The sequence below is a fragment of the Budorcas taxicolor genome, chromosome 15 (genome assembly GCF_023091745.1).
Source record: "Budorcas taxicolor isolate Tak-1 chromosome 15, Takin1.1, whole genome shotgun sequence".
Classification (NCBI taxonomy): domain Eukaryota; kingdom Metazoa; phylum Chordata; class Mammalia; order Artiodactyla; family Bovidae; genus Budorcas; species Budorcas taxicolor.
In genome coordinates, this window is record NC_068924.1 from 28,232,097 (window position 1) to 28,303,548 (window position 71,452).

Consider the following 71,452-nt stretch of genomic DNA (forward strand, 5'->3'; position numbering starts at 1 on the left):
TGGCCGAGCCCCACTCTGCAGGCTGACTGAGAGCAGCCTCTGGTCCCCAGGCTCACCCAGAGAACTTCCCCCACCCCTTCCCCTGGGTTTCCCCCCTCCCTACCATATCACCAGCCTTAGCAACCTAGCTGCCACCTGCCAGAGCCCCGGAGGACCTGTATATCCCATCACCTAGCAACAGCAGCATCCCTGCTCTAAATTTTCCCAGGGAGACTATGGGAAGCCAGGGCTTCAGACCCCGTGGGAGCTTGAAGCTGCCACAGACCAGATCAGGGCCAGAAAGACCCTTTCTGTAGACCCCTGCTTTTCTCCCTTCTTCTACACCCCAGTCAGCCAGCTCTGCGCCCCTACCAACTTCTTCCTGGAATAAGGAATGAAGAGATAGCATTACAGAAAAGAAGAGAGAAATGAGGTCCAAGGGCAGGCTGCTTGGCAAAGAAAGCACACCAAGGAGCTGACCAGGCTTTCTGGCCTCTGTGAGCAGTTGCTTCTTTTTTGCCTCATTATTAGCCTGGTGGTGCCCATTTCATTGTGCGGTTAGTTACCCTCTTCTCTGCTTCATCTCTGAAAGAGAGCTCCCAATTACTGAAGGCATCTTGAGGTTCAGAGAGGTCGAGGAGCATGCCCAAGCTCACCCAGCAAGTCAAAAGACAGGGCAAGATGAGAACACATACTCCCCCAACTGGGTCTTTGTCTTTCCTACAGTACACTTAATCCTCACCCCCGTTTAAAAACAAGAGCTGCCTTATGTTTGATTCATCATCTCTGTGCTGGAGGGGAGACAACTGAGATAGTTATCTGTGATTTGGAGCTGAGCTAAATACAATCAGGAGTTTCTTGGGGATCTAAAACAGCAGGGACTTGAGGGGAAGGGATAGTTAGGGAGTTTGGGATGGACATGCACACACTGCTGTATTTAAAACGGATAACCAACAGGAACCTACTGTCTGGCACAGGAAACTCTGCTCAGTGTTATGTGGCAGCCTGGATGGGAGCAGAGTGTGGGAGAGGATGGATACATGTATATGCACAGCTGAGTCCCTTTGCTGTCCACCTGAAACTATCACAACATTGTTTATCGGCTGTACCCCAATGGAAAACTAAAAGTTAAAAAAATAATAAAACAGCAGTGGCTGAGGTAAATAAAGGAAAGAAAGTAAATAAAATAAAGGTAAGTAAAGGAAGGAGAGCAGGTGATAAAGGTGCAAAGCTAAAAGAACAGAGGGAAGAAGGGGTAGTAAATCAGTAAAGCTCCTGCCAGGTACCAAGCACTGTAGTAGGCCCTTTCCTTAACTCAGCCTGGGAGGAAGGTCTTCTCGCCCCTGTTCATGGACAGTTTAGCAGAGTCAAGAACCATGCAGAGGTGGGTTTGCCTCCAGACTGAAGAAGGGCTGGGGAGATGCCGGGAGTAAGTTCTACACGTTGATTGCATGCTAATTATATGCAACTAGACCTCATTGCAGGGGAGTAGAGAATCAGAAGGATCCAGTACCGGTTGACAACAACCAAACAGCTTCCTGAAACAGTGGGGAAATGAAAACAACAGTCCGCCAAGTCCAAGAGGCTGGCCTCAAGGGCTGGATCTGTTACTTGCTCTGGGGCCATAGCAACCACTCAATCTATAGGAGTCTGGGTTTTCTCTGGTATAAAGTGGGGATAATTTCTCAGGGTTGTTGTGAAAGTATTTAATCCTCATGGCATTTATGAAAGATATGTAACAATACCCAACTGCAGAATAAGTTGTTCTGCCTCCATATTCAGGCCTTGGGTTAATGTTTTTCTGCCCCCAGTTGAGAAGCAAGGTAAGAAGATTCTCTGATAGAATCAGGCAGTAGGCAGTAACGTAATGTTTTCCAGTCAAATAACTTCCACCCACCTCCCACCTCCCTCCAGCTCTGGGGTCTCTGGAGCCCTAGGGATTCTTGCCCTTTTGTTTTACTCCAGACAGCAGGAGGCTTATTCCAGGATGAACTCTAGGTCAGACACTGGTTCGGCTGGCCCCGTGAGTCAGGGCTCCACTGGCAGCCTGAGTCAATAAGGCAGGTGACCCCACCTGGAGCCCCAACCAAAAGAGGAGGGCCAACGCCTCTGCATGGGCAGGGCTGGGCCTGGGCTGTGGCAGTTGTGGCCAGAGGCTGAGTTCAACCTGAGGATAAATAGAGACGCCTCCAGCAAAGCAGAAGGAAGCACAGCTGGTCTTTGGTGGCCTCCTAGCCCCCTTTACTCTATCAGCTCCAAGGTAATATATTCTCCTGGCCTGGAGGGTTTTCTCCAGGAAATCAAGGGAGTTGCCTGAGATGGTGTCCAGAGACCCTTTCAGCCATGTACCCTGTGCTCATGTGGGGATCCACCACAATGTTTGGGGCAGGCCAGATCCCAGGATCTAATCTGGTCCCCACATCTCTCAGCTCCCCCCTCCCCCTTCCCTCTGCTCAGGATTGATTTTGGACCAAAAGGCAATGCAGCTGCTGAGTCCCCATCTTAATCCTGCTCGGGAAAGTAGTTGGCATTGATTTTCCTCAGCTGTCATTCGTAGGCCTAAAACGCACTTACCTTCCTACCCACTCTCCCCAATGCCTTTGACCTACAGCAGCTGCCCTTGCCAGTTTAGTAACCCATCATCTCTCATCTCTGTGCTGGAGATGTTTGCCAGAGAGGCTTCAAGAAAAACCAGAGTGAGCCACTAACTGAAGAACTCAGGCAGCATAAGAATAGCAGGGACTTCCCAGGTGGTCCAGTGGTTAAGACTTCACCTTGCAATGCAGAGGGTGCAGGTTCAATCCCTAGCCAGGGAGTTAAGATCCCACATGCCCTGGGGCCAAAAAACCAAAACATAAAACAGATGTAATATTGTAACAAATTCAGTAAAGACTTTAAAAATGATCCACATCAAAACCAAAAATCTTAAAAAAAAAAAAAAAAAAAAAAAAAGGTGGGAATCAGAGCAGAACATCAGGAGGATGGGAGTTTAACACCTTGACCACTATTCAGCTGAAGCCCTCAGCAGAGCCAGGTGGCTGCATTTTTCCTTTCTCTTTGACCCTTGGGTACACGGCCCTGGATAAATCATAATCCTGGATTCATGGCATATTTCACCGTTGGCCCATGCAGAGCTCACTGTACGTAGCTCACCCCCTAGCTTCAGTAACATAATAAGTCTCCATAAACCTACCACCCAAAACCAAAGCCAGGATTTAGCAATAACCTACATCTAACCAGGAGATCTCCTTGCTGAGGTAGGTGGGCAAGTGTCTTTTGTTTATTAATTCAACAGATCTTAGTTGTACATCTTTGATAGGCCAGAAAGGGTGCTAGAATCAACCTGAATCCCATGTTTATAATTTCCTTGCTTTTTTTGGAAAAGATTCTGTGTTCTATGAGATTTTCTGGGAGTTAATTTTTCCTTTAATATGAAATTGCTCAAGCCATTCGTATTACTTTGTGGCACTATAGTTCGTGTGTTTTGACTGCAGCATAATATTCTATTGTGTGAATTAACAGCCAGCTTCTTCAAGGCTAGCTTGGGACTGACCCCTGACACTGCAACCTTTTCCTTAATTTTTTCATTCAGCAAAGATTTATTAAATACACAGAGTGTGTCAGGCATTGTAGGAGACACCAGGGGTACAGTCATGACCAAAACAACCGCAGCCTCTATCGTTCTAGTTTGCAGGCTTTTCTCCCCATTTTTCTTTTGTTTTCTACAAGGTAAGGCTTTTCTGTATAATGACCACTATTCGGTTGATAGCAACAGAAAGCATATTAGCCCAGGGTACCGAGGTCACTTCAGTTCAGAGATGAGGAATTCAAGGTCCCAGCAAGAACAGGCTGAAGGCCTCTTTTGTTCCTGCCCTCTCTGAGCTTCTAGCACAATTCTGGACCCACCAAAGGAAAACAGTCAATATTTGTTGAAATAATAAACAAAAGAAACTCGACCTACCTGCTTCAATCAATGCAGACCTTTATGTGCAGGCAGACTCTGTGAAAAAGGAGGACTTGATGGGGGACTGTCCACCACCTGGATGCTCTTGATATCCCTCCAAACTGCCCCTCCCATAGCCTTCCACATCTCAGCGTATACCCTCTTGTCTGTTCACTAAAAACCCCAAAGCATTCAATCTATGAGTAAGGCCAATTGCCTTTAGGCCCTGGAGGAGGGCATGGCAATCCACTGCATATTCTTGCCTGGAGAATCCCCCTGGTCAGAGGAGCCTGGTGGGTACAGGCCCACGAGGTCTCAAAGAGTCAGACATGAGTGAGTGGCTAAGCACACATTGCCTTCAGGGGTTTCCCAGGTGGCACATTGGTAAAGAATCTGCCTGCCAACACGGGAGACACAAGAAACTGAGGTCACCTCGGGTTCAATCCCTGGGTCAGGAAGATCCCCTGGAGGAAGAAATCGCAACCCACTCCAGTATTCTTGCCTGGAAAATTCCATAAACAGTGGAGCCTGACGCGCTACAGTCCAGGGGGTTGCAAAAAGTCAGACTTGACGGAGCGACTGAACACACACACACATTGCCTTTATCTTCGAAGCACAGTTGAATCTTTCACCAACTGTCTATTTATCCCTCCTTGCTGTAGCCACCCTGATCTCCATTCTGTTCTTCCAGCACCAAGCTTATTCCTGCCTACCTGGCAACTTCCGGTCATTCAAGCCTCAGACCAGAGGCCCTCCCTAAGCTGATCCCTTCCCTAGAGCTCCCATTCTCAGCACACAACCAGGTACTGTCTCCCATCACCCACATTACTCTCCACATAGCACCCAACTCTCTCTGGGTTTATCTGTTGATGATCAGCTCTCCCCTACCCTCCCCTACTCTCCCCCTGACTCCCCCACCCCCTCCTCACCCCAGGATACAAGCTTCTCAAGAACAGGGTCCCGCATATCTTGTTTGGCACTTCTCCCATCCTTGCTGTAATTATTTCTCATTTGTCTTTAAATCCACAGCTCCCAGAGCAGTGCCTGGTACAACACAGACCCTCAACAAATATTTGTTTAATACTTAGCTATTGAACCACTCTGGTTATCAGACAAGTGTTATTTCTTTTCACCTTTGTATTAGACTGAATTAGACAAAAGAGCTTTGCTGATCGTGTGTAGATTACTGTTGGTAACATCACCTGACTCTGTAGCTACCAAAATGGAGGGAGTCACCGGATTTGTTCTCATCTTCATCCTGGAAGTAGCTGCTGATGCAGGTCCTGGTGATGGTGGAGGAGAGACGGCCCAGAAGAAGCTACAGTACAGAGCCCAGAATTCTAGCAGTCATTTACTGGGCCTCTTCTAGGTACAAGCCAGATTCAAAGCACTAAAGGCAAAGGCAATAAGAAATAGAGATCACCGACTGGAGAGTTCCTGGGTAGATTCCTGGGCCAAGTGTCTGGGGGCACAGGGAGGAAGGGCCCGGAAGGAAGCTGCTTTGTGAACTAGGCACTTCCCGCTAGATATCTCACGGCAGCACTATGACGCAGGTGTCATTTTCCCCACTCTACCGAGGGGACACCTAAAGCTCAGAGAGGTTAAGTATCTTGCCCAAAGGCTCACAGTTAATAGGAGGCAGAGCCCATGTTCCAACTTGGTCCCTGCAGAGCCTTGGCCATCTCTGCTGCATCCCCCAGCTACCCGTGGCGTAGTGCCCCCACAGGGCAAAGCCAGGCACGTCCCCACAGCAGACCACAGAGTTGAGGAAGAAAAGAAGAAGCTCCTTCTCCCAATGACTGTGTCTGCCATGAGAGCAGGCAGCTCCCAGGGACCCCACAATTTCTAATCTAGATCACCTCCCACACACACACAACCGAGGCACTAGAAGAGTCCCTCTCAATCCCCAGTGGGACTCAGGAAATTTCAGCTGGAAATGTCCAGGGACCTGAAGCTTCCCCACCTGCCCTGGAATGGCTGTGACCTCAGCCAGTGGGCAGGTGAGCCCCGGGGTGGAGACCTAGACCTCGCCCTGCCCAGGGGCTCCAGGTCACGTGTAGGACAAGGAAAAGGAAGAAAGAAAAGAGAGTTTACAGCTGGCAGGAAAGCACGAACTTAGGCAGCACCCTCCCCTAGCCTCTGCATTGCAGGAAAGGGTGCAAGTACTTTGCGTGAGAGTCATTGTGTACGTATTTTTGTATGTGTGTTGTCAAGACTACACTTGAAGAAATATTTTAGTGTCCTGGTTGCTTTTTGTTTCTGTTTATTCTGTTGAGTATAATATATGATCAGTAAACTACTCAAATCTAAAACATACAACTCAATGAATTTTTACCCATGGGGGCTCAGTGGTAAAGAGGTTGCCTGCTATGCAAGAGACTCAGGTTCAATCTCTGGCTCAGAAAGATGCCCTGGAAAAGGAACTGGCAATCCACTCCAGTATTCTTGCCTGTGAAATCCCATGGACAGAGAGCCTGGCAGGCTACAGTCCATGGGGTTGCAAAAGAGTTGGACACAACTTAGTGGTTGAACAACAATATACCCCCATGTAATCAATACTTAGATCAAGATCCAGTTTTCCAACATTCCAAAAGGCTCCATTGTGCTCCTTCCAATAACCCTCATTATAATCACGGTTATGCTTTCTATCACCATGGATTACCTTTACCTTTTAATCATATATATGAAATGATACTCTTTTGTGTCTATAGTTTCTTTTTTATTATTATTACGTCTTTGAGATTACTCCATGTTGTCATTGCATTTTGCACTGGTTTATTCTTGTCTATTGCTGCATGATATTCCATTATATGAATATACCACAACTTACTTATCTATTCCACCAGTGATTGACTTTTGGATGTAGTACAAAGACTTCTATACAGGTGTTTTGTGGAACAAATGTACTCATTTCTCTTGGCCCTAATTCTTGGTCATAGAATCATAGAAGAGTCATTTATTTAGCTTTAGTAAACTCAGCTAAACCTTTTTTCAAAATATTAGTAGCAATTTACACTCACAGCAGCAGTGTATGAGGTTTCCAACAGCTCCACATTCTCATCAACACTTGTTACTGTCAGGCTTTTTAATTTTAGCCACTCTGGTGTCTGTGTAGACATGGCTCGTTGCGCTTTGAATTTACATTGGCCTGGAATTCCTCCGTGGTCCAGTGGTTAGGACTCTGCACTTTCACTGCCGAGGGCCTAGGTTCAACTCCCGGTCAGAGAACTAAGATCCCACAGGCCGTGTGGCATGGTAAAAATAATAAAAATAATTTACATTAGGCTGATGAGTGACGATATCAAGCATCTTTTGGCACTTAATTTGCCATGGAAGCATCTCCTTTTTTGAAGTGTTTGTTCAAGTTTCTATAGAATTATATCATCCATAAAAGTAGACAAATGATTGACAAAAACATAAAAGCAAGCAAAATCATCTTAGAAACGCAGTAAAACACTCAATAGCCCAGCAGCCAGTTGCTTCTATGATTGATAACTAGCTGCTACCACTAGTAAACCTGCTGTACCAGGTCATTTGAATGCACAACCAATTTTCATATTTTGAACCAATTATTTATACATCATGGAGACCTCCAGCTTAGACTTAACAGGGAAAAGAGAACATACGTAAAAGCCCTTCGCTCAGTTCATAGCCCCAGCTTAAAAGGCTCCCTCACTTAACTCACTGACTATTTTTCCTTCAATTACAGGATCCTGAGATCAATCGACCCCTGAACAGCCTCGGTAAGCTCAGGTCTGGCTTTCCTTTGTCTACCTCGGCCTCAATCAGTTACCAAGTAGATACTAAACCCCTCTTACCCTCACCACCACCTCCAAGCGCTAAATGCTACAGAAGACACCCATCCATCATTCAACAAACATTTATTGAGCAAGTGTGACCTCCAGGATTCATTCTATTAATACAAGTAGAAGGCACAGTCTCGGGAGAAAGGACCAACAAACCTAAAACCCCAGTGGCAGTGATTCTCTAATTCAGTCATTCAGTTCCTCATTCTCTCATTCCTTCAGCAATACTGTGACAGCCTGCATGGGCCAGGCCCTGGACTGGACGTTGAGCTACAGCATAAATACAACAGCTAATGTCCCTGCCCTCATGAAGTTTACAGTCTGACCATGCTGCTGAGGAACAACCTGAACAAAAGTGCTTTCACTAGTAAAATAGAAAATGGGAGGGACTTCCCTGGCAGTCCAGTGGTTAAATCTCCATACTTCCACTGCAGAGGATGCCAGTTTGATCCCTGGTCCGGGAGCTAAGATCCCACATGCCAAAAACTTGTTTAATTAAATTGTAAAAAAATAAAAGCAAAAAATAGCATATAAAATGGAAATAGCAGTATTTGCCTGACTTACAGCAGAAAAAGGAGCTAATAGATAAAGTCTTCCCAAATATAGAGGGATTTTTTTCCCTCTTATTCCATTTCCTTAAATTATTGATACCTATGCCTGATAGCCTGGATCAGCCAAAAAAAAAAAAAAATTGAGCAGAGAACAAATATTAATATGACAGGTTCATAAGGAAATGACCAAACCCACTTACTTTGACAGCTTATTATTTCAGGGTCATGGGTTAATAAAGATCACAAACAATACAATCTTCAGCAGGTAAATGATGCCTAGTTTCTACTTTGTAATTTAACATATCAGTATTCCCTGGCATCCCCAAAGAACACCAGACATACAAGTGCTCCATCACCTGAGTAAGCCTGGGAACTGCCAAACCAGAAAACAATTAAGGGAGCCCGGGAGGGAGAAATCTGTGCCAAGTGACAATTCTGAAGTCAAGAGCGATTACAGGTTGTGCAAGGACCAGGGAGTGAACCTGTTCATGTGGAACGGGGGCTGGTGAGGGCTAGCAGTGGGAATCCATCGGACCGGGAGAGGAGGCCAAATTACACTGGGTTTGAAAGCCCAGAGAAGAGTGTGGTCCAGCTACGGAAGTCTTGGGGAGCCCTTGTGGGTTCCGGAGCAGGGACATAACAGGATGAAAGCAAAGTATTAGGAGGCTCTGTCTAGCAGCAGATGGCTGACAGGCTGAAGGAACTGAGGCAGGCAGGGATGCAGTTCACAGGTCAGAGGGTTGGTTAACTTTATCAAGAGTAAACTTTACAGACTATAAACCAAGAAAACCCTTCCCTTCATGATGATGTTCTCCATGAGAACATCAGGGAGGCAGAGACACTGGGCCCTGGACAAGGGAACTCATCAAAGAATTCCCAATAAGGACTTCTGGGAAAACCAGCCAACCTTGAATCCCCAGAGGTAAGTGCTCAATGAAGAAACTGCACATGAATGAAGGAGCAAAATGTCTCCATGTCCACGGCCACAGGAAAGAGGACAGTTTTGAATACTCACTGCTGGAACTTGTAAAACAACACCTACTAACGTTATTAATAACCTACTCTGTTGTCAGGCGGCATTAGTGGTAAAGAATCCACCTGTCAACGCAGGAGACATTAAAAGACTCAGGTTCAATCCCTGGGTCAGGAAGATCCCCTGGAGGAGGGCATGGCAACCTACTCCAGAATTCTTGCCTGGGGAATCCCATGGACAGAGGAGCCTGGAGGGCTACAGTCCGTAGGATCACAAAGACTCGGACACGACTGTGCTACAAAGCACACTGGACTGGACAAGCTCGTACTGTACTGGCAGCCTCTGCACACCCGGAGCTTACAGTCTGGTCGAAAGTTAACCCAGGAAAGAGGATGCCTGCACGCATGCTCAGTCCTGTCCGACTCTTTACAACCCTGTGGACTGTAGCCCGCCAGGCTCCTCTGTCCATGAGATTCTCCAGGCAAGAATACTGGAGTTGGTTGTCATGCCCTTCTCCAGGGCATCTTCCCAACCCAGGGATTGAATACCGTCTCTTAACGTCTCCCGCATTGACAGGAAAGTTCGTTACCACTGGTGCCGCTTGGGAAGCCCAGGAAAGAGGTCACGTGATAGTAAAGGGAAAGGGACGGGCCTCTCCTGGGGCAGATGCAGGTCAGACTGGACAGGGTAAAACATCCCAGGACAGGGGCCACGGCGGGAGGAGCACCGGGAAAGATGCACAGGCCCGGGTAAGTGAAAGGAGGCGGGGGTCCACGCGCTGAGGAAGCTGAGCCTAGTCTGCAGGAATAACCCCAGCACCAAACAAAACTATCCCCAAAATTTTCCTGGGGCCGGAGGGTGGGGAGGCTGTAGCCCTTGGCAGGGGCAGCCTCTGAGGGCTGACTGCTCTTTCCTTCCCCCTACAGATGTCTCCCCCTTGGGCAAATCCCGCACCCCATTGGAGATCTTCAAAAAAGTGGGGATCCCAATCATCGCAGCAGTGCTGAGCCTGGCAACCATCGTCGTGGTGGCCATCCTCAGTAAGTTCCAGCCCCCACCCGGGCTCCAACCTCACTCCAGCAAGGGGTAGCTCCCACCCATCCCTCCCCTGCCCTCACCTCCCAGCACTGCCCACCCTCCCCCCTCCACCCCAGCAGAGTCAAGGGGAGGTGATGTGCATATAGCTGAATCCACCCCTGCTTTGAACGAAGCCTTCCTCTTGCAGTGGAGGGGAGATGAACTCCGCCCCAGTCTATGCCAGATGGATTCTGTCCCAGATGATTCCTTCTGCCGGGAAAGCACAGTTTGCACCAGTTACAAACCTAATCAGGCAATTTGTGCAGCAGCAGCGCCCCCAGCCTCCTCCTTCCCAGGTCTGCAGACTGAAAGCTGAGTGAATTCTGGCAGCTCTGGGGCTGGAGGAACGGAGCATGTCTGCTTGTGAGGAGGGGAAGAAGGAAGAGGCATTAGGGAAGATGCCCAAGAGGGCAGTGCCTCGCCCCATCTTGAGCTCTGGCTTCACCATGGCTGGAGCCTAAGACCCAGTGTCATCCAAGCAGGCCACTCTGGGGCCAAAGATGAGGGAATCAAGCAAGCCCTGATTCCCAGAGCCTGTCCCTCTCAGCCTCCCCCACACCCCATCCTACGACTGAGCCCTCACCTCCACCCCCCCACCATGGCCAAGCAGGGTACTGACCACAGATTTCACCCAGGAAGTAGGGCCAAGAGGGCCTGACTAGCACTCAAGGCACCTGGGATGGGGATCCCGGTGCTGCCCGTTCTTGGTGCTGTGTGACCTTGAGTAAGTCTCCCAACCTCTCTTAACCTCAGTTGCCTCGTCTGTAAAATATCCTATCTTCATCAGAGGGATATCAGAGAACCAATGAGGTAATGTGTGTAAAGTACTTGGATTAAAAACTAGGCTGTGCAAAAGTGGAGGTCATCATGCAGTGTGTAGGGCTGCGGTCAAGGCCATGTGTTTGCTCACCAGGCCAGGACAGCTGGGGCAGCCTCCACCTCATCGGAGGACACTCAGAGCTCATCTGGTCCAACCCCTCAATCTCCCCTTGGGCACTGAGGCAGAGAAGGGGGATATGGCAGTTGAGGGGCCAGGACAGACAATCAGGCCCCCAACTGAGTAGGTCCATTTCCACCTCGTGGTGGTGGAAATGCAGATCCAAGACATAAACATCACCCATCCTGAGTGCCCCACTGGGACATGAGATGCAGATAAACCCAAAACCTTTAGACCTTGGCTGACCCAAGAGTGGTGGTGGGCATCAGCAGATTTGTTGTCCTAAGCCTGTTTGGCTCAAACTAATAGTAAGATGAGCTTACCTTCTCTGACCATGTGCCCCGTCATAGTGGAGAGAGCAGACAGGGCCAGGTTCAGGGTGAGCCAGGGCAGGTACTAATACAGGATTTAGAGTCAGGCTTTCCTTGTCCCAGAAGGTCCTGAGTGACTTCCAGCCCGGGGCCCCCAGGTTCTACAACTAGAATCAGTAACCTGAACTTCCCTCCTGGGCTGGGCTCCAACAACATTTGGTTTCTGGGGGCTCGACTGGTGACACTGTATCCTGGCTTCCCCCAGGAGGCAGGACTGACCCTTTCTCACCCTGGTTCCTGACCACGAACCAAACCCTGAAAGTCGAGGAAATATCTGACCTACTCCTTCTCCCTTACTTCTCAAAGCAAGAGCATCAGGACCAAGAAGTCACATTTTAAGCTCCTATAGGGAAGGCTGGGAGAAGCAGCAAAGAGCTTTGGAGCTGGACGGACTAATTGAAATCCTGGCTCCACCTAAGTGCATGTGGCTTGGGAAATAAACCCTAACTCTCTAAACTTCCATATCATTGTCTGTAATGTGAGTTAATGATAGCACCTACCTCCTAAAGTTATTGTCAGGACTCCGGGTGACAATGCCCGGAAAGCTGTTAGCAGCAATGAGCAGGCCCATCATGACACTTGTTTCCATCACTCTGAGGGCCACTCAAGGGTGATGCTAGGCTGTCCAGGAGAGCTTCAGGCCAAAGGAGAGTTCAGTTAGACAGGAGGAGCTGGGAGAGTTTGGAAAAGTATGGAAATATCTGTTTCCTGAGGACTTAAAAACACTAGACTCCGTCCCATCATCCAAGACAGAGAAGGATCAATAGACTGAAGGCAGGAGGCTGCAGACAAAGCAAGCAAAACGCCAACCTCGTAATGGTCTTTCAACCCCAGGTAAAAACACCTCATCCTAGAAATGCGCCTGATAGCGATGAGACACTTTCACAACCACCAGCCCACTGAGCGTTCATTCTCCACAACCCTGTGAAGCCCAGAAAGGGCAAGGGATTAGTCTAAAATCCCCCAGGAGGTGGCAGAGCCAGTTCTCAGGTCTTTAGACTCCGGGCCCAGTGCTGTCTCCTCCGTCCCCAGAGGCCCTGTGTACTTGGGGTTGAGAAGCGAGTGGGGCTATTTCTGAGTTGCTCCTCACACGTGATCTTGATAGACTCCTCAGCCATCTTTAGGGATGGGGACTGGTGTTATTATCTCCACTTTACAAAGGAGAAGACTGAGGACACCAGTCATTAAGTGGCAGAAGTGGGCCTGGAACCCATATCTGCCTGTCTCCAGGCCCAGCAGGTTTTCAGGGAAACACAGCCTCTCCTGCCCCGGGCTGCCTGCCTGACCATCAGCCCTCTCTGCCCTTCCCTGCCCTTGCCTTCCAGTCAAGGTGATTCTGGACAATTATTTCTTCATCTGTGGGCAGCCCCTCCTCTTCATCCCAAGGGAACAGGTGTGTGATGGCCACCAGGACTGTGCCTTGGGGGAGGATGAGCAGTACTGCGTCAAGAAACTCCCCGATGGACTTCCAGTGGCAGGTGAGTCCAGGGGCCAAGGGGCCAGGGGAGTGGGCAGAGCAGGAAGTTGGCTCAGGTCCTCTTGGTCCACTGCACAGCATCTGGCGCCTGCCTAGTCAGCTTCCTTCCCGATTATAAGAGTCTTAAAAGCAGGATCATGTCTTATCTACTGGATCCCCGATACTTCACGTGTAGCAAACACTCAGTATATTTTGATGAACAAATGTGGACCAGAGGGGACAGGAAGTTGTAACTGAGCCTTCCCCATTCCTGCTGCACCTGGATGCTGAATTAAATGACCCTGGGGAGTTCCCTTTTTTCTCTGACACCTATTATTTCAAAGGGACTACAAGGAGACCATACGGCCACTAGCCAGCTATTGATTCTTCTGTTTATTTTGCGTGTGTGCTTAGTTGCTCAATCATTTCTGATTCTTTGCAACCCCATGGGCTATGGTCCGCGAGGCTCCTCTGTCTGTGGGATTCTCCAGGCAAGAATACTGGAGTGGGTTGCCATTTCCTTCTCCAGGGGATCTTCCTGACCCAGGAATCAAACCCAGTCTCTTGAATTGCAGACAGTTTATTTACCGTCTGAGCCACCAGGGGTGTCTATTCATTATAGAAGTGTTTATTGTAACACGTTATGGAACAAAACTGAGCTAGGTCCTTCAAAGGATGGTTTTTACATAAAAACCCATGTTCTTCCTTGGATTGGGTTAATCCAGCTTGATCCACCTAGTACTTGGGCTCTGCAAAGAAAAGACAGCCCAGGACACAGGTGATGGGGGCTTTTATAGGGCAAGGCTGAATGACATCCTGTGTATTTGCTCCTTTTTTAAATAAGAAATCAAATGCCTGTGAGCCTTGCCACCCTGCTGCCAATAGCAATTCTCACTCACCTACCCCTCTCTGACCTTACATGGAAAAAAGAGCAAAGTTCCTCTTTGAGTAGTTTTCCCAGACTAGAGAACTTGTGTGAACCACGGGTACGAAGGCCTTGTAATACAACCATCAAATGTATATATGCAAATACATCTACAAAGTGAAAGTCACTCAGTTGTGTCCGATTCTTTGCGACCCCATGGACTACACAGTCCAGGAAATTCTCCAGGCCAGAATACTGGAGTGGGTAGCCTTTCACTTCTCCAGGGGACCTTCCCAACCCAGGGATTGAACTCAGGTCTCCTACATGGCAGGCAGATTCTTTACCAGCTGAGCCACAGGGGAAGCTCAAAAGTGAAAGGGGAGCTATTAATAATTATGCTAGGGCAAAAGTCAAAATGGAGATTATTCCCAGGACATCTGGTCACCCTAGCTCCTGTCAGAACAAGACTCAGTCAGGCAAAGCCAAAAGAGGAACTCCCCTTGAGGTGGAAATATTTGATGTTCTGTGAGGCTCCCCGGTTCCTGGCAGGGTCTGGACCACCGGTTCGGGCTGGTCACATGATGAATTCTGTGGGAGATGAGCCCTTGCCCTGAGCTGACCCGGGTTCCTTCCCTCCCAGTCCGCCTCTCCAGGGACCGATCCACCCTGCAGGTGCTGAACCCCGCCACGAAGAACTGGGCCTCCGCCTGTTTCGACAGCTTCACAGAAGCTCTGGCCAAGACCGCCTGTCGGCAGATGGGCTATGACAGGTACCCAGCCCAAGGTCCGGTGGCTGTCACCTCACCCCATGACCTCTCTCCCTCTCTTTCTTCCTTCCTCTTTTCCCCTTTCCCGCTTTCCCTCCCCCTTCCTCTCTCTTTCCTGAAGATTGTAGGTATTGGAGTCAGACAACTGCTTTTGAAACACTTTCCTTACAAGCAGCATGAAGTTAAATCTTGTAAGCCTCAGTTTGTTGAAGAGTTAATGGAGAGGTATGCGGGGGGTGGGGTGGGGGTCTTCCCCGGTGGTCCAGTGGCTAAGACTCTGCGCTCCCAGTGCAGAGACCCAGGTTTGATCTCTCGTGAGTGAACTAGATCCTGCGTGCCATAATGAAGACTGAAGATCCCGCATGCCACAGCTAAGATCTGGTTGTTGTTGCTTAGTGGTGCAGTCATGTCCAACCCTTTTGTGACCCCCATGGATAGCCCACCAGGCTCCTTTGTCCATGGGATTTCCTAGGCAGCTGGAGTGGTTTGCCATTTCCTCCTTCAGGGGATATTCCCAACTCCGGGATCGAACCCGTGCCTCCTGCATTGGCAGGCAGATTCTTTTACCACTGAGCCACCTGGGAAGCCTACAGTCAAATTAATTAATTAATTTTAAAAAAGAATTAATGGGAGAAGCAATGCCAACCTCATAGCATGGTTATGAGAGAGAATATCTGCCCCACCCCTCCCCCACCCTCACCCCCATCCCCACCCCCACACACAGTTCAGGCTCCTTTATAATCCCATCCTTTCCTTTACTCCTCAACCCTCATTTCTTCTTGGTTTGGCAAGATGCCGTCCCTGCCCCAGAATACAAAAAAATCTTATTTATTTATTCAAAGCCCTACTGGTTAAAATTTAGTTTAAATGAACCTGATCTCACTGGGGTTTCATCAGCGATCTCAGCTCTCTCAGCAAATTTCAAAAGCAGTTTTAAAAAGTATGAAAAAGTATACAGTTATAAGAAGGGTAATTAAGGATGAAAAAGTATACTTATAAGAAAGGTAATTAACATTGCATATTTATATTCATTTGATCTTGGCAAAAACCGAAATGGTAGTTATTATTCTATATGTTTTGTAACTAGGTTCAAAGAAGATGAATAACTTGATCGGATAGTAGCTGGGAGCAAGAGGGCTGGAACGTGTGCCCAAGACCCCCTAATTCCTGGGTGTCAGAATTATATCTGTTTCTAGGTTGGATTATTCTCTCTTTTGTGGAGATTTCATCTGTAAAAGGAGGAGAGGGGAGACAGTTGATCACTCAGAGCCTAACTGGAGAGGATAGAAAAGGACCCATGCATTCAGCTGCACAGGGGATAATCTCTTCCTGGCAGGCCCCAAATTTTAGGATTCTAAGAAACTGGACCCAGAGACTAGGTGGAAATGATACATCCTAGGCAGACATCATCCATCAGTCAATCACAGAATCCTCTTCCATCAAACCCTAGAGCAGCCTCAAGCCCCTTTTTCAATAAGTACTCTAGACAGACATCACCGATCCATCAGAACTATTGGTGCCTTCTGCTCTCCGGCTGCCAGGTTTCTCCTGCTCTCTGCCCTCCACGGTGTGCAACTTGCAGTCCCCTCTGGAAAGGACACCCTGCTCTCTTCATTTCCAAGGAGAGCTAGGAAGGCAAGCCCTGCCCCTGCGTCACCCCTCCCCCAACAGCAACCCCGGCCTGGCCTCCTGGCTGCAGCCCCTCCCCCTCCCTCCTGCAGTCCAGCCAACTGCAGTGTCAGCTGTACTAGCAGCGCAGGCTGCAGCTTGATTATGAAACCAGGATGTCTCCAGGGGTTCTTAAGGTAAAAGGCTCCTAGGTTTTCTGTCCTTCTAAGCTCTTTAAGGCATCAAGCCATCTTGCTCTTGGGCTCTGCAAGATCAAAGCTGATCAGAATTTTTCATCATGATGTAACTGGTGAATAGAGGCTAACTCTCCTGAGAATGTCCACTTCCACCATGATCCCTCTTTCTGTATCTCAGATTTCCCTGGCTAGGAGGGCCTTCTTGTTCCAGGACCACAAAACTCTAGATGGCTTAAGATGGGAAGGACTCTGAAGATCATGTGGTCCACCCATCATTTATAGAGGGGAAAACTGAGGCTTAGAGAGAGACCCAGAGAGAAAATGTGACCTGCCAAGGGTCACACATCAAGCTAGCATCAGAGCCAGGACAAGAATCTCAGGCTTGAGGGCTCTCAGCACAAAACCCGGCACTGCTAGACTCCAGCCTTTCAGGGGCCATGGCCGGGTCATCCAGGTAGTGCCAGATTCCTGGGTGGGCATGTGAGAAAGTGCCAGTCAGCCAGTGTCTTAGGTTGACCCAAACCTGCATACAGAGCTTACGCTAGCATGACTGGTATAAAGGATGGGGAAGGATAGGAGAGATGGGAAAGAGGCACATTCAGTACAGCAACAATCAGAAAGATGAGATTAATCAGGGAAGACTTCCTGGAGGAAGGAAGGCTTGTACTCAAGGTTTGAAAGAAGACAAACATGGATCTGTGGAGAGAAAGAGGGATAGTGATCCAAATGAGAGAGCTGTTTGTCTGAATGCATGTGAAGCCTGATCTTGGCCTGTCCCACCTCCAAAGGGACCGTAAGTGTACCCTACTACCAAGTCCAGACCAGATGCCTCGTTTGGAGAACGAAGTGTCCACCTCTAGTTCCCTCCAGCGTAGGGGTTGGTGCTAACTTGTTTCATCTGCCTCCTTGTGAACCAGGAGAAACAGCTGAGACATTTGGAATAAGGACAGAGCTGGGAGTTACAAAAGGGTGTCCATAACATTTTTTCAGAGCTCTGGGCTCGGGACCAGTCTTCCCTGCCCAAGAAAGCAAGTCCATGTCAGCACTGTGCTCAGGACTGAATCCTGGATGTCAGGAAACATCCTTTGTCCTCTAGCAAAGCAGGCACTGCACTTGCTGACCAAGGCCACCTCCACTCCCCTGCCACGCCCCACCCAGCTCCCTCCGCTGCCCCCTTTCCTGGGAGTGGGGGCTACTCCCACCACCTTGGTCTGAGCTCCTGCCTCAGCTCACGTCTCTCACTCTCTCCCTTTCCCTCCCAACACAAGCAGCAAACCCACCTTCAGAGCTGTGGACGTTGGCCCAGCCCAAGATCTGGACATTGTCAAAATCACAGAGAACCTGCAGGAGCTTCAGGTGCAAAACTCAAGTGGGTAAGTGAGAGGACGCCTCTGGCCCAGAAAGCTCACCCATGCTCGCCATCGTTGGGATTGCAGCCAGACCACCCTGAATGGATGCAGCAAGGGGAACATAAGCCAGACAACAAGAACTCCTGGCCAGGCAGACGGTCCGATATCAAAAGCTAGAGCATCACATTTCTGAGCGGTTTTCTGTGTTGACTCTTTGGCTTAATACAATGGGCAGCCGGACAAAGTGAGCTCTCCACATGCTGGTGGACTTTCATCAGTCAAATAAGAAAACCAAATTGGTTTCCTATGGCCTTATGCTCTCTTTGAGCCCCAGAGGCAGGATTCCAAAGGCCACTTTGTCCTTCCTGCCACTCACCCAGGCCAGAGTAGCCCCCACCCCCCACCGCATTTCTAACTCTCCGGAGGAGCAGCTGTATGGCCACAGTCCTGTTCTCATGCCCACCACCTGTGCCAGAGCCCGGCATCTACAGGAACACTGTCACCCCACAGAGAAAATGATGTCTCCTTAGCATGCAGGGAGGTTGTTGAGAGCTGCTTATTCATCAAAGAGTAAATCTTGGAAAGGAGAGGACTAGGAGCAGAATGAAGCAACCTAGCAGCAGCAGCAGCAGCAGGAGCAGAATGATTGTTTGCCTGGAGTTTCACTAAAATCCCATTCCTCTTCTGTTTGAAGAGCCTGCAGTGCCGCAGACACTGGTCCAGCCTCTGCTCTCTTCCATCTCAGGCTGCCAAGAGCCCCAGGGTGGGCTGTGACTCAGGCAGGGCCCAGCACATAGCAGATGCTTGTCAGCAGGGGTGTGGAATCCAATTGCATTCAGTCACACTGAATTGGGTGGAAGTACGGTGTCTATATGGGGCTTCCCTAGTGGCTCAGCTGGTAAAGAATCCACCTGCAAAGCAGGAGACCCTGGTGAGATTCCTGGGTTGGGAAAATCCCCTGGAGAAGGGATAGGCTATCCACTCCAGTATTCTTGGGGTTCTCTGGTGGCTCAGAAAGTAAAGAATCCACCTGCATTGCAGGAGACTTGTGTTCGATCCCTGGGTTGGGAAGATCCCCTGGAGGAGGGCATGGCAACCCACCTTGGTGTTCTTGCCTGGAGAATCCAATGGACAGAGGAGGCTGGAGGGTGTAGACCATGGGGTCACAGAGTCAGACATGACTGAACAACTAAGTACAGCCCAGCACGTTGTCTATACAGCCCCCACCAGGCAAGGCTTCATATTTCCCGGGTGCTGGGAGGGGACTGGAATCAATAGTGCCAGGAGACCCGAGTTCCTGCCTCCCAGCCAAAAGACAAGCAAAAACCACAGGATGCCTGTGTCTCCTTTCCAGCCCCTGTCTCTCAGGTTCCCTGGTTTCCCTGCAGTGCCTTGGTGAGTACGTCCCACCTCTGAGGGTTTGGGTCCTGGGCCAGCAATAAGCAGGAAGACCTTCATCCTCGTTCTTAAATCGCTCAGACTCCAAACGTCACTCTATTCTGTCCAGACATTACTCCTTGGACCTTGGGCTTGTAGGTGAACACTCCTTCAAGTAGTTAGTGTTAAGAACTCCCTCCCACTGTCCACCCATATCTCCACACTTGTTGTGGGCAGAGATCCAAGAAAGAGCAGGAAAACCAGAAAGGGCAGGACCAAGCCTCTACCCGCTCTCACCCCTGGCCAGGGCCCACGTAATCTCATTTGCTTATTCCGTTTAGCAAAGATTCACGGAACAGTTAAGATGCGTCATCACTGTCAGATGCTAGCTGGAAGTAGAAGATAGGTTAAGAGAACTGGCCTCTGTCCTCAGGAGCTAATGGCTGAGCAAAGAGAGAGGTGTGAGGCCACATGGAGGAAGTGCCAAACTGAGCAATAGTCCCAACTAACATGCTCAGAGTGAGCAGCATGGGGCCGGAAGGGCAGGGGGGACATCAGGAGATCTGGACAGCACCCGTCCCGCTGGCTTCCAGTGTGACCATGGGTAATTCACTTGATCTCTCTGAAATTCATCTTCCCAAGAAGCCCTTTAGTCCAACAGCCCAACAGAATCCGGGAGAGCCCCTAGTTCTGAGAGAAAATCAGAAGGAAAAACAAGCTCTGAGGTCCCACTCATCCCACCAGCCTCATGGGAGAACCAAGCTGAGCCTGGCAGATGGCCAGAAACTGGACCACCTGAGAGGAGGAAGGTCACCCTCGCAGCCTTGGCAGTTTAGCAGCGTGGATGCATCCCTGCAGTTCAGTAGTGTGCATGCACGGAACAATGGACTGGTTCCAAACTGGGAAAGGAGTAATTCAAGGCTGTATATTGTCACCCTGCTTATTTAACTTATATGCAGAGTACATCATGAGAAACGCTGGGCTGGATGAAGCACAAGCTGGAATCAAGATTGCCAGGAGAAGTATCAATAACCTCAGACATGCAGATGACACCACCTCTATGGCAGAAAGCAAAGAGGAACTGAAGAACCTCTTGATGAAAGTGAAAGAGGGGAGTGAAAAAGCTGGCTTAAAACTCAACCTTCAAAAAACCAAAATCATGGCATCCGGTCCTATCACTTCGTGGCAAATAGATGGGGAAACAATGGAAACAGTGACAGACTTTATTTTCTTGGGCTCCAAAATCACTGCAGATGGTGACTGCAGCCATGAAATTGGAAGATGCTTGCCCCTTAGAAGAAAAGCTATGACCAACCTAGACAGCATATTAAAAAGCAGAGATATTACTTTACCAACAAAGGTCCGTCTAGTCAAAGCTATGGTTTTTCCAGTAGTCATGTATGGATGTGAGAGTTGGACTATGAAGAAAGCTGCTGCTAAGTCTGCTAAGTCGCTCAGTCATGTCCGACTCTGTGCGACCCTATAGACAGCAGCCCACCAGGCTCCTGCGTCCATGGGATTTTCCAGGCGAAATACTGGAGTGGGTTGCCATTTCCTTCTCCATGAATAAAGCTGAGCGCCAAAGAATTGGTGCTTTTGAACTGTGTTGTTGGAGAAGACTCTCGAGAGTCCCTTGGACTGCAAGAAGAGCAAACCAGTCCATCCAAAAGGAAATAATTCCTGAATATTCATTGGAAGGGCTGACACTGAAGGTGAAACTCGACACTTTGTCCACCTGATGCGAAGAACTGACTCACTGGAAAAGACCCTGATGCTGGGAAAGATTGAAGGCAAGAGGAGAAGGGGATGACAGGGGATGAGATGGTGGGATGGCATCACTGACTTGATGGAAACGAGTCTGAGCAAGCTCCGGAAGTTGCTGATGGACAGGAAGGCTGACGTGCTGCAGTCCACGGAGTCGCGGAGAGTCGGACATGACTGAGCAACTGAACTGACTGATGCATCCCTGCTGGATGTTAAGACTTTTACCCATTATCATGTGATCCCAAGTTACTGATGGGGTCTGAGCACCTGATGTGCTGAGCTAAGCAGCTCTGAAGTCAGAGCGAGGCTTAAGCCACAGATCCTCCCTAGAGGAGGCTTCAGTCTCGTTGAGAAGACAGGACTAAACTACGACAACAAGGAAAGCTGGCCAACATCCAGGCAGACTGTGAAAATGCCAGGAGAGGAAAATGCCCAGGGATCAGCCAACTTGGAGAAAATGCTCAGGCTAAACATCACAGAATGAACTGTAGGCTCTAAGAGGGCAGGGACCAGGTCTGTCTCTCTGTCTTGGCCAGTGCTCTCTTCCCAGCTGAATGAACAGTGCTTTAGATAAACATAAGAGGAGACGGCATCTCAGGGACAGGGACTTCCTGGAGCAAAAACAGAAAGACTTTTCAGGGAGCTACCAGCAGATCGGTTAGGCTAGACAGCGATTTTATATCAGGAGGCTGCCAGGAGCAGGAGTTTAAACTCTTCCCCTACAGACGGAGAGGGATGCTAAGAAGCTTTGAGTGCGGGAGTGAGGGATGTGTAGAAAGCAGTGTTTGGAATTAGAAAGTGTTTCACAAGCCCCTTCCAGGCACAAACCCAGAGAGGGTGGTGGCCTTTCCCCCTTAGAACCATCACTGTGGCAGTGACTGCAAGAAGGATTGGAGAGGCTGGGAACAGGGCGGAGAGGTGGAACCGGAGATTTTTTTACAAGAGTTCGCAAGTCAGATGTGAGAGCCAGGAGAGTGGGATGTGGAAGAGGGAACAGGATGTCAAATCGGGAGACTCTCTGAGCAGGGGGAAGGGACTTGGAGAAAGGTGTATTTGGGATGGGAAGATCCATTTCTGGAACTTTCTTCCCACTCTCCAATCCCAAAGCAGCCTGTGAGCATCTGTTCACTGTTACTCAGTGGGAGCAGCTGGGGACACACCCCTGGGCAGGACTTTGGGTCCACGTTCAGTTTCAAGCTCACGAATTCCAGCACAATGGACACATCTATATTCCCAGTATAAACTCCATCCGAAGCTAAAAAAGGAGATGGAGATTGGGGGGAAATCTGGGACACTCGGTGTCTCCCAGTGACTAATTCAAAACTGGCCTGGTCCTCTACCCCCACCCCTGTTCCCAGCCCTAAGGACCCCGCTCAGGATAGGCTAGGGGCTCTACGGGGGACAACCCTAGTCCCCAAGAGCCTGACTCCTTCTTTCTTCCTCCTTCCTTCTGAGTCCAGACTGCGGACAGAGCGTGAAGGCCCCTCGGGTGGTGGGTGGGAAGGAGGCCTCTGTGGATTCTTGGCCTTGGCAGGTCAGCATCCAGTACAACAAACAGCACATCTGTGGAGGGAGCATCCTAGACCCGCACTGGATCCTCACGGCTGCCCACTGCTTCTGGTAAGGCGCACACGGGGAGCCCCTGGGGTCAGAGCCGTGGAGGAACCGGAGCGCCTGGATCCTCTGTCTCCAATCTGTTGTCTGATACCCTCCAGCCCTTCCCTGCCCCCTGAAGACCATGTACCAGGGTGTGGCTGCCTAATGAGACACTGGACATGACATCCTTTGTTAGGCCTTGGGGGTCTTAGCAGAGAGTACCAGTCACCACGCCTGACTTCTTCCCTTTCGGGGGGAAAGCCAGCAAAGACCCCATGTCCTCACTCTCCCCTACATCACTCACTGCACAAAAGCACTTCCCATCTGCCTCTGAGGACTCCAAGGGAGGCTTGAGAACTCTCTCCCTTTCCGCCGGTCTTTCAAGAATTGGCTCCAAATCCGAGGTCCATGCCACTCCTTCATTATATCCAGAAGTTAAACAAAAAAAAAGGTATTCTGTTACCAGCCAGCAGAGGGAGGCCTGCCCATACCTCTGGAGAAGGCCCATTCTAGGTCCTCTTCACCTTCATTCATCCATCTGTTCATTCATTCACCATCTATGAGTACCTACTAGGTACCATGTGCCTTCATGCAGTAGACACAATAACTGCCTCAGAGGACACACAGTGTAGGCCAGTGATCTTTAACCTTTTTAGAGAATCTGATAAAAGCTATAAACTTTTCCCCTGTGCACTCAGCTGTGTCTGGTGTCAGGAAGAAGACAAGCACAGTAAATTCCCTACATATGAATGCGTTACCTTCCAAGAATACGTTTGTAAGTCCAATTGGTTCATTAACTTCAACAAAGTTAGCCTAGGTACCCAACTTTTACAAATAAAGTCAGACACATTAACGAACTTACATGATTGGACATGCAAACACACATTCCCATCTTTGAGAGTCTTCAACTTGAAGGTTCCATATGTGGGAGATTTACTGTACACAGTAGAACTGAGCACAGTGAAAGTACCACATGAGTAACAAGACCCGTAAAGTGCGCTAGAGGATAGAGTGTCAGGACCCAGAGCTCAGGCACTGGGCATAGCCTATTCCCCAGCCCTCCAGTTATACGTTTCTTCCGGCAGGTTTCACCAGGGAGAAGAATAAAATCCGTCTTTAGAATCTGACCTGCAGTAGGTGATTCCTCAGATGGCCCCTTCTGCAGCACCCCTCACCATCATGTCCCTCCAAGGCAGAGACATGCAACACCCCACTCCCCAGGGCCCTGGAGACCTAGCCTTTGGCAAAACCTCCTCATGCTTGGCTCAGACCTGAACCGCACTGTCTCTGCCCCCAGGAAGCATCTCGATGTGCCCAACTGGAAGGTGAGGGCTGGCTCAGACAGACTGGGCAGCTCCCCATCCCTGCCTGTGGCCGAGATCTTCATCCTTGAGCCGAACGCCACACACCCCAGAGAGCACGACATTGCCCTCGTGAAGCTGCAGCTACCGCTCACATTCTCTGGTGAGAGCCGGCGCCTGGGGACAGAACTCCCATTCTGCCACGAGCTCTTTCACTAAGTGGCCTTGGGCACATCACTACTCCTCTCAAGACCTCAGTGGGCCCATTGTTTCTGGCAAGTATATCAGCCTATCATCATGAAAGCCATGAGGCCTCCTCGAGCTCTTAACTGACACCCGACCCCTGCCAGATTCTTCTGATGTCTGTTTTCTCTACATAGAGCACCCCAAGTGAGAATCACAGATTCATCCAATCTTGGAGTTGTGAGGGACCTAAAAGATCTCCTGGCCCATCCTCTACCCCAACCAGTGCAAAAGCCTGCACAGTTTCCCTGCTAAAGGGTCATTGGGCCCATTTGCTCTCCTCCAGGGACACCAACTCTTACTGTTAAGGCAGCCCATAGCATCTTTGACCAGCTCTGTTCAATGACTCAAGCTTACACTGGGTGGTATTTAGATCAGCATCTCCAATGGTGGGTTCCATAGAACATGGGTCCCTTGGGTACAAGAGGGCTCCTCTCTCAAATAAGTTTGGAAAACATTTTTATACCATAGCTCTCTTCCTGGAACACATTAATATATTAATGACACGAGAGGGTTTTTTTTTTTACCAATTTGTTTTGTTGTGTTTGATTCACAGTTTCTTTATTTAAAATTATTTATTTGTTTTTGGCTGTGCTGGTTCTCCATTGCTGCATAGCATTTTCTCCAGGGTGGCAAGCAGGGGCTCCTCTTCCTTGCGGTGCTTGGGCTTCTCACTACTATAGCTTCCCCTGTTGCAGAGCAAGGTCTCTAGGCACGCGGGCTTCAGCAGCTGCAGCAAATGGGCTCAGTAGTTGTGTCTCATGGACTTAGTTGCTCTATGGCATGTGGAATCTTCCTGGACCAGGGACCAAACTCATGTCTCCTGCATTGGCAGGTAGGCTCCCATTCACTACACCACCAGTGAAGTCCAACACATTTTCTAAACTTATTTGACCACAGAGTCTTTTTTTTTTTTTTTCCCATGCTACTCCTATTAACATCCCATGGAACATGTGCTATGGAAACCCTGGTGTTAACCCTTACAGAGGGTTTAGCTGCCAGGCTCTCCTGAACTTTGGGTCCCCTCTTCCTCTCTGCTCCTGGTAGGCACAATCAGGCCCATCTGCCTGCCCTTCTCTGACGAGGAGCTCACTCCAGGCACCCCACTCTGGGTCATTGGATGGGGATTTACAGAAGAGAACGGAGGTAAGTGCCAGGCTCAGGATCACAGGACTAAGTGAGCAGCTCCCAAAAGTGATGGGAAGAAGGACCATTCTTTAGAAAAACCCATCCTGGAGGTCCAAGCACCAAGGTACCAGGAAACCCAGAGAACTGTCCTGGGCTGGGATTTGAAGGCGAGAATGGGAATGCGAGTGTGTTTTCAACCTCCAGGGAAGATGTCTGACATACTGCAGCAGGGATCCGTCCAGGTCATCAATAGCACTCGGTGCAACGCAGAGGATGCGTACCAGGGGGAGGTCACCGAGACGATGATGTGCGCAGGCCTCCCGGAGGGTGGCGTGGACACCTGCCAGGTGCGGCCTCCAAGGATCATGAGGGAATTACAGAGACAGGGGAAGTCTGCTCTGAAGAGATGAGAAAGTTCAGAGGATGAATGCCCCCACATGAAGCCTTGCATACGGTGGGCACGCAGTGTGCGACTCAGTGTGTGATGAAGGGAGGAAGCGGGAGAGGGAGAAAGATATAAGGATGGATGCATGCATGGATGGATGGACAGACAGATAGGAGCAGAGAGATTTCAAACGTACATTTTACATACAAAGATGATGTTTCCCTCCCCACCTGCTCTTACTTCCCATCACTTAAAACAGTATGAGCCCCTAGCAGGCAGGAACCCCAGGTCTGTTTTCTCTACAGCTGTCCTCAAGCTGCTGAACCACTCTAGAGAAAACCTATCTCATGCTGGATAAGCCCCAGTGCACTGCCCCTCGCCCATCCTCCTGGCCAGTCCGTGAACATATTCTCACATCCCAACCCAGAGGATCTTCTGAACTATTTTCATTAAAACCCAAAACCCTTCTCCCACCCCCATTCTCAGTCATTAAATTCCTTCAGTCAAGAGGCATCTCTTAGGCCTCTCTTGATGACTTGATGTCAGGTGGATGCAGAACTTGGAGGACCGTGTCTTCCCTCAGGGAATTCATGGTAATGGAGGCGGGGGTGAGCAACTCCACAGGCAGTTCAGCTATCGAGTTATTGGGTTCTGAGGGATGAAGCCCCAGAGGCTATAAGAGCTGGTAAGAAGGACACCCAAATAAGTGCACTTATCACTCTCTCTCATTTTTTATACAAGAAAATGTCATTTTGTAGTTTGCTTGTTCTCTCTCTCTCTCCATCTAATTCCAAGCTCCCTTAGGGCAAGGATCTTTTCTCTTTTCATTAATTGATCTCAGTTATCTAGAACAGTGACTAGCATGAAATAAGCCCTCCTGTAATTGTTCAATAAATCTGGAAACTACTAGGTTAGATGGGCTTCCCAGGTGAATCCGCCTGAAATGCAGGAAGTGCGGGTTCTATCCCTGGATCGGGAAGATCCCCTGGAGAAGGGAATGGCTACCCACTTCAGTATTCTTGCTTGGAGAATCCCACGGACAGAGAAGCCTGGCGCACTGCAGTCCATATGGTCACATAGAGCCGGACATGACAAGCGACTCAGCACGCACTAGGTTAGACAAAGATAACCAGGCTTCCTTACTACAGGACACCTTAGAGCCCTCACTAAGCTCGTGTGAGCTGTAGATCTCCAAGAAAGGGCTAACAGCACACCTACAACTTGCTTGACCGCAGACAGAACCCTTTCGCCCCAAAAGCGAAGGGCATTCCAGGCTGCAGGAACAGCATGAGCAGGGGAAGTGAAGGTGGAACAGCAGAGGGCGCCGGAGAGCAGGGACCAGATGGGCCAGTGCAGGGAGGGGAGGGTGGAGAAGCCCACCTCTCCACCCCAGCCCTGCCCACCCTCCCCAGCAGCCTCTGCTCTGGCCTCTCTCACAGGGCGACAGTGGTGGCCCTCTGATGTATCACTCTGACCGGTGGCAAGTGGTGGGCATCGTGAGCTGGGGCCATGGCTGTGGGGGGCCTACTACCCCAGGAGTATACACTAAGGTCACAGCCTACCTCAACTGGATCTCCAATGTCCGGAAGGTAAGCGTCTTTGCCCTCGCTGTTGTACCCTCCCTCCCTTCCTCTTCTCTGTGGGTTCCAAGCCACCCTTAGTGACTTAATGGCTCTGAGATACCCCTTTAAACCCAAGGCGATGGCACCCCACTCCAGTACTCTTGCCTGGAAAATCCCATGGATGGAGGAGCCTGGTGGGCTGCAGTCCATGGGGTCGTGAAGAGTCAGACACGACTGAGCGACTTCACTTCACTTTTCACTTTCATGCATTGGAGAAGGAAATGGCAACCCACTCCAGTGTTCTTGCCTGGAGAATCCCAAGGATGGGGGAGCCTGGTGGGCTGCCATCTATGGGGTCACACAGAGTCGGACACAACTGAAGTGACTTAGCAGCAGCAGCAGTCTTCATTCCCAGCAAGTGACAACCTGGAATTTCACCATTAAGAGCTGAAATTCCTTAGATCAGAGACTCCCATTAAATGCAAATACCTTACTGTACAGAACACACCCAGCTTTACCATTCTCTTGTTCTCTGATCAAATGCAGCTATCAGACACGTTCCAGAGACCAGATTCTGATAAGAAGGAGGATGGAAATATTAGTCCTAAAAAGGAATGAATTTGAGTCAGTTGTAGTGAGGTGGATGAACCTAGAGCCTTTTAGACAGAGAGAAGTCAATCAGAAAGAGAAAAACAAATATCAGATATTAATGCATATATATGGAATCTAGAAAAAATAGTACTGATGAACCTATTTACAGAGAAGAAATGGAGACACAGACATAGCGAACAGACTTGTGGACACATTTGGAGAAGGAGAGGGTGGGACAAATTGAGAAAGAAGCATTGACATATATGCACTACCATGTGTAAAACGGAGAAGTAGCGGGAAGCTGCTGTATAACACAGGGAGCTCAGCCTGGTGCTTTGTGATGACCTAGGAGAAGGCAATGGCACCCCACTCCAGTACTCTTGCCTGGAAAACCCCATGGACAGAGAAGCCTGGTGGGCTGCAGTCCATGAGGTCGCTAAGAGTCGGACACGACTGAGCGACTTCACTTTCACTTTTCACTTTCATGCATTGGAGAAGGAAATGGCAGCCCACTCCAGTATTCTTGCCTGGAGAATCCCAGGGACGGGGGAGCCTGGTGGGCTGCCGTCTTTGGGGACTACACAACTGAAGCGACTTAGCAGCAGCAGCAGCAGCAGGGGGTGGAATGAATTGGGGGAGGGAAGCTCAAAAGGGAAGGGATATATATAATCATGACTGATTCCATTAATGTACAGCAGAGACCACCGCAATGCTATAAAGCAATTATCCTCCAATTAAAAAAAAAAAAGGAGGATGGAAAGGCTTATGAGACTTCCTGACCTCTAAAGAGTAGAGAGAGGAGCAAAGAGCTTCAGAAAAGAAGGATTAATTTTGCATGCCACCATTTTGTCCAATTTCAAATTACCTAGTTTATTTGTTGGTCTTTTTTATTCTAGTCTGATCCATGATGTTCCTGCCCCCTGCATTGCTGGAAACTGCTTCCCCCTGCCCTGCCTACATGGGAATCCTCCAGAAGTCAGACACAGACCAAGAGCCCCCTTGGGTACACCTCTCTGCCCACACTCTCAGCATTTCTAGGTGCAGCAAAGGACCTGCCATCCTGCAAGTCACCCCACAGCTCACAGGCACCCAGGAAGTCAGCAGCTCCAGTTCAGCTGCCCGTGATGCTCTCGGCATCCCAAGGAGAGAGAGACACAGCCCACCAAACAAGCCAGCCTCCAAGGCTGAGGTCTCAGAAGGCATTGCTAAGCCAAGAACTTTCTACTCTGTTGAATGGAAACAGATGCTCTTCCAAGAGCCCAGATCTCCAAGGGCTGGAGTGGAGGGAGGAGAGGGTCTGAGCCAGCCCTCTGCCTCCCCACCCATCCCCAAGCCCACCTGAACAAGAAACCATTTATAATGAAAATGTGCTGTCCTGCTCTTGGCTCAAGTACTGTTTCTTACTGTTTTTTTATTGTGGCCACTGTTTATTAAACTGATGCGTGAAGTCATTGACATAGGCTGACGGGGCTGCTTGAAAAGTGTTGAGCTAATGACTACCAAACTATGATCTTTATTCCTTGTCCTGGGTAGGAAAAGGTCTATGGGAAATGATTGATTCTCAAAGTAGAAAAGAAGACATGGGTCCTAGAGCTGATGGGTGGGGGCACCCCACCCAGGGGGCAACAGTGAACAACCGACTGGGGAAGCCAGGGGTCATTAAGTGTGCTTTCTACACAGCAGACTTGTCCCACTGCCTTCCTCCCCTTCCTCTCTGCCCTGATATCAGCCACAAGCAGGGCTTTCAAGGCTGACTTTGTTGTTTTTTTTTTTTTGGTGAGCAACTAGCTATTTTTTTTTTTTTTTAATTTTAAAATCTTTAATTCTTACATGTGTTCCCAAACATGAACCCCCCTCCCACCTCCCTCCCCTCAAGGCTGACTTTGAATCATGGCTCCCCAAGAGGCTGGGAAAAGGTATTGCAACTCTAAGTCCTAACATCTACCTTAAGAACTCTAGGTGTGATTTTTAACCATTCTTTTTTTTTAAAAAACCACATGGCGTGTGGATCTTGGTTCCCCACCAGGATCAAACCCACACCCCTGCAGAGAAGTGCAGAGTCTTCACCACTGGACCACCAGGGAAGTCCCTGTCATTCAGTTTTAAACAGCCCTTTTTCACCTGCTTCCCTGGTGGCACTAGTGGTAAAGAATCCACCTGCCAATCCAGGAAATGCAGGTTCAATCCCTGGGTCTGGAAGATCCCCTGGAATAGGAAATGGCTCCCCACTCCAGGATTCTTGCCTGGAAAATTCCATGGGCAGAGGAGCCTGGTGGGCTACAGTTCATGGGGCCACAAAAAGTCAGACATGACTGAGCAATTGAGCACAATCCTGCACAGGAATGGGATGGTCTCCAAGCTGGGATCTGAGGATATTAGCATGAATAAGTTCCTGCACTCAAAATGGTCAGAGAAGCCCCATGAACTTTTCTGGCAGCTGTAGGGAGCCCAGGTGTTTTGAGGACCCTCTTGCTGTAGTTGTATCAAATCTTTGATAAAATTATACCTGTTAATGTCTTCTTAGGGTCTTAGTAAATAATAGAAATCTTCAAAGGCCAAAAAAATAAAAACAAAGCAAAGCCATCAGAATCATGAGCTGAAACTATGGGGGAGATCTGGGAACAATAGCTTACTAAAGTCTTGGGTTGCCCTCAGACAAAGACATACATGAAAGCTGAGATCAGAACTAACCCCAGACCCACTGCAGACAAGGAAGCGGAAACTGAAATTCCCGCATAAAACAGAGACAACTGAATGGGGTAGATCCCATGAGGCAGATCTAATGGAGAAGGAAAGACTCCATTAGATTTAGGGCCTCAGGATTTCCAGAGGGAGATCCTCCAAATATGAGTTCACAATCAAAGATTGGCCAAGAGTTTAAAAATAAAACCTCAAGAACTTTAGATGTTAGAATTATAGATAATTATAATAATTATTATATTTTATTATACATATGGACATAGAATGTATATATATATGATAGAGTATGTCTGTGTGATGGACACTACTCTCTATATGGCTTCATCATGTAGGTAGTCACTTAATACTCACACAAACCTGTGAAATTGATTCTATTCTTATCCCCATTTTATGGATAAGAAAACTAAGCATAATCAGAGTAAGTACCTTGCCTGAGGTTGCATACTGGCAAGTGGAACATAAGCATTCTCATTCCAGAGTTCATGCTACAAACTACCAAGATATTTGGCCATACATATTCTATGTGGTCAAAAGAGTAACCACCAAAAGAACGGAAATAAAGTTTTTAACTTCAAAACAATAAAAACAAGAAATAGATTAAGGAAAAACAAACTAAATATCAAGCAATCTCAAAAGAAGGATGAGAGCTAAAACTAAAAAAAGTATAGAAAACGGAATAAATAAAATATACAAAAATAGGATAAAATATCAATAATTACAAGAAATGTTAAACTCATCAACTAATACATAGAGATAAGCAAAATGGATAAAAATGTAAAATTAAGCTACATGTTATTTATAACAGACACACCAGCATGTTAGGTTCAGTTCAGTTCAGTTCAGTCGCTCAGTCATGTCCGACTCTTTGCGAATGTTAGGTTACAGACTGTTAAAACCAAGAAGACGAACATAAGTACAGAAAGCAAGCACATAACAAAATTTAAGCTGGAGAAGCTAAATATTTTTTTTATGTAAGGATTTAGGACAAAAAAGGAAATAAACACTTAAGGATAAAGAGAGTCAATCATGAAAGCTTCAATTCACCAGGAAGACATAGTAAGTTAAAACCTGTAAAAGCAGCTGCTGCTGTTTTCCTTCCAGTCCCAGAACCAAATAGCTGCCACACAGAAGGCTTCCAGGAGCATCTAAGTCACTGTAGGTTTTCTTCATCTTCCATCAGAAAACAGCTTCTAACTCACGTCAGCCTTCCCTCATCTTCTCTTAGATGCAGAGAGATCAAGCCCTGAGCCTTTGGAGTGGGAGCACTGACTCTAAGACCCTAGACTACCAGAGAACTAACCCTGGGGAGGATCAGATAGTGAGAACTCACACAAAGGAAACCACTTGGATACAAGACCCGGCATCACCCAACCACCAGTAGCACCCTGTGCAGGATGCCTCATCTAAACAACAAACAAAACAAAAATACAAACCCAGTCATCAGCAGACAGGATTACCACCTCACTCAGCCTTGCCCATCAGAGGAAAAACAAACAAAAGCTCAGCACAAATCGCACCCTATACAAAGCTTACACAAATCACTAGACCAACTGTAGGAGGGCAGAAACCAAAAGGAAGAAGGAATTCAACCTTGAAGCCTGGGAAAGGAGACCTCAAACACAATAAGTTAAAAAAAAACATAATGAAAAGGCAGAGAAATACTACACAAATGAAGGAACAAACTAGAAACACAGAAGTCCAAATAAATGAAGAGGAAATAGGCAAACTACCTGAAAAAGAATTTAGAATAATGATAGTAAAAGTGATCAAAAACCTTGCAAACAAAATGGAGAAAATGCAAGACTCAATTAACAAAGACCTAGAAGAATTAAAGAATAAACATACAGAGGCAAACAACACAATTACTGAAATTAAAAATACTCTAGAAGGAATCAATACAGAATATCTGAAGCAAAAGAACGAATCAGTGAGCTGGAAGATAAAATGGTGGAAATAACTTCTGAAGAGCAGAATAAAGTAAAAAGAATGAAAAGAACTGGAGACAGTCTCAGAGACCTCGGGGACAATATCAAATGCACCAACATTCGAGTTATAGGGTTCCCAGAAGAAGAAGAGAAAAAGAAAGGGTATGAGAAAATTTTTGAAGAGATTCTAGTTGAAATTTTCCCTAACATGGAAGAGGAAATAGTCAGTTGAGTCCAAGAGACACAAAGAGTCCCGTACAGGATAAACCCAAAGGAAAACACACCAAGACACATATTAATCAAACTAACAAAGACTAAACACAAAGAAAGAATATTAAAAGCAACAAAGGAGAAGCAACAAGTAACATACAAGGGAAACCCCATAGGCTTAACAGCTGATCTTTCAGCAGAAACTCTGCAGGCCAGAAGGGAATGGCAGGATATATTTAAAGTACTGAAAGGGAAAAATTAAACAAAGATTACTGTATCTGGCAAGGATCTCATTCAAAACTGATGGAGAAATAAAAAGCTTTTCAAACAAGCAAAAGTTAAGAGAATTCAGTACCACCAAACCAGCTTTACAACAAATGTTAAAGGGACTTACATAGTCAAGAAATACAAAAGAAGAAAAAAGATCTACAAAATCAACCCCAAACAATTAAAAAATTGCAATAGGAAAATATATATCAATAATTGATATCAATATATATCAATAAATGTAAATAATTAAATGCTCCAACCAAAGGACACAGACTAGCTGAATGGATACAAAAACAAGACCCACATATATGCTGTCTACAGGAAACCCACTTCAGACCTCAAGACACAGATAGACTGAAAGTGAGATGATGGAAATATATATTCCATGCAAATGGGAAGCAAAAGAAAGCTGGAGTAGCAATCCTCATATCAGACAAAACAAACCTTAAAATAAAGAAGATCACAAGAGATAAGGAAGGACACTACATAAAGATCAAGGGATCAATCCAAGAGGAAGACATAGCAATTGTAACTATCTATGCACCCAACATAGGAGCACCTAATACATAAGACAAACACTAACCGATGTAAAAGGAGAAATTGACAGTAACACAGTAATAGAGGAGACTTTAACACCCCACTCACACCAATGGACAGATCATCAAAACAGAAAATTAATTAGGAAACACAAGTCTTAAATAATACATTAGATGAGATGGATCTCATTGATATCTTCAGGACATTCCATCCAAATGCAGAAGAGTACACCTTCTTCTCAAGTGCACATGGAACATTCTCCAGGATAGACCACATCTTGGGTCACAAATCAAACCTCAGTAAATTCAAGAACATCAAAATCATATCAAGCATCTTCTCTGACCACAATGCTATGAGACTAGATATCTATTACAAGAAAAAAACTGTAAGAAACACAAACACGTGGAGATTAAACAGCACATTTCTAAATAATCAACAAGTTACTGAAGAAATCAAAAAGGAAATAAAAAAATTTCTAGAAACAAATGACAATAAAAACACAACTCAAAACCTATGGGATGCAGCAAAAGCAGTTCTAAGAGGGCAGTTTATAGCAATACAATCCTAACCCAAGAAACAAGAGAAACATCGAATAGACAGCCTAACTTTACACCTAAAACAACTGGAAAAAGAAGAACAAAAAACCCCCAAAATTAGTAGAAGGAAAGAAATCATAAAGATCCAAGCAGAAATAAATGAAAAAGAAATGAAAGAAACAATAATAAAGATCAATAAAACTATACCCTGGTTCTTTGAGAAGATAAACAAAATTGACAAGCCTTTAGTCAAACTCATCAAGAAAAAGAGAGAAGAATCAAATCAACAAAATTAGAAATGAAAAAGGAGAGGTTACAACAGACAATGAAGAAATACAAAGGGTTATAAGAGACTATTATGAACAAATATATGGCAATAAAATAGATAACCTAGAAGAAATGGACAGATTCTTAGAAAAGTTCAATCCTCCAAGACTGAACCAGGAAGAAATAGAAACTATGAACAACCCAATTACAAGCACTGAAATTGAAGCTATGATCAAAAATCTCCCAAAATACAAAACCCCAGGACCAGATGGCTTCACAGGAGAATTCTATCAAATATTTAGAGAAGAGCTAATGCCTCTCCTTCTAAAACTCTTTCAAAAAACTGCAGAGGAAGGAACACTTCAAAACTCATTCTACAAGGCCACCATCACCCTAATACCAAAACCAGACAAAGAACACTAAAAAAGAAAACTACAGGCCAATGTCACTGATGAACATAGATCCAAAAATCCTCAACAAAATTTTAGTATACAGGATTCAGCAACATATCAAAAAGCTCATACACCATGATCAAGTTGGGTTTATTCCAGGAATGCAAGGATTCTTCAATATATGCAAATCAATCAGTGATACACCATATTAACAAATTGAAAGATAGAAACCATATGATAATCTCAATAGATGCAGAAAAAGCCTTTGACAAAATTCAGCACCCATCTATGATTAAAACTCTTCAAAAAACGGGCATAGAAGGAACCTACCTCAACATATTAAAGGCCATATATGATAAGCCTATAGCAAACATTATTCTCAATGGTGAAAATCTGAAAGCACTCCCCCTAAGATCAGGAACAAGACAAGGGTGTCCACTTTCCCCACTATATTCAACATAGTTCTGGAAGTCCCGGCTACAGCAATCAGAGAAGAAAAAGAAATAAAAGGAATCCAGATTGGAGAAAAAGAAGTAAAGCTCTCACTGTCTGCAGATGGCATGATACTGTACATAGAAAACCCTAAAGATAATATCAGAAAATTACTAATGCTAATCAGTGAATTTAGCAAAGTTGCAGGATACAAAATCAATACACAGAAATCACTTGCAATTCTATATACTAACAATGAAAAATCAGAAAGAGAAATTAAGGAGTCAATCCCATTCACCATTGCAACAAAAAGAATTAAATATCTAGGAATAAACTTACCTAAGGAGGCAAAAGGACACAGAAAATTAGAAGACACTAATGAATGGAATCAAAGATGACATAAACAGATGGAGAGATATTCCATGTTCCTGGGTAGAAAGAATCAATATTGTGAAAATGACTGTGCTACCAAATGCAGTCTACAGATTCAGTGTGATCCCTGTCAAATTACCAATGGCATTTTTCACAGAACTAGAACAAAAAATTTCACAATTCATATGGAAACACAAAAGACCCTGAATAGCCAAAGCAGTCTTGAGAAAGAAAAATGGAGCTGGAGGAATCAAACTTCCTGACTTCAGATTATACTACAAAGCTACAGTCATCAAGACAGTATGATACTGGCACAAAAACAGAAATATAGACCAATGGAACAAGGTAGAAAGCCTGGAAATAAACCCATGCACCTATGTGAACCTTATTTTTGACAAAGGAGGGAAGAATCTACAATGGGGCAAAGACAGCCTCTTCAATAAATGGTGCTGGGAAAACTCAACAGCTACATGTTAAAGAATAAAATTAGAACACTTCCTAACACCATACACAAAGATGAACTCAAAATGGATTAAAGAGCTAAACATAAGACCAGAAACTATAAAGCTCTTAGAGAAAAGCATAGGCAGAATACTCGATGACATAAATCAAAGCAAGATCCTCTAAGACTCACCTCCTAGAGTAACATAAATAAAAACAAAAGTAAACAAGTGGGACCTGATTAAACTTAAAAAATTTTGCACAGCAACGGAAACTATTAGCAAGGTGAAAAGACAACCCTCAGAATGGGAGAAAATAATAGCAGATGAAACAACTGACAAAGGATTCATTTCCAAAATATACAAGCAGCTCATACAACTCAATGCCAGAAAAACAAACAACCCAATCAAAAACTGGGGAAAAGACCTAAACAGACATTTCTCCAAAGAAGACACACAAATGGCTAACAAACACGTGAAAAGATGCTCAATATTGCTCATTATTAGAGAAATGCAAATCGAAACTACAATGAGACATCAGCTTACACTGGTCAGAATGGCCATCATCAAAAATGCTACAAACAATAAATGCTGGAAAGCATGTGGAGAAAAGGGAACATTCTTGCACTATTGGTGGGAATGTAAACTGATACAGCCACTATGAAAGACAGTGTGGAGATTCTTTAAAAATTAGTAATAAAACCACCTCATAACCCAGCAATCCCACTCTTAGGCATATACCCTGAGGAAACCAAAATTGAAAAAGATTCATGTATCTCATTTTTCACTGTAGTACTATTTACATTAGCTAGAACGTGGAAGCAATCTAGATGTCCATTGACAGATGAATGGATAAAGAAGTTGTGGTACATATACACAATGGAATATTACTCAGCCATAAAAAAGAACACATTTGAGTCAGTTCTGATGAGATGGATGAACGTAGAACCTATTATACAGAGTGAAGTGAGTCAGAAAGAGAAAGAGAAATATTGTATTCTACCACATATATACAGAATCTAGAAAAATGGTACTGAAGAATTTATTTATAGGGCAGCAATGAAGAAACAGACATAGAGAACAGACTTACAGACCTGGGAAGAGGGAAGGAGAGAGTGAGATGTATGGAAAGAGTAGCACGGAAACTTACATTACCATATGTAAAATAGATAGCCAACAGGAATTTGTTGTATGGCTGAGGAAACTCAAACAGGGGATCTGTATCAATCTAGAGGGGTGGAATGGGGTAGAAGATGGGAAGGAGGTTCAAAAGGAAGGGGATATATGTATACCTATGGTTGGTTCATGCTGAGGTTTGACAGAAAACAACAAAATTCTGTAAAGCAATTATCCTTCAATAAAAAATAAATTAAAAAGAAAAACTTGTAAACAAAGAGAAGAAAAAAGAAATGAAAAAATACCATCTCTTTGTCACCACAGGAATTAGCTATCACACCAAGTCTTTATTTGGACATTGTGTCTAGAGAGAAAAAAGTGAGCATTGTTCTGTTTTGCCATAAAGATCTACTTGCACTTAACAAGATGAGTCAAGGTGGTGAGGGAAAGCTCTTCTTTAAAGAAAAAATATAGCAAATTGATACAGATGAATGATAGAAAATCATTTTTTGCATCGTCAATGAAATAATTGATTCAGGCAAGTATCATCAACAGATGCTAAAACCATTAAATGAAAGGTTGAAAGAGAGCAGGATGTTTGCATAAAGCCCAAGTATACCCTCACAGATTCCTCGCTAATCTCAAGAGTAAAACCTAGTTTTAAAATCAAGAGGGGACTTCCCTAGTTGTCCGTAATTAAGACTCCATGCTCCCAATGCAGGGGACACAGGTTCAATTCCTGGTCAGGTAACAAAGATCCCACAAGCCACACAGTACAGCCAAAAATTAATAAATAAAATATAAATTGACAAAAAATAAAAATGAGAAAATTCTGAAACAAAAAATATTTAAAATTTAAAAGCTAAAATATAATCAAAGGGTCAGACTCTCATCATCTACTCACTAACAGTGAAACAACCAGATATTATTTGCCTCCCAACATGAAGATAATGGATACCTCACGTTTTGTCACCTAAAGGTAACATCAAATATGCTTAAGTCAAACCTTTACATCTCATTTTCAGTTTGTAACGAATTAGAGGAATAAGTTAAATGACACCCTTGGGACCTAACAGACAAATCCAGAAGGTGGGACATTCTAAAGACCAAGAGGCCTGGTCAGGGAACTAAGATCCCACATACTACAATTAAGCCCATGGGCTGCAACTACTGATCCCATGCACCACAGCGAAGACCCAGCACAGCCAATATAAATGGTAAAAAAAAATAATAATAATAATTTTAAAAATAAAAAAGACTTAAGAGAGTAACAGCCAAATAGAAGGTGTGGACCCCGATTGGATCCTCCCTGCATGCGTGCTCAGTCGTGTCTGACTCTGTGTGACCCCGTATAGCCTGCCAGGCTCCTCTGTCCATGGGATTCTCCAGGCAAGAATACTGGAGTGGGTTGCCATGCCCTCCTCCAGGGGATCTTCCGACCCAGGATCAAACCCGCGTCTCTTGCGTCTCGTCTCCTGCACTGGCAGGTGGATGCTTCACCATTGAGCCACCTGGGAATCCCAAAAGACATCTGAGCTAAGGGCTAACTGGGGAAATATGAATACCATCTGGATATTGGATGATAACAAGGAATTGTTCATTTCATTATAATATTCTACTTTAAAATATCTTTAATTTTTAGAGATTCATACAGAAGTGTCTGGGATAAAATGATACAATGTTGTAATTCATTTTTTTAAAAAAGTTGACACAAGATAGAAAAGTGTCAAGTGTGGAATCTAGGTGATGGATATTTATTATTCTTCCTGCTTTCCTGTATATCTGAATTTTTTCTCAGTAAATAGATTAAAAAAAAAACATATAAACACAGTTTTAAATCCATCTCAAAATTGAAAGAACTTCAAGGAGATATTGATAAATTCACCATCATAAAACAAACCTGAAGCATACTTCTCTCAATAATTATTAGGCCAAACAGGTAAAATATTAGTGAAGTATAGATGCTTAAGGCTTCCCAGGTGACTCAGTAGTTGAGAATCTGCCTGCCAATGCAGGAGATGCAAGAGACATGGGTTCAATCCCTGGGTCGGGAAGATCCCTAGAGTAGAAATGGCAACCTGCTCCAGTATTCTTGCCTGGGAAATACCATGAACAGAGGAACCTGACAGGCTACAGTCCATGCGGTTGCAAAATGTCAGACACCACTGAGTGTGCGCACACACACACACACATAGATTTGTAAACAATATACTCAGCATACTTGATTAATACACATGTGTAGGACCTTGCCATCAATGCTTAGAAAATAAACATCCTTCTCAAGCACATTTGTTAAATAAAAAAAAATTAACTCCATACTGGTTCATAAAGTTTCAACCTATTTCAAAGGCAGCATGGGTACCCACCACATCCATCAATTTCTACTCAGCTTTGTCTGCACCCCCCATCCTCTCACCACTTGGATGAAGTCACTGGCCTGGCTTCCTGTCCCAGCTCTGGTTCCTTTCATCCCCTTGGTTCTAAAGCCCTTTCAACTGTCACCGCCTCTTCTCCTAACACCACGTTGGTCTCCACCTCCCCTGGAGCCAGGGATGGTCTGTGGCGTGAAGGGTCTTCATCATACCCACCAGCACTCGGCACCAGCAGACTATACCCACAAGGCTCTGCTTCCCCAGGGCTGTCTGGAAAGACTGGGTAAAATATGGAAGGTATTGTCTATGGGATAAATGTTTAATAATGGAAAACAGGAGACAGGAAGGAGCCAGAAGATAAATTATTCTACCTTCTTCCCCCAAATGAAACTATTCAGAGAAGCCCTAGTTCTCCAGAGACAGTCCTGTGATTCAGCAACCAGCGGCGTGTTGCTGATAGAGCTGTGTCAGCTCAGGGTTGCATCACCTTGTGTTTCCTTTCTCTCTTTACCTGCCACTCTGTCCTTTCCCCCTAAATCCTGCTTCCCTGAGACTGAACCCCATAAAAAAGTGTTAAGATTAACTTTAATTTATACAACTTGAGTTTTCTAAGAAACCTAGTCTATCAAGCTGATGAAACTCTCTGATTGCAACCCCATTAAGTTATAAGACAACAGCAAGCAGTAATTTTTAAATATAAAATGTATGTGATGTTTAACAGCACTTCTAAATAATTCATAGGTCAAAGCAGAAATTATAAGAAAAAAATTTACTTAGAATGATAATGAAAGACATAGAATATATGTAAAGATGTATACAGACACAAGCACATATGCATAGATTGTTTAAGAGTGACATTCAGCAGCTAACCTGAAAGTCCTTGTGCTCAGACTGATCTGGGTTTGTTTAGAGATGGACCAGTCTTTGCACTTGAGACTCGGAGTAGAAGTGGTTCCACTAGAAGAGGGGAGAGGAATCAAGAGAGAAACAACAGGAAGCTATGAAGTGACTAGCACTGAGACTCACAAAGGCGACCCTCACCATCTCCGGAAGGGAGGGTGTGGTGAGGGGGTTGGAGGAGAGAAGAGCCTTGTCCTCTTCCCACTAGGAAGGATGGGAACTGAACCCCAGAAAGATGAGCCTGGCTCCGTGGTGCTCTCCGCTTCTGTCCAGGGCCACCTGCACTAGAAAGTCCCCACCTAAAAGCAAGACCACGATGGAGGCCTGAGTGTGAGTGTGGGTCAGGAGCTAGAAGAGGCAGATGGAGAGGTGAGGAGGCAGCCCAGCCCCTTAGTGGAACTCAGGAGAGAATTTAAGGATGGAGTGGGAAACAACATGATACAAGTGTGTACAAACAACATGATACAAGTGTGCCATGAGACAGTGACGTCTGAAATAGAGCTGGAGGCTGCAGGCTGCACCCACCCCAGGAGGAGAGCTTGGCTAGAGGGAACAGCAAGCACAAAGGGAGCGGTAGGAAGAAGCCCTGTGTGTAGAGAACAGTGTGAGCGGGGACAGAATGGGAAGAAGAAAGGAGAGACGTGGACGACACCATAGTGAAGAGAAAAGCATTTTAGAGGCAAGCACACCTGACTCAAAACTCTGTGTGTATGTGTGTGTGTTTATTATGAATGTATTCAGTTCAGTTCAATTCAGTCGCTCAGTCGTGTCCAGCTCTTTGGGACACTATGAATCGCAGCACACCAGGCCTCCCTGTCCACCACCAACTCCTGGAGTTCACTCAGACTCACGTCCATCAAGTCAGTGATGCCATCCAGCCATCTCATCCTCTGTTGTCCCCTTCTCCTCCTGCCCCCAATCTCTCCCAGCATCAGGGTCTTTTCCAATGAGTCAACTCTTTGCATGAGATGGCCAAAATATTGGAGTTTCAGCTTCAGCATCAGTGCTTCCAATGAACACCCAGGACTGATCTCCTTTAGGATGGACTGGTTGGATCTCCTTGCAGTCCAAGGGACTCTCAAGAATGTATTACATAGTTATAAAAAATTCCAACACCAAAGGTTTAAAGTAAAGAGTTAAACACAGTCATAGAGAATAGAATTGTGGTTGCCAAGGCCGGGGGTGGGTGGCAGAGGGATGGAGTGGGAGGTTGGGGTTAGCAGATGCAAACTATTATATATAGAATAGATAAACAACGAAGTCCTACTGTATAGCACAGGCAACTATACTCAATATCTTGTGATAAACCATCACAGAAAAGAATATTAAAAACAGTGCATATATAATCAAAACTACAATGAGATACCACCTCAAACCAGTCAGAACGGCCATCATCAAAAAGTCTACAAACAATAAATGCTGGAGAGAGTGTGGAGAAAAGGGAACCCTCTTGCATTGCTGGTGGGAATGTAAACTGATACAGCCACTGTGGAAGAAGGTATGGAGATTCCTTAAAATACTAGGAATAAAACCACCATATGACCCAGCAATCGCACAACTAGGCATATACCCTGAGGAAACCAAAACTGAAAAAGACACATGTATCCCAATGTTCACTGCAGCACTATTTACAATAGTTAGACATGGAAGCAACCTAGATGTCCATCGACAGGTGAATGGATAAAGAAGCTGTGGTATATGTACACAATGGAATATTATTCAGCCATAAAAAGGAATGCATTTGAGTCAATCCTAAAGGTGGATGAATCTAGAGCCTATTACACAGAGTGAAGTGAACCAGAAAGGGAAATATAAATATTGTATACTAACACACATATATATGGAAGCTAGAAAAATGGTACTGATTAATTTATTTTCAGGGCAGCAATGGAGAAATAGACATAGAGAACAGACTTATGGACATGGGGGGAGGGGAGGAGGGAGAGGGTATGATGTATGGAGAAAGTAACGTGGAAACTTACAACACAATATGTAAAATAGACATGCAGTGGGAATTTGCTGTATGACTCAGGGAACTCAAACAGGAGCTCTGTCACAATCCAGAGGAGTGGGATGGGGAGGGAGAGGGGAGGGAGGTTCAGGAGGGAGGGAACATGGGTGTACCTATGACTGATTCTTGTTGATGTTTGACAGAAAACAACAAAATTCAACTAAAAAATAAATTTTAAAAAAAGAGTGCGTATATACAAAACCGAATCCCTTTGCTGTACCACAACATTGCAAATCAACTACACTTCAATAAAAATATAATTTTATAGCATATTTTTGAATTTTTATTGGGGTATAGTTGCTTTACTTTAAAAAAGAATAAAGTTTTGTCTTCAGTTCCCAGCTGAATCCCCAATCCCCCTCATCAGAGACAACCACTGACCTCAGTTGAATGTGTATTTTTCAGACTCTTTTCTATACAATTATCAATAATCATACCTGTGTCTCTATTTCCTCATCTGTAAAATGGGACTAGTAATGATGGCTCTTTCTTCATAGGGCTGGGGCTTTCCCAGGGGCTCAGCTGTGAAGAAGCCACCTGCAATGCAGGAAATGCAGGAGACCTGGGTTCAAACCCTGGGTCTGGAAGATCCCCTGGAGAAGGGACTAGCAACCCACTCCAGTATTCTTACCTGGAGAAACCCATGGACAGAGAAGCCTGGAGGGCCACAATCCATGGGGTCACAAAGAGTCAGACACGACTGAGCGACTGAGCAGGCACACAGCTAATAGTTACATGTCTTTGGAAAATTGTTTTTCCTCCTCAGTGCTTTGGTTTTATCATGGGTAAAAGGGAATTAATTCTACCTATCTTTCAGGATTGTAATGAGATGTGAATATGTTGTGGGAAGGGGGCTAGAATCTCAGGAACCAGATCAGTATTTGCCTTAGTCATGACTACACAGAGCCCGGGTCTCCCTTGCTTGCTCCCACAGGTCTTCACACTCACTGATCAAGGACATCTTACACCCAAAAGAAGAGGAGATGAAGGGCAGGACAAACCCTGGCTTTTCTCACCCTCCTGCAGACTGTGCCCAAGAAAAGGTTGGAGTTTGGGCCAGGGACTAGAAGTTGCGTAGAAATCTCCTGGGAAACTTGTTACAGTGCAAATTCTGATTCTGTGCTTTGGGGATGAGGCCTGAAATCCTGCATCTCTGACAAGCTCTCTGGCAACACTCATGCTGCAGGTCTGCAGACCACTCTCTTATTAGTCAGGGCCCTTGACTCCTGTCCTTCCTGTGGCCCAGTTGAAAGACATGGACAAATGCTCTGCCTGACGAGATCAAGGACCCAGACAATTGACCTCACAACCCATTCTGAACCCCAAGGGGCTGCCCTCCCTCTGGGCACACCCAAGCCTCTGAGAATCCTATTCCTTCAAAGAAAGCAGGGAAAGTCTAGATTCTCCTCAGAGAATAGACACAGCCTCTGCTCCCATGGAGTTTATGTCCCAATTAGAGAAGATATACAATAAACAAGTAAACAAATATACATCTGCTAGAGAGAAGTGCTTTGAAAAAAATAAAGCAGGATAGGTAGACAGCATCTGAGTGTGGAAGATGTGATTGTAAATAAGATAGCCAGGGGAATCTTCTCTGAGAGATGGGTTTCGAGCAGAGATCTGACTGAAATAGAAGAATAATAGGGAATTCCCCAGCAGTCCAGTAGTTAAGACAGTCCAGTCTCACTGTGGGGGCCCCAGGTTTAATTCCTGAGGGAACTAGGATCCCACAAACCACACAGCCAAAAAAAAAGTAAAAAGAAATAGGAGGGGCTACCCTGGTAGCTCAGTGGTAAAGAATCTACCTATCAATGCAGGAGACACGAGTCCGATCCCTGATCCAGGAAGATTCCCCGTGCCATGGAGCAACTAAGCCCTGCACCACGACTATTGAGCCTGTGCTCCAGAGCCCAGGAACCGTAGCTACTGAAGGCCACACACCTAGAGCCCAAACTCCTCGGCAAAAGAAGCCACCGCAGTGAGGAGACCACACACCCCAACTTGAGAGCAGCCCCTGCTCCCTACAACTAGAGAAAAGACCCAGCAGCAATGAAGACCCAGAACAGTCAAAATAAAAAAGAAGAAGAAATAGGAGAATGACTTCTGTGGATATCTGGGGAAGAACATTCTAGTAGAGGAGCAGCATGTGCAAAGGTCCTGAGACAGAAGGAGACTGATACTTGGAGGAACAGCAAGGAGAACAGCGAGACTAGCCTGGGATGAGTCAGCAGGAGTGTCAGGAAGAGAAGATATCCAAGATACCAGCGAGAACAATAGAGCCTTCTGGGCAATTGCGAGCAGTGAGTGAGACAAACTGGAAAGTTCTGAACAAAAGAGTGACATCATCGGTTTTTGGTAATTTTTAAAGATGTCATTTACATAAAGTAAACTTTACCATTTTGGGTATAGAGTTCTGCCAGTTCTGACCAATGTGTGCAAGCAAGCAATCATGGCTCTATCACCCCCCAAAAGTCTCCCCTGCCCTTGGTAGCCTTTCCCATCCCCACCTATTGCCATTGGCAACCACGGATCTATTTTCTGTCCCAGTAGCTTTGCTTCTTCCAGGGTGTCATTTAGAGGAAACTTTATGATAGATGCCCTCTTGAGTCTGAATCCTTTCCCTTAGCATAAAGTGCTTGAAATTCATACGTATTGGCATATAGAATTTCTTTTTATTTTCCAAATTCAAAGATTAAAATTGAGCAAGATTTCGGGCTTTTGTTGATGTCACATGGTCAGTATCCTGTCATTTCCAAAACGACTAGAAAAACACCAGGTTGTTTTAATATATACATTCCTTTACTGTTACTTAGTAGTTACTCTAGATATTATACCATGTATGGAGCTTTTTATTACTGAAGAATATTCCACTGTATGGATGTGATTGTTTGTTCATCCGTTCACCAGGTGAAAGACATTTGGACTGTTTCTTGTTGATGACAATGACAAAATAAAATCCCTACAAATATCTATATACATGTTTTTGTGGGATCATAAGTTTTCATGAATTTCTTCTGACAAAGATGGAGTAACAGGAAATGGATTTACTCTCCTATCTGAAGCAACTAAACACCTGGGGCAAAATAATATACAAAATGGTTTTCAGACATAAAACATCAGACATCACATGACAGCGATAGCCGAGAGGGGAGAAACCAGTGAAAGGAGCCCTACAAACGCTGAGCGCAGGGAGGGGGACTCAGGCAGAGCCTGGCAGCCCCCTGGAATCAAGGAGATGAAGGTGGGAGTCAGGGAGGCGAAAGCGGACGGGGCCCACCTTGCAAAGTCCTGGAGACGAGAACTTCCCAGAGAGAAAGTTCCAGAGAGCTGCAAAGGGCCCCCTCAGGTCTTTGGCTTCTGAACAACCTGTGTGTGTGAGGAAGACACCTAAGGCTGAGGAAGAACCACCAGAAAGGATTGGTGAGAACAACCCCTGGAGCTCACACAGGTCAGGGAGGAGGATCATCAGCACCAACCAGAATGGAAAATGTCATGATTCCTGGGAGACGAGGAAGAGTTCAAAGGGTATCGCCTCAGTAGTTAGTGAGATGGTGCGTAGTTGCTCGGTCATATCCAACTCTTTGCTACCCTTTGGACTATAGCCCGCCAGGCTCCTCTGTCCATGGGGCTTCCCAGGCAAGAATATGGGCATAGGTTGCCATTTCCTTCTCCAGGCGATCTTCTTGATCCTGGGATCAAGTCTGTGTCTCCTGGGTCTCCACCATTGGTAGGCAGATTCTTTACCACTGAGCCACCAGGAAGCCCAGCGGGTGAGATCAACCCTAGATGAAAGGCTGCCTTGTGTCAGCTCCAGCAAGCATTCCCCCTAATCCTTTCTGCTGGTTCTCTTCCTTAGCCTCGCAGAGTTTCCTCACACACCCAACTAGCAATACTCAGCTGAAGACTCAGGAAGACCCAGGAATTCTAACTGACTTTGTCCTCCCAGAGTCTCAACTCCCGTCATCAACTCAGGGACGACACTGCGCTTAGCCTGGGTCCCCTTCCCTGCACTGTGGTCTGGAAATTCTCTCCAGGCAGTAAGCTGGGCCAGTGGAAGTTTCGTTTGTTTTTCATTCTCAGAAAACATCTGTCCCCCACTCCCTTTTGTCTTATGATTTATGATGAAAACCACCATGTTATATATTTCCCCCAACTTTTTAGTTGTTTGAAGTACAAGGGTAAATGGTCCCCAAGACTCCATCTTGGCTGGGAAGTGAAGATGACATCATCTAATTTTGTCTTAGAAGGATCACTTTGGAGACCAGACTGAGGATGGGCAAGGGCAACAGTAGACAGACCAGTAGACAATTGCAGTAATCCAGGGGACAGCCAGTGGTCCCCTTGCCCATGACTTCAGGGATGGTGGTGTGAGGTCACTGAGTTCAGGATGTTCTTTGAAGGCAGAGCCAATGAGATTTGCTGATTCATGTGTGAGATTCATGTGTGAGAGATCATAAGGAGTAACGGTAGACTCTACTATTTGGGGCCTGAATGACTGGGTGAATGGGGAAGACTGGCAGAAGCAAGATTGGAATGAAATAAGATCAGGAATTTGGTTTTGAAGAGTTGACATAACCCTGTCTGTCAGAAAGTCATTTGTCAACACATATCCCTCCCTCCTAGGTCTGCCCCACTCCACTGACGGCCTCTCGTAACCTGGAACATGAGGGTGTGCTCAGCTCTGGGCACACCCCGGCTTGTCTTCCAGTCCACTGGAGATGCCGTGATGGAGCCCTGCCTCAGGCAGCCCTTTCCAAGTATAGAAATGCTAGTGGAAGCACAGTGGAAGCACCTGGCTTAGAAACTACTGACATTTATGGCCAGCACTTTGCAGTTTTTAAAGTATCTCACAACTATTGTCTCCTTTAATCCTCTCAAGAGCAACAGTGGTGGGTGTAATCATCTCTATCTGCAGGTTATGGAACCAGAACTAAGACTGAGAGAGGTGAGGTGGTGCCCAAGGCCATTACTGGTCAATCACAGAGTGAAAACTTGAACCTGAACTCTGGATTCTAAATCCAGGATTGTTCTTTTCCATACTTAGACTCTGGCAGTGGAAGGGGACCCTTCATCTCACCTGTTAGCACCTCGGAGGCTTTATCTAAGCCTGGGCCTGTGACCACATCCCCTTCCTGCCATTAGTGTGTTCCTGTTACAGTGCGTGCACGTGCAAGTGGAATGCCAGGAAAGAACAGGCCAGATGCCTGGGGTCCTGAACTGAGAGGGGTGCTGAGCCGTCTCCAGCTTCAGTCTTAAGTCTGCTCCGCAAATGACCTGGTGTCTTAGTAGGAACAAAAACCATGAGGCAAAGTCTCTCAATCTCTTGCCCCACACCCCCTGCAAATTTAGCAGCCTTGATGTCCACTTGTACTCCTTTCCCTGGTGCTTAGAAGGTAAAGTGTCCACCTGCAGTGCAGGAGACCCGGGTTCAATCCCTGAGTCCCATGGAAAATCCATGGATGGAGGAGCCTGGGAGGCTGCAGTCCGTGGGGTTGCCAAGAGTTGGACATGACTGAGCGACTTCACTTTCTTTCCTTTCCTTTTCCCTGTTGCAGTAGCAGAGGGTTGATTCCTCTCTTGTCTAAAGCCAAATTAGACAAGATAAAACCCTCCCAGCCTCAGGGCCCATCCCCTCAGGTCTGCCTGAAAGACTCTTGCCTGCCTATCAGCCAAGACAGCCTTCCCCTCTCCACTACCTCTTCCCCACCCACATTTAACCCTGATTTTATTTTATTTCTCCCATCTTAAGAAAAAACCATCCATTCTCCTTCCTACCTGGGCCAATGCCTTTTCTTTCCTTCAAGTTCCCTGAAATTGTAACCTTGTGTGCCAGTGCGTTCCTCCCTCCAGCTGACTCACCCACACCCTGGAAACAGGCTCCTTCCGCCTCTCCCATCTGGCCCTCCCTTCTCCTGTGCTGGGCTCACGGTGGTCACCAATGTCCTTTGTAAGGACTGATCCTTAACTTAGCGATGGCCACTCAGTTCTTGACACTCCTTGCCACCTTGACCTCAAAAACACCACTTGACCTTGACCTTGGCCCACCCTCATGACACCTTTATGGCCTCCCCTTCCTCCAAACAGCCCCTGAGTGTCAGAGCCCAGGATTCTCTAGATGAGCCCACCTTGGCCATGGTTTGAACACACTACTTGAACTACTCCTAAGTTCTAGACTCTTCTTTACAACTACCTGCTATCACCCTGGGGGCACACTGAACATTTTCATAAATGCATTTATATTCTCCCCACGCCCAGAGCTCGGGCAAAATTATCTCTAAATACCTGATCATCTGCAGGGAGATCCTAGAAGCCATCCTTGGCACCATCTTCTCCTACCCGCCCCTCCGCCCCCAAATCAAGCTCTGTACATTCTATCCCCTTGATTATCTCAACCCTTGCTCTCCATTCCCTTCCTGCCTTCATCTGTTGCCTGGGCAACCACATCAGCCCTGCCATACTCACTGTCTCCTGTCTTGCCTTCCTCAATTCAGCCCTCTCTCTCCCCTGTCTCTCCCAAGTCTTCCAATGGTTCCCCATTGCCTACAAAATATGGGGTGAACCTTCTGGCATGGCCTATGAGCCCCACAGGATTGGGGCCCCACCTACGCTGCCTGCAGACCTCCCTCCCCATCTCCAGTACACCACTGGGGCTTCAGCCGCAGTTGAATCTCCTAGTTACCTGAACCCCTGTCCTCTCATGGGCTGCTTTGTGTTCCCCAAAACACACTTTGCTTTCTCCTGGGCACCCAGCATCCCTGTGGGGGAGCACATGAACAGAGTGATGTGGTTCTTTCCCAAGTCTGGCCCGTAAAAATCCCCACACACCATCTTCATTCTCTCCTTCCCCGTCCATCAGCTGCATGCGAGAGGCTCCAAGGACCCAGAGGAGGACAAAGCCACAGCATAAGATGCCACACCTCTAAGCAAGATGTGGAAAGAGCCTAGACAGGAGATCGGCAAGTGAGAAGCAAACTTGCATCGCATTAGAAGTATTCTGTTTGAATCACAAGAGACTATAAGCTCCCTGAGAGTATGCTTTGTATTTAGCCCATTTTAGTAACACTAGCTTCTAACAGAGGACTTCCCTGGTGGTTCAGATGGTAAAGCATCTGTCTACAATGCGGGAGACCCAGGTTCGAGCCCTGGGTTGGGAAGATCCCCTGGAGAAGGAAATGGCAATCCACTCTAGCACTATTGCCTGGAAAATCCCATGGACAGAGGAGCCTGGTAGGCTACAGTCCATGGGGTCGCAAAGAGTCGGACACGACTGAGCAAGAGCATCTGGTTCAGAATAATCCATTTAGTCTGTGTGCCTGCCAGCAGCTCAAATTAAGAACCTTTAAATTTATGTGTGTGGTGGGGAGGGGCTTCCCTGGTGTCTCAGTGGTAAAGAATCCACCTGCCAACACAGGAGACGTGGGTTCAGTCCCTGGGTTGGAAAGATCCCCTGGAGAAGGAAATGGCAACCACTCCAATATTCTTGCCTGGGAAATCCCATGGACAGAGGAGCCTGGAGGGCTACAGTCCATGGGGTCCCAAAGAGTCAGACACAACTTAGTGACTAAACAACAACAGTTTATGTGTAGTTTTGTCCTGGCTGAGTCAGTATGGCCTTCACAGGGTGATCCTATGTCAGGTTTACCCAGGACAGTCCCAGTTCCTAATTTGGTTTTGACCCATTCGTTTATCTATCAGTTATGACAGTTGAGTGCGGAAAGGAAGTAAGGATGAAACAGCAGTGATGGAAACCTACCTAGGCCTTGGGACTGATCCCTACATGGGGAACTGCAAGTTCAATGCACAGCATTCCGAGTGTTATAAACTCAGATGTGGACCAGGAAACTTCAATATCTAACAGGTCTCTAGCTGATGAGAAGGTGGCAGGAGGTCCCAGGCAACAAGCAGGAGCTGAAGACGGGTGAGCACATGGATCCTGGTGATGAGTCCATTCAGGGTGGGAGCACAGAGGAGTTACTATTGCTGAGGGTGAAGAAAGCCCAGATGTCAAGGACATCTGCTGACACTGAGGACCTCATAGACCTCTGCCTTGCTGGGGTCTTTGATCGAGGAAGCAGTCTTTTAATGAGATCTCTTGAGGACTTAGTGTTTGAAACTCTTCACGATGCAGTCTTAGGTGAACCCATTTAAGAGAGGGATATGGGGGAAAAATGTGGAATGATAGAATCCACAAATAGAAGGAATTCCTTCCCAGCCTGCCTTATGCCCAGCAGCTGGAAAGGAGGCTTGAGTGCTTGGTTAAACTATGTTCAAATAACTTAAGATGGACAACATGAAATGCACATGGGTAGTCATTCCTGGGATGTCAGCCTAAACTTCTTCCCTCCCCCATCCCCACCCACGACCATCCTCCCATCCCTCCAGACAGCATGACCCACCAAGCATGGCTCATTGTGCTTATATAGACCAGTCAGTAGGTCATTTTGTGCTTTCTCTCTTTTTTAAATTTTTTAGATTTTTTTTTGATGTGGACTATTTTTTAAATTTTATTTATTTTAGGCTGTGCTTTATCTCTGTTGCTTCACGGGCTTTCCTCTGGCTGTGGCGAGCAGGGGCTACTGTCAAGTCGTGGTGTGCAGGCTTCTTCTTGCAATGGCCTCTCTTGTGGAGCACAGGTTCTAGGGCACGTGCACTTCAGGAGTTTCAGCACATGGGCTCAGTAGTTGTGCTCCTGGGCTCTAGAGCCCAGGCTCAGCCGTTGCGGTGTACGGGCTTAGTTGCTTCACGGCCTGTGGGATCTTCCCAGATCAGGGATTGAACCCATGTCGCCTGCAGTGGCAGGGGGATTTTTCACCACTTAGCCACCAGGGGAGCCCTGTGCTTTTCCTCTTTAAGGTTGGCCTTGTAATTTGAAACAGATTTCACCTGGATATACATGTTAACCTGGGGTGGAGAGACCTGGGTAAGGGAGTGTGATGACATTGGCTGGTACCAGAATCATTGCCAAGGTCATCAGTACAGGGAAGGCCCTGGTAACGACTCCAGGATTAGAGGGCCATCTTTGCACCTTCTTCGGGGAAGGAGAAGTACTATCAGCACTAATACAACCTGAATGCCTATGAATACAGCAGACATTCTTAGACTTTTTACATCTGGTACCTCACCAAGGCAGGGGACGTTTCAGACACAAGGAGACTGAGGCTCAGCTGGCAAGCAATAAAACTGGACCCCAACTTCCAATTAGCCAAGAATAGAAACCCCAAACTGTTTCTATTAAACATAATTTTTATTTCATCCAAGGCAAAACTAAATAAAATTCTACAAAGCAAAACATGTTGTCAAGGCAAGACAGTCAGTCAGCTCACATTCATTCTGTGCTTGAACACAAGTTAAGTGCTTGGTGTGTGCACATCTGCGCCTCCCAGAGGCACCCGCAGATCTGAGGCCCCCCCACAAGGCCCGTTTGTGCTGCATTGTTTTGATCTATAGTTATACAGGAAACTGACTATGAGTATTGTTGTCATCCAAGCCAGAGGGATAAACCATGCATAAGATAGTCGAAAGCACTGCATATCAGGTGGGAGGTGGGAGGGTAGGGACTCCCTGGGACACAGTAGTCAAGCAAGCTGTAGGATTTCCCCCAGAGAAGTCCCCTCTCCTAGCACCCCCTCCTCCCCACACTCTGACGGCAGCTGCGACAGTGAGATGGCATCATGGTGTTATGGGGCCCAGGAGCACAGCTGGTCTCTCCCTCTGTCGCTTATTCTTTCTCAGACTCCAGTGCCCCGCCAGGAAAGATGGCTCTGAAATGTATAGCAGCTCCCCCATCTCAGGCACACTCAGCCTTTATACACACCTCCACACATCCACATGCCCATGCCCGGCCCACCCACCCCACAGCCACGCATTTCCACACGCTCAGTCCACACAGGCACACCTTCATCTGCCCCCATCTCAGAAGCTTGCTCTTACACCCCTCCCTTTGCATCCAGCTGTGGGCAGCCAGCCAGATGTGAAAGCCTGAGCTCCACCAGCTGTCCTCCCAGACCTCTCCAGGCTCATTCTGGCTGCCTTCTGCACAGTTCCTACACCAGGAGAATCCCAAGGCCTGGAATGCTCAGGTCCTACTTGGGGGGTCAAGGAAGGCGAAGTGGGAAAGACTTTGTTTGTGGTCTCCTGACTTCAGTGTCTGCGAAACTGCATGTGTCCTAGGCTCCCAAGTTCAACATTGCGAATGCTCTCTCTAGCCCATACACCCTGAAAACACCCTCACCAGCCCCTGAAGATCACTCTCAGAGACCTGCATGTGCTGAGGGTCTGCTTGGGAAGATGGCTTTGCCCACACATCTTCCACTCCAAATTCATGCCAGAGCTTCACCATGGGTATAATCCCAGCCCTGGGGCAGGACAGTCTTTGTTGTGGGGACTGAGTTGAACATCCTTAGCCCTCATGCTCATTTAAAGGCAGTAGCCATGAGTCCTCAGGCCTTGGAGCAACCAAAAGTGTCCCCCTCTACAGTTCCAATCACCTCTATGGAAAACTACCAAACAAAAGCCATGGACAAGAAGCTTTAAGCATCAGAGCCAAGGTTTCTAACATTACAAAGGCTAAAATAATTCTAAGGGCAGGGTCGGGGGTGGGAAGAGAGAGACAGAAAAGAGAGTGAGAATGTGTGTATATGTGTGTGAGTGTGTGCACTATAGGGATAGGACACAGAGGACAGGATAGACTTGGAACACTCCCTCCAATTTTGATACCTGAACTCCTAGATCCCTTTCCAAGCCAAAAAGACTTTTTTAAACCAAAACTTTCCAAGTCTTACAGTCCTGTGAAGTCGGTAAGTATTATATTACCCCATTTTACACATAGGAAAAGTTGAGCCCAGAGAAGTTACATGATCTCCCTGAGTCAGCAGCAGACCCAGGAATAGAGAGGATGACACTCTCCCTTTCCCATACTCTATAAGCCTTGGTTTCCTCTCAGGGAAGTCAGAGGAGCCCAAGACACTCTGCCTGTCCAAATGCTGAAGCTGGGAAAGGAAAAGAACTCAGTTCTGCATGAAGGAAACCTAGGAAGTTTCCTGAATAACTGGTGGCTCTGGTCTGTCTGCTCCTAAAGACAGGAAAGCCTGAACCTGAGCCCAGGGTGGGAGAAGGAAGACACAAGGGATGGAGGCAGATCTGAGTGGGCCCTTGCTGGGACGTTCACTGCTGATTTTTGGCAGGGAGAGCCCTTAAGCAGTCCCCATACACTTTGGAAAAGGGGCTACTTCCCTCTCATTCCTCCCAGGGCCCCAAAGGACAGAGTGTCAGAAATTTAATGAGACATCGAGGTGGGTGGGAGCAGATGGTGGATTCCTCCATGATCACAGCCCCGTCCATCCCCCAGTTCATCAACCCACAGGGACAACACCACGACATGGAAGGGCCCAGGGGAAGCACTTGGCAGATGCCTCCAGGACTCAGCTGCTGGCCCAGGGGGCATTAGCTCCCCGGTCCCTTGCCTGACCCTGAGTGTGGGCAGCTGGGGACCCCTCACCAGGGCCCCACCAGAGTTGGCTGTTCCACGTGGGCTGAAGGAGGGGTCGAGGACGTTATGAGCCAGGACTCAGGAGCTAAGGCACAGTCTAGCCCCACACACAAGGGGTGTGCAAACCAGTGCGTGGAAAAGCAGAGGAAAACTGTGGCACTCTCTACCTGCCCCTCCCCACCCTAGGCTGCGGATGGAGGGGACAGCTGAGCAGGAAGCAGCCAGAAAACCCAAGAGCCCTCTCATCCAAAGCTAGAGGGTCCCTGAGGTGAGGGCAAGTCTTGACCCGGGGATGGAGGTGAACAACCCTGGGCGGGGAGAAGCGAGAGGAACACAGGCGGGAGCAGCTCCTCAAGTGAGATGGCGCCACCTGCTGCTTCGGAGGAAAAGCAGCAGGGCGGGGCAGGTTGGGAGTTCCCACGAGCGGCCACGGTCCTGCCAGGCCAAGGAGAAGCGGCAGCCCGCGTTGGTGGGCGTTCTGCCCATCTCTGCGGTTCTGACGCCCCACAGATATTCTAGGAAAGAAAGAAGTGGCGGCCAGTGCTCTGGGACAGCCTGAGGGACCCCTTCATGAGCCCTTCGGAACCCAGAGATTAGAAACGCAGACTAGGTGGGCTAGGACCCCTAACGCAAAGTGGCAGCCCTAGTTGGGCGTCTTCAGTGACTCCGAGCAGCGTGGGGGGCGGGGGGAGAACCAAGGCAGGCAGGCCCCCAGGGGTCGGCGTGGGGGAGGGAAGTTCCTCCCTGGAGGGACATGGGGAGCCAGGTATCCATTGAAGCCTCTCCCCGCAGGATCCTTCCAGCAGAGAGCCTGTAGAGAGTCCTCCGGCCACTCCCGCCATAAAAGGGTTAGTCCTCCACACTCAGGGTCCAACTTCTGGGGCAGCCCTCGGCGACCCCCCAAGTCTCTCACAAAGAGACATCGGGAGGAAAACCAAGGCGCTCCTCCTCTAGGGTGGGGGCCACTGAAGACCATCTACCCCGGTGTCGGGGAACAGGCCATCCACACCGCCCCAGCCCCTCCTTTCCTTTCCCGAACCTTCCACGGGTTCCTTTCCCTGGCCAGCCCTTGTCCCTGGGGAGCCCTGGTGGGAGGTAGGGGGTAGGGCAGGCGGGACAGGACCCCAGTTTCTCCCCACCCGGGGAAGACTACGGTTTGAGCCAAGCAGCAGATGTCTCAGGCACATGGGGTCACGGAAACGGCTCAAGCATCGGTTTCATCATAGGAAAGTGAGGCTCCCAGCAGCTGCTTGGCCCCAAGCAGGGCTCACACTTTTGTTGGTGCTTTCTCTTCCACCTTGGAGCCGGGCAACCCATTCTCCGTATTATCGTTCCCGGAGGAACTCACGAGGCACTCCTTCCTGAGAGGGAGAGAGGAGAGAGGGGAGGCAGTGGTGAGAGGGAGAGCCAAGTGATGGGTAAAACTGTGTGGGAGAGGAGCCGTGGGCCCTGTGCCAGCCCCGAGCCTCTCCCTGGCCTTCGGTAGTGCCACAGTAGCCAGAGGCCAGGTTGCCCACCCTCTCTGCCTCCGTTTCCTTGCCTAAAAAATGGCTGCAATGGCCCCTTTTTCATGGGATTACTGGGAGGAGCCAGGGAGCACTGGGGACAGTGCCTGAGCCACAGGAAGTACTCTGTAAGGCTAGCATCACCAGGCCATCTCAACACGGCAGAGGGCAAGGGTGCCAGTCACTCCTCCCAGGGGTCAGTAATGAGAGGAGGCCAAACCAGGGGAGATGTCAGACTGTGCCAAGCCAGGGGAAGGGTCCAGGCCAGCAGGCAGGATGCCCAGGGCAAATAGCTCCTCACCCAGGCCCGGCAGGCCCTTCCTCCTGAAGTTTGCTGGGACTAGATGTAGCAAAATGAGATGGAAGGGCAGGCAGGTGTGGGCAGAGGCGGGGGATGGGGCAGGAGGAAGGAGAGGTGGCCAGGTGGGAATACCCCCCAGAACGGCACCACCCCGGCCACCCTGTGCTGGGCATGTTCCAGTCTAAGTACACGACCCCCCAACAGCAGTGGCCAGGCCTCACAGGGTTCTCCAGAGAACACCTGGCTGCTGCATTACTCCCACCTTTCAGCCCATGAAAACTCCCAAGTCTTTTTCATGGCTTCTGTCACTAAACTACATCTTAGCCTCACCCTGGGCTGTGTAGCTGAGTTTGAGGCCTTCAGGAGAGATTTAACATTTCATCTTCGTCAATTTCATCTTGCAGGATTTAGTCTATACCTCCAGCCTATCCTCCTAAATCCGGAAAAGGGAACTCTCCTACACTGTTGGTGGGCATGTAAATTGGTGCAGCCACTATGCAAAACAGTTTGGAGGTTTAGTTTTTTAAAACTAAAAATAGAGTTGCCATATGATCCAACAATCCCACTCTTGGGCATATATCCAGAGAAAACTCTAATTCAAAAAGATACGTGCACCCCAAAGGTCATAGCAGCACTATTTACAACAGCCAAGACATGGAAACAATCTGAATGTCCATCCATAGGCAAATGAATAAAGAAGATGCGGTACATGTATGCAGTGGCATATTACTCAGCCATAAAAATAAGGAAATAATGCCATTTGCAGCAACATGGATGGACACGGAGATTATCATGCTAAGCGAAGTAGATCAGACAGAGAGACAAACACCATATGATATCACTTATATGTGGAGTCAAAAGTATGACTGAAATGAACTTCTTTACAAAGCTTCTTTCTTTATAAACAGAAAAGTTTATAAAGTATGATTGAAATGAACTTCTTTACAAAGCATAAACAGAAAATCACAGAGATAGAAAAAAACTTATAGTTACCAAAGGGGGAGGGATAAATTTGGATAAATTAGGGATTAACAGCTACAAACTACTATATATAAAATAGATAAACCACAATGCCTTCCTGTATAGCACAAGGAACTATATTCAATATCTGATAATAAACCACAATGGAAAAGAATCTGAAAAAGCACAAATATGTAGGTATGTACAACTGAATCACTTTGCTGTGTTTCCAGCAAACCAACACAACACTAAATCAGCTATACTTCAATTTAAAAAAAAAAAAAAAAAAAGATCCTCCCAGATCCCGATTTTGTTCTCCATCCAACACAGTTGCTAGGTTTCTGGAAATTTGATAAGTGTATCATTCCTGTTGTTGTTACCGTTTAGTCACTAAGTCATGTCCAACTCTTTTCGACCCCATGGACTGGAGCCCACCAGGCTGCTCTGTCCATGGGATTTCCTAGACGAGACTACTGGAGTGGGTTGCCATTTCCTTTTCCAGGGGATCTTCCCGACCCAGGGATCAAACCTGTGTCTCGTGCATTGGCAGGTGGATTCTTTACCCCTGAGCCACCAGAGCCCATGTCATTCTTAAAAATGAACAGACAGAGCCCTGTGACATAAAGACCTCTATTCAGATGGGTCTATCATCCACCTATCTCTAAACCTAAGGAACAGTCAGTCTAGCCAATTCCCATCCACCTAACCATCCATATTTCTTTACAAAGACCCTGCTGGCACTGTGTCAGGCTAGAAAGGTGTCCAACTGACAAGCTGTCTGCTCTCCAAAAACCTGCAGTCTTCCAGGAAATATGCTACTAAACAAGTAACAAACAAGTAAACAAGTACAATGCAGTAAATGACAGGATGCAGGTGGGGCATACCAGGGAGGGACTCAACCTAGGAGCGCTCCTTCTAGGGTCAGGGAAGGCCCTTTGGAAGCGTCACTTAAGCTGAAACCAAGAAAGATGAGCAGGAAAAGAGGGAGGAGACATTCTAGGCAGAGGGAACACCCTCACATGTGAAAGCCCAGAACTGACCATAGGATGCTGCCCCCACGTCCCTCCTTCTCAGGAAGCCACCACATCTTTACTGTTATGCAGGCCTATCTCGCTGCTCAGAGGACCCTCTCAGGCTTCCTCCTGGCCTGTCTCCCACCTCTAGCCTCTGCCTTCCCAGTCCCTGTGCCCACCAATGCCAGACCCTTTCTTCCAGGTCCTCTGATGGAGCCAGGCCCTGCAAGCCCTCCCCAGCTCCCCTGTGGTCAGAGAAAAGCCAATCTCAGCCTCAAGGATCCTCAAGGGTCTGTCCCCACCCCCCTTTGTGGGTTTCCCCCCTTCCTCCTGACCCCACCCCCACTCTCTCAACAAGAGCAACCACAAACGCCTGTTCTCCACAACATGCTCGCTTCCCAGGCTGTCTGTCTTTGCTCTCAGCGGTTCCGCCTACAGAACAACCATCTCTTCACCCTCCCTGGGACTTAACTCATATCCATCTTGCAAGGCTGACCACAAATGTCTCTTTGGCCAGAAATCCTTCACTATTATTCCACCCTCTCCTGAACCCCCTCGACATTCTCTCTGAGTGTGTGCAGGCATGCTCAGTCACTTCAGTCATGTCCAGCTCTGTGCAACCCTATGGACTGCAGCCCGCCAGCCTCCTGTCCATAGGATTCTCCAGGCAAGAATCCTGGAGTGGGTTAGGCCAGCCCTAATTCCTCTACCTCCTGTTACACTGATTTCTGCACATGTCTTCTTTACTTAGGGGCAGAATCTCATTCCTCCTAGAATTTCCTGCAGTGCCTGGCACAGTACTTTGCACACAGCATCTCAAAAAGAGCCACTGAATGAAAGAATGACTTACTGAACTCTAGATCCCACTCCCCTGTGAATCAGTAAGGTGCAGCAGCAACAGCTGAAGTTTCAAAGCAAACAAGTTAGAATTCAAATCCCAGCTCTATCGCTTATTAGCTGTGTGACCCTGGGCAAGTCACTTAACCACTCTGAGCCTCACTTTGCTCAACTTCAAAATAAAATCATACATGTTTTATTTTTTTTAATGCCTGATGGAGTATCTAACACATGGTAGAGGCATGTGATGAATGACAGGAAGCGCTATTACACGTAGCATCCTCCTGATAACTGTGCACGAGCAGAAAATGTTAGCCTGCCCTGTTTTCAGTGAACTCATGGTGGCTCCCAAGGATGACTGCTTTCTTTCCCAAGTGCTTTTAAACCATATGTTGAATAATGTGTTCTCCAAATTTTCTCACCAGCAATAGTAAGACTGATTATTAAAAACACAATTTGGTCCGGATCCATGCTCCAGGCCCCTCTCAAGATCTCTGAAATCCTCCCAGCCTCTGGCCATGATGCAGCTAGATAGCCCAAGAGTTCATCATCACAACCAGTCCTCCCAGCTCTCCCTCCCCTCTGCCAATCCCTAAAATTCTCTCCCTGCCTTCAGCTGCCTTCCTTTCTGACCAGTGGCATTTCTGCCCTTTTCAGCCTAATCTCTTCTCAACAAAGCAGCATGAAGCCAACCCCAACAGATCTTCTCCTTCTATCTCCTGCTTCTCCCTTGCTTCTCCTACTTACTTTCACCCTCTCTGCTTCAATGGCAGGCCTGTCTCATCTCATCTTTCTTGCCAAGAACACAACTTTCAGATGCCTTTGGTCTGCTCTGGGTTTTGCAGCGTTCAGTCGTGGAACCTGCCAGCTCTGGCAATTCTGGGTGTGGGCTGCACCCTTTGTACCTCCCGATCTTTCTTCTCATTCCTCTTACAAATATCTGTCTTTATACCTGAATTTATCCTAGGGCTTCCTGGGTAGTCATATCAGCCTTTTTAGACTGTTTTTCTCTGCTTCATTTGAATTTTCAGAATTTCACAATAAAAGACTCCCATCACGCATCATTCCCATCTTCCCATTTTAGAATTTCTGTATGCGGAATCTCATATTTCCCCTGATCTAAAAAAAAAAAAAAGGCATTTGAAAGCCTTTGGTAGGACTTTAGATTGAGGTGGTACAAATAATGGGATGTGCAGGAGGACAGGGGAATGAGGAAGAGAAGGTGAGTTGTACGTATGTTCTCAGTGAAGTCAGTGTATTCAATAAACATCTCCTGAGCGGATGGGGAAAAAGGAGTGAGACGAAGAATCAGGCTGAAAGACGAGAGGAGCAGGGCAGGGATAAAAAAGAGAGTGGAAGAATTAGGAAGAGAGGAGGGATTAGGAGATAGATGGAAGGATGAAGGCAGATGGGGATATATGATGGCGGATGAGAGGATGCTGGAACACCCATGAGATGAGAATGGGTGGTGGGCCGGTGGGAAGGCTGGAGTCAACTTACTTCTTCTCCTGAGTCTTCTTGATGATGAAGGCAATGAACTTCTTAACCAGCAGGATGAAGATGAGGAGCCCAATGACTCCGCCCACGACACCCAGGATGATGAGGGTCACGGTGTTGTCCACTTCTTCCACTTCGTGGTCAGAGAAGGGAAAGAAGAGGGGTGGAGAAGGAGAGCAGGAGTCACCTGGAGCACCATGGCAGCCCAGCAGCTCCCCAGCCTCCAACCTGGGCATCTGGGACACGCCCACCCCAGCAGGAAGCGGGAGAAGCTAGAATATGGCATCCATCAGGCTAAGGCATAACAGGAAGTCGTCCCTCTCCCCCTGTGCTCCACACAGACGCCCTCCCGCAGACACCCACACAAGTTCTGGAATAACTCAGACTTGGGGACCACAGCATCCAGGTTTGACTTGACCCTCAAGCATGAGACTTTCATTGCCTCCTTCTAGGTTTCCTTTTACCCATGCAGAAAAACAATTGACAATCTCCCTGCAATATCTCTTATGTGGCCAGAAGACACAGGAGCCAGGTAATCTGGATTTCAACAACAGGGTTTCCACAGTCACTAATGAGCTGGTCACTAATAGTCACTAATAACCTACAGCTGGTCACTTAACCCTTCTAGCCTCAGTTCCCTCATCTGAAAACTGACCTCCTGACTTCCCAAACCTGTTCCACAATCTCCTCCATCTCTGCTGAGAAATGCTCTGGCCAAAATCCTTGGAGTCATCCTTGACTCCTCTCTTTTTCTCAAACCCTTATGTCCAACCCACCTGAGAATCCTAATGGCCCTAACTCCAAAAATGTACAGAATTGTGAGCACCTTCTCTGCAGGAATCCCACATCATCCAGGAGAGCAGTGGATCCCCAGGAACACAAGAAACGCAACACAATCAGGATGCTTAAGCAAGTTTCCTTCCTTTTTCTCTGCTCCCATGCCTCGATAGCCTTCCAGGCTCCCCTCTCCATGATGCCCACCCAGTCTTAACTCCTTCAGCCCTTTCTCTAAACACGTCCAGTGTCGGGGTCATGGGATACCCTCATCACATGTTTCCTCGTTGTCTAATTGTTCCACCATTGTTGGATTGGAATCCCCTCAATCAGGACTTAAGCTCCAGAGGAGAGAGACCATTCTTATCAGTCTCTACTGGAACTTCCCTGGTGGTCCAGTGGCTAAGACTCTGAGCTCCCAATGAAGAGGGCCCTGGTTCGATCCCTAGTCAGGGAACTAGACCCCACATGTGGCAACTAAGAGCCCACATGCCTCAACTAATATCTGGCTCAGCCGAATAAATAGATAAATTTTTTTTTAATCTCCATTGCCTTGGCTTTGCATGCTTTGCCCCATTTCAATTATGTGTTTACTTGTCTTCTGTCCTACCCTGACCTGTCAGTTCTTTGAGAAAGGACACTGTGTTTCAGTCATAGCACTTTTTGGTCCTGCATGGCATTCCATCAGCTGTTGCTAACAGAATACACAAGAGTAGAAATAATCAACACATAAGGAGAACTTCACAACACACTTCCATGTAGCTTCTGGGACTCTCACAGCAACCCTAAGAGAAGGCAGATCTTCATATGAGGAAAACAAGGCTCAGAGGGCCTCAGTGTATATCATAAGCTATTCAGTGGCAGAAGAAGTATGCACACTAAGTTATTCAAGTTTCCAGATGTAACTCCAGTTGCTCTTGAAAGCATAAAGTGACAGAAAACACCAACGGTCCATTTCACCATTACACCAAGTTGGGTACCCACCCCCACCCCCGTCCTTCCAATGCCACTGCCCTTGGTCCCAGACCCATTACATACATTTATCAACAACTTGGAGGAAGATGGTGGCCTGGTGCTGAAAATAATTCTCCTTGGGGTTCTTCACGTGGCAGGTGTATTTGCCCGTGTCGCTGAACTCCAGGTTCTTCAGTGAAATGGAAATATTGTTCATTTTCTCCTTCGTGGAGCCCTCCAGAGTGATGCGGTCATCATCTTTCAATTTCACCTTGGGGTCCGATTTCTCATTCTTCACAGTCCCATCTATGAGCTGTGTGGGAAGATGGGAGCAAGGAGGGGGCCAAGAGAAAAATCACAGAGTCATGACATCACTCCAGCCCACTCCTTAGGCACCTCTCTGCCCAGGCCAGGAAGAGCCCTTCCCCTTGGTTTCCCATGCTTATCAATAGCTCTGTCTGTCTAACCTGGATTTTACTTGCTTCAGGCTAAACCAAATTTCTGTTACTAAGGTCTCCCTAGAATGTAGCATGACTTTTACTGCTTTCTTCATAAAAGCCTTTTAATACCACATAAAAGCCTGTTAATACCACACTTGCTTCCCTCTGCCATTCCTTCCAGCCTTTGCTAACACCTCATCCCCTATCTGCCTGAATACTGACCCTCCATTAAGATGTGGATCAATCCCACAGGGCAGTGCACTGGCACCCTCTGAGTTCAGTGTTTAATTACATCCAGAGTTGGTCTCTTGTGACTTCCAGTCCCCTACTAGGTTGCAGAGTACTCAGAAAACACCTGCTGGGACTTCCTTGGTGGTCTGGTGGGTAAGACTCCACACTCCCAATGCAGGGTGGCCTGGGTTCAATCCCTGGTCAGGGAACTAGATCTCACATGCCACAACTAAAGATCCTGCTTGCCACAGCTAAGATCTGGTGCAGTCAAATACATAAAGAAACATTTAAAAAACACCTGCTGACTCTCCAACCCCACCCCAGCCAAAGCCCTGAACCCTTCTCTTCTCCAGCATTCCCTTCCATCCTTCCAAGGCCAATTCCCCAGACCTTCTTCTGTTTGGACTCTTCTCATTCCCCCTCTCAAAGTCTTCCAAATGTCTTATCTCTTCTGCTTTTTTAATTAAATTATTAATGTTTACACAAGCTAACCAAGTTTCAGGTATTTCTTCAGACCAGACAGAGGACTCTAGACAGGAATTCCAATGGACCCCAAATTCTGGCAACAAAAATCTAAGCATCTTTCCCACATAGATCCGTCTAGACAGGCTCTGGAAAGAATACTGGGAGAGAGACTTCCCTAGTTAAGAATCCACCTGCCAATGCAGGGGCCGAAGTTTCGATCCCTGGTCCGGGAAGATCCCACATGCCATGGGGCAACTAAGCCCGGCACCACAGCTACTGAACCCATGTGCCCCGGAGCCCCTGCTCCACAGCCAGAGCAGCCGCTGCACTGAGAAGCCAGTGCACTGCAACTAGAAGGCAGCCTCCACTGGCTGCAACTAAAGAAAACATCAAAGACCCAGCGCAGCCGAAAAGAAACAAACACATTCTTTAAAATAAATGAAAGGTGAGTGTGACAAAAGATGCATCCCTGGGGACCATCATTGAGGGGTGAGTCCAGAAAGGACCATAGCCTGGGGTGGGAGGCAGGGTGAGGGGACAAACCCCGGAGAAGGATCTGAGCTGCCCATCCCTTCTCCGGCTACTTACGATCTTGTATGTATCACTGCTGTTGTAGGACCACCAGAAGTGTAGGTTCTCGAAGCCAAAGCAGCTGGAGAAGGTGCAGGGTAGCAGGATCTCCGTGCCGTTGACAGCGTAGATGGTGGTGGCCTTTCCCACAGACACCTCCAGCGACAGGGACACCGGGAACAGGAAGAGACCTGTGTGAGGGAGGGGCACCACCTCCCTGAGTAAAACCCCACCAGAACCTCCAGGCTGCAGCCCTGGAAGGGACCTCTCCGGTGGAGTGGAGTGGCATGGTCAGGCAGGGAGGTCTCTGTTGCCCTCCGTGTCAATATTAGGAAGATGGTTCCCTTTACTTTAACCGACTCTGCCTGGACCACCTCCGTGATTCATTCTCCCTCTTGGCCTGAGCTGGATGGACTTCTGAGCCTGTTAGTAGCCCTTGTGACACTCTAAGTGACCACCAGGGGTCACCCCAACCCAGGAAAACCAGGTCCCAGCCTCCGTGCCGCGAGTCCGCGCCCCTTTACCGGCGGATGTGGTCCCTGTGGCCCCCAAGTGCAGAACCTGCGCCTCCTGTTCGCGCTGAGAATCTCCCAAGGGCTGTGCGCCACCCTCTCGTGATATTTTTGGGATTTGGCGGGGCGAGGGTGTTGGGAGACTGAGCGGGTCTCCTGAGGTGGCTAAAAGGAAAACGGCAGACACAGGACCCGGCTCCTCGGCCACTCATCACGGACCCTGGCGGCTCCCACCTGCCCCAAGGGGCCAAGAGGCAGGGGGATACCTCCCGCTAGACCTTGCTCCACCACCGAGAGGGACCTCCAGAAGAAAAGAGAGACAAGGCGGACCGGGAGGGCATCCTGCAGGGTGGGGTGGAACGGGGATGTCTCGGCATCAGTCAGCAGCCGCAAAACCAGAGGGAGTAAAGCAATAACCTCAGAGAAAGTGAGGGCGGAAGACCCTTTATGGAGGCCGACTCAGGGCAACAGAATGCTCGCAAGCCGGTGGCTGGAGTGGGCGCTGCGCCCATGGTCCCCTCCGGACCCAGAGTGGCCCCCGACTCCCTGTAGCCCCACTGCGGCCTCTCATCCTGGGCACATTCCCACCCCCACACCCCTCTTTCCCACGCCTTCCAGTCCAATGCCATCGCTGCCAGTTGAGCAGGTGGCAGTTGTGAATTTCCACTCATGGCCTCTGGGTCCTGCCTCGTGAGTTCGTGAGTTCTTGTAAGAGAACCTGGCCCTCCTGTCCTACAGAGTCCTTGAGGAAAACCCACTGTACCTCAAGGTCATGAGGAGGAGGGGTGTCAGAATTAGAAACTAGCTGCCCTTGCCCCTAAATGAACCAGGGTCACCCCGGGTGAGGACTCAGAGTCCTTCTCAGGTTCCCAGTGATGCTGAGAATAATGACCTTTTCCTCAGCAGAGATGTTGGCTAAGGCTGTGTACGAGTAATCTCATAGCATCTTCACCTCTCACCTGGAAGGAGGGTCTTATTAATCACATTTTACAGGTGGGAAAAATAAGGCTCAGAGGAGCAAAGTGCCTTGTGCCTTGGCCAAAGTCCTACACCTTCCAGAGGTAGCTGAAATGTGAACTGGAGTGTGACTCCAGGCCTAGTGGGCAGCTGAGAGCAGACACCTGGCTGCACCACCTCCTATGCCAGAGTTTCCCTGGCATCTCTTCCCAAACTGTAGCTTCTCTCAACTACTTGGACCGCCAGCCTGGCATTCCCACAGTATCAGAGCCTATAGGGCCCGGACTGTTTCAGGTTAGAGACACCAAGTTGCCACTGCCTGACTTTACAGATGGGACAACCAGAACCCAAATGGGAGGAGACTTGGCTGAACTAACTGGGTTTAGCGGCTGAGCCACTTGAGAACCCCTCTCAGGCCAGTCAGCTCCCAGCTCTGCAGGCAGTTCCCAGAACTGTTCTTGTTCCCAAGACAGATAGGGTCAGTCTTTGTTTTAAAGTTGCCAACCTTGCTCCCATCCTCATCCTCAGGGAAAGACCTCTTTAATCAAACTTAATTTCCTCATTGTATCGATAGATCATAAACCAGCTTCCTCTTGGTTTGCACACATGAGATAAGGATGCCTAGTGCCACCTGGGCAATGCTTTTTAACTTAGAAGAAGGAGACCTCTCCACCAGTCCAGTGGTTAAGACTCTGCACTTCCCACTGCAGGGGCTGTTTCAATCCCTGCTTGCGGAACTAAGATCTCGCCTGCCATGTGGTGCGGCCATAAATAAGTAAGAGGAGCTCCATGGAGAGCTGGAAGCCCAACTCCGCTCTTAGGACTCCCTCAGCTTCTTCATGTCCTCTTCACTTCTGAAGGCAAAGTGGACTGCTCTTAACACAAAGCTCAAAAATAACAACCCATAGTCCAGGATTCCCTGCCGCTGTCAACAGCTGCTGGTATATACTCAGCACTTACTATGTGCCGGCTACATATAACCCCCACACCCATGCTCTGAGTGCTGTATGGTAATAGCTCCCTATTACAGACATGGCAACTGAACATAGACAGGTTTGGTGACTTACCTAAGGTCAACAGAGGGGCTTCCCATATGGTGCTAGTGGTAAAGAACCCGTCTGCCAGTGCAGATGTAAGACACATAGGTTCAGGTTCAATCCCTGGGTCGGGAAGATCCCCTTGAGGAGGGCAAGGCACCCCACTCCGGTATTCTTGCCTGGAAAATCCCATGGACAGAGGAGCCTGGCAGGCCACAGTCCATAGAGTGGCACAGAGTCGGATACAACCGAAGCAACTTAGCACACACACACAAAGGTCAACAAGAGACATTTCCAGCATCCCAGAGCAAGAAAGCCCTACCTTACATACTAAAACAGCAGATTTTGCCCACCAGAGTTCCAGTTAGTGCTGAGGGGTCATTTCAATTAGCCTTCGATCTTTGATCAGCTCCTCTGTGCCAGGGACTGTTCTAGAGCCGTGGCTTTCACAAAGCGTCAGAATCACCTGGAGGGCCATTACAGCTAGCTCTGCCGGCCCCACCCCAGCAGTTTCGGATCCAGCACCTAGAGTGGAGCCTGAAAATTCGCATTTCTAAGAGGTTCCCAGAAAATGCTGCAATCAGAGATGACACTTTGGGCCCAACTGTGCTAGAGGATTTCTACCTATTAACTTCAACACTGATTAGAATGCTGAAAGATGGGTATCATTTTTCTCATTGTACAGATGATACAATTGAGGCTCAGAGAGGTTAAGTCACTTGCCCAGGGTCACATAATAAATGGTGGATCTGGAATTGAGCACTGACTGTCAAATAGGATGGGCATTTTACAGGCACTGTCTCATTTAATCCTCATGATAACCCTAATGAGGTAGTTATTATTTTTATCCTCAACAGGAATGAAGAAACAGGCTCAGAGAGATTAACTTGCTCAAGGCCACACAACTGGTGAGTGGAATAAGCAGAGTACAGACCAAGCTCTGCTTTCCACCACTCTGTGACAGTGCCTCTCCAAGAGAATAATGCTGTCAGGGCCAGCCCTCCTTAAAGCTCCTGGTTTTCTTTTCATTTCTCCCCTCCCTCACCACCTTGCCCCAGAGATCTACGGACAAGAGCCAGACATGGGATTACACCCTCCTGCCTAAAAGATGGCCTTTGATTTGGGTTGGGTTTTTTTTTGTTTGTTTTGGTTTTTTTTTGCCACACTGCATGTGGGATCTTAGTTCCCCAACTAGGGACTGAACCAATACCCCCTGTAGTAGAAGCAAGGATTTTTGCTTGCTTCTGGACTGCTTGGGAAGTCCCAGGAAGACAACCTTCTGATGGGAGACCTCAGTTTTGCTCTCACCCCCAACTGCCTCCACAAACCAAAGAATGGAGTGCAGTGTGATGAAGCTCTCAGCAGAAGGAGCTTCCTGATGCCTACAATGCTCCCTCGGAGCCTGAGCATGTGTTCCGAGGAGCACCACAGCACCAGCCTCTAGTGTCCGGGATCCTAGAGGAGACAGGGGGATCCAAGTCAGGGGCCAAACCCCTTCCCCACAACCTCAGCTGGAATAGACTATCAAGCACCAGAGACACCCATCAGAAGTGAAATAGTTTTGACTGCTTTAAATAGAAGCAAAAACAAACTAACAAAGTCCAGGACAGAGGAGAGAAGTACTTCTCTAAGGTCTGACTCATGACCGTGCGCATTTCCACCTGATTAGAGTGCGCCTGTGTGGATGACTTAACTCTAATGTACTCAGGACTCCCAGACTCCCAGAGTGAAGCATAGCCATTCCCACCATAGCCTGGAAAGGACAAAGGGAAGGCAGAGATGTTTCTACGGTGAAGTTCGGAGTCCTGCCTGAATTAAAGCATCAGAGATGGGGAGCAAGCCTTGCTTCTCCACCGCACACCCTCCCAGCACGCAGAAGTCTTCTCGGCTGTGTCTAGAAAGCTCGTGCGCAGGAAAACCCAGAGGCCTGCCTCCTGTGCTTTCTTCCCTGTGAGCCTGCGCTGGGGGGAAAGAAGGGAGCAGGGTCAGACCTAGATCCACTAGAGGACTCCGCGAGGTGCTTCAGCAGGATGACCAAGCCAGGATGCATGCGTCAGGAGGCACACGGCAGACCCCGCTTGGCTGGCTGACCTTGAGAAAGTCAGAGGTGCTATATCCTCAAACCAGGGATGCCTGTCTTTCCTACCTTCTAAGCTTGGTATAAAGCTAAAAAAAACATGAGCTTATAAAACATGAGAAGAGCTTCAGTGAGTGCATCCCTCTGGCCTGGGCTCTCTGCGGGTAGAGGAACATAGTGTTTAAAAGGAGGCAGGGGGACAGGGCTTGCCTCCACTGTAGGTCTAGATATAACCAAGTCACTCAAGGACCAGTGTCAGCCAACAATATCTCCAAGCCATTCAAGCACTGTTTTATACTTTCACCCTGTATTACTTCCTGGAGGTAATTATTTCCATGTGGCTACTTCCTCGGATAAAGAAGGACTTTCTTTGTCCCAAACTAAACTCTTTAGAATTTCAAGTGATCTTGTGTGTGTTTCAGATTGGGGGTCCCTTTCCAGCATCGTGGGATGGGTGGGAACAAGTCCTCTGACCCGTGATCCTTCGGAATTCAATCCAAAGCCTGTCTTTGCTCACTGAGAGTCCCTAACTGCCGAGCCATTCTCAGAACACCCATTTTCTTGGCTGTTTTCTGATCGGCCCCCTCCTATCTCATGCGATTATGTCTCAGGATTGACTCAGGCCTCCCATTTAAAGTAAAAACGTATTTGTACAGGCAAATCTTATCATTCAATACACCAAGGGGGATCTCATGGCTACCATCAGACATTCCAAGGCAAATGCCAAGGCAGAAATCTTCTCCCACCTTTTCCGATATCCGGATACAGTGATACCCAACTTAGGGCAAGAGGAGGAAAGAGGGGCAGCATTGAGTACACTCTAAGTTTAGCTCCCCAGGCTTGCCTGGCAAGGCAGGCGGAATCGTGGCTGACTTTAATAGGGAAGCTGATACACTGGCCCCAGGGGAGTCAGGTTCAAAGTAAGAGCTGGGAGGGAGAAAGTGGGCCAAGGCCAGCAGGACAAGACCCCTCCTGGGGTGCAGGCCCTGGGGGCTGTGGGAGGCAGGGCTGAGCCAGGAAAGGCCCCTGGGCCCAAAGACAGAGGAAAGATTTCAGCTCCCTCTCCCTAGGCAACCTGCCGGCTTCCTGCCCACCCCCAGGAGCTTTGCGGGGATAGAAACATGCCCCTGAGACAGTGCTGGATGCTCAACAAAACCAGCTTTGCAAACAATTCCAAGCAGTGTGCCATCTCTCCTCCTGCAGGCCATGGAATGGGCGTGGCTTCTGCAGAGATCCTTACACCCTCAGCAGCAGAGCAAGGTGGGAGAATCTGTGCCTGGGGTCATTATGGTCACAGCAGCCATAATGACTTGGGACCCCACAAGCCTGCATGTCCAAAAAAAGAATGAATCTCCAAACCTGGGGTCTTTCTCCTCTTCCCTGCTTTCCCATCCTCTTTGCCATAAACCGCTTATTTACCCTTTCATTTTCCTTCCTCTGAGTGGGACTAAGCACCCTCTGCTTAATTGCCTTCTCATTAAACAAGTCCTTAATAAATACATACCCAGGGAAAGAGGGTTGGGCAACAGAGCACCCTCACAAGTGATAATTACACAGAGATCAAAGCAGTTAAGCAAATCAGGCAACAAGGAAGGAGTGGGTAGGACAGATCTATTACCAGTTACATGGTTAGGAAGGGACTGACACCCTTTTATCCTCAATTGCAATACTGCCATCTTAAAAACTGTGTCTCAATTTAAGAAGGGGCATCTGGTCAGATTACCAAAAAATCAGTTTTGTCTTGGCCTAGGAGATTGAGTTTGATATGGGGAGAGGAAGCTGGAGGGGTAGAGGACTCCTGGGAGCTTACTGCTCTGTACCCAGTTTCCATAGTTGTGAGAAGAGCTCTGGGCCTCCCAGCCTCTATCCTTCCACACCCAGGCTCCCGAGCTCACTGCTTCTTCAGTCCATCAGCACAACCCCTGCTGACCTTCCCCTGCAGCCGAATTTGGTTAACTGAGAGGCAAGTTGGTGTGGCAAAGCCCCAGAGACCTGGATTCGGGCCCACCTGGCCATCAACTGGCTACACACCAGTGAGCAAGTCACCTTCCCTCTCTGGACCGTGGTTTCTTCATCCTGAGGGGAGCTCTGTGCTATGGTTTCCAAAGCTCCTGCCAGCTCTGATGCTCTACTTGGCTGTTCAGTCATCTCTGCATCTCCCCTCCTGGACCAAGAGCAAGGATGGCGTCTTTGTGCCAAGCTCAAAGCAGTGCCACTGCGAGGTCTTATTGTTGGCTGCTTGGGCAAGGTCCAGGGCAGGACTCAGGTTGTATTCCCTCGGCAGACCAGAGGGGCAAGGGGCAGAGCAGCTGGGGCCAGTTCTAGGGCCTGCTGGTCTCCCCCTACAAATCACTTTGCTCTCTCCTGGGCTCCCAGAGGGTAGCTCAGGGAATCTTCCAAACCTGTTCCAATGGGCCTCTGTCCCTCCCTAGTCTATCAGCTCAAACAGTGCTTAGAGGAAGTGGGGGTTTCCACCTGGAGAAAAGTACCAAGAATCTGTGCCTGAAATCCCAATACACACACACATGGTATATGGTGGGATTCCCCACAGAAGACAGGTTCTATGAATACTCTGGCACTAGCGTTCCACCAGCCAACCAGGCAATAAGAGAAAGGGAAGCCAGAGGTATTGATAAGCAAGCTAGTTTAATGGTGGTCTGAGTTTGAATTCCCCAGTGACCCCTTCCCCTTGCCATGGCCACAGTGATCAGAGATGGGATGAGGGGAAGCAGAGGGCCACTGTGCCCAGCCCACGAAGAGAAGCCTCGGGCCTTGCAGAGACCCACTTCTTAGGGTCACCGTGGAATCAGCACACCTGTGCCTAAGCTACATGAGAGAACACCAGCTGGAGGGATGTAAGAAAAGCAGTGGCTCCTGAGTGAAGGACATACTTAATCCCCGCTCCACCACCAAGTGCTAACATGACGGGTCAGCACACGGTTTACATTGGCAGAAGCAGCAGCGGCCACCCTTAAAGACTTCTGTCTTCCTGTTTTCAGCCCAAATGCTTACATCGTGTGCCCAACCCGATGAGGGGAGCTGCCAAAAGCCAAATCTGACAAATATAAACAGGAAGAGGTGCAGGTGCCAGAGATGGAATCGGCTTACATGGAAATCCAGCTTTGACTTCTGAGAGGCTACATTCTGGACTACTAAACATCATTCCCTAATCTCTAGGAGTTTGACGTTCAAAAGTATCATATGCATAAAATAGACACTAATCATCTGCTCTGTCTGTGGTCTCCGGATGTGCCTCCTTAGTCTTCATACTCATCCCAAAAATGAAGAGCCAAGAGCAGGTTAAACAGGTCCCACCGCCCAACCCCATGGAATCTTTACCTAAGAAGAGAGACAGGATCCTTCCTAAAGGTGGGGATTTCTTGGCAGTCCAGTGGTTAAGCTTTGGTGCCTTCACTGCCGAGTGCATGGGTTCAATCCCTAGTCGAAGAACTAAGATTCCCACAAGTCTCGAGCCATAAAAACATAAATAAATTTTAAAGGAGGGCTTGAACGATCCTCCAAGTCCCT

The 71,452-nt window shown here is 47.6% G+C and overlaps 2 protein-coding genes across 2 annotated transcripts in view; one reads left to right on the forward strand and one right to left on the reverse strand.

The window, feature by feature from the left end:
• Positions 1 to 5,144: 5,144 nt before the first annotated feature.
• Positions 5,145 to 27,334, forward strand: TMPRSS4 (transmembrane serine protease 4). The gene is made up of 12 exons (XM_052653041.1): positions 5,145 to 5,252; positions 7,632 to 7,665; positions 10,179 to 10,292; positions 12,963 to 13,115; positions 14,599 to 14,728; positions 17,802 to 17,903; positions 19,234 to 19,274; positions 22,481 to 22,640; positions 23,914 to 24,080; positions 25,208 to 25,306; positions 25,493 to 25,635; positions 27,113 to 27,334. Exons 1-12 carry the CDS (start codon positions 5,145 to 5,147, stop codon positions 27,332 to 27,334), a joined length of 1,473 nt encoding a protein of 490 aa, XP_052509001.1.
• Positions 27,335 to 51,545: 24,211 nt separating this feature from the next.
• SCN4B (sodium voltage-gated channel beta subunit 4) overlaps positions 51,546 to 71,452 on the reverse strand; it is a 20,833-nt gene continuing 926 nt past the window's right edge. Inside the window, exons 2-5 of the mRNA XM_052652736.1 lie at positions 63,360 to 63,532; positions 61,720 to 61,948; positions 59,911 to 60,040; positions 51,546 to 55,155 (exon numbers count right to left, since the gene is read on the reverse strand). Of these exons, the coding sequence (XP_052508696.1) occupies positions 55,062 to 55,155; positions 59,911 to 60,040; positions 61,720 to 61,948; positions 63,360 to 63,532 (626 nt within the window). The 3' untranslated portion in view covers positions 51,546 to 55,061. The remainder of the gene's footprint in view (positions 55,156 to 59,910; positions 60,041 to 61,719; positions 61,949 to 63,359; positions 63,533 to 71,452) is intronic.

What these genes read in the sequence shown, in the direction of transcription:
- TMPRSS4 (XM_052653041.1), top strand. Translation starts at nt 5,145, where the DNA reads ATGGAGGGAGTCACCGGATTTGTTCTCATCTTCATCCTGGAAGTAGCT. An exon ending in CGGCAGATGGGCTATGACAG is followed by an intron (nt 14,729 to 17,801) that starts GTACCCAGCCCA and finishes CAACACAAGCAG; the next exon opens with CAAACCCACCTTCAGAGCTG. An exon ending in GTGGCGTGGACACCTGCCAG is followed by an intron (nt 25,636 to 27,112) that starts GTGCGGCCTCCA and finishes CCTCTCTCACAG; the next exon opens with GGCGACAGTGGTGGCCCTCT.